The following is a 72,089-nucleotide window of genomic DNA, read 5'->3' as shown; positions in this document are numbered from 1 at the left end:
TACGTTTTGAGAAGATGTATGAAGCACCTAAGAAATGGCTAATGTGAACAAACTATACATATTATGTAAAAGAGTAGTATATGTGCTCTTGATTCTATATATTTTTTTATTATTTAATGTCACTTTGGAAACAAAAAAGGTAACTAAATAAGTAAGAAGATAATGTGAGCTGGATATTGAAGTAGATGCTGACACTGAACTTGGGCAAGGAGATGTTTCTGTAACACAAAAGAGACAAAAAGGTAACTCACCTGTCCAGGAGCTGTATGAAGGTACAGCGTGAACATAAGGAAGATCGGGGTGTGCTGCTATCGCTGAGTACCAGGCCAAGGAGTTGAGGACCTGTTATGATCAAAAACATTTGAAATCAAATTAAATGTACCAGTAGGCCTTTATACAACATATTTTGCCACCAGCCTGCCAGACTGAAGGAAAGGATGAAGACCACCAAGCAAAAGGATCCAGTAATTCATCTACTACTTCTACTACTAATGCGTGACATGTTCTTTTAAAACAAAAAGTAATTGTGCAGTATCTACGTATTCAACTATTAAGAAACCAATAAATAAAAGTGGAAAATGGAACTGGAACTGGAATACCTGAACCTGACGTCCAGGAGTACGGTCAAGACGTTTTCCAAGCATCAAAGCAACACTGTATAATAAGCTACTCTTAATATTTATATTTCAAAGTATTAAAATAGGAACTCAGACAACTTGACAACTTGTTTTGCTTAAGTTCAGTGTTGTGCCATTAGGGGGCGATGTTGAACAGTGACACCAAGTACAGGTCCTGGCCATATAATTAGAATATCATGAAAAAGTTGATTTATTTCCATAATTCCATCAATAATGTTGAACTTCCGTGGCTTGTAGATGCATTGCCCACATTTTAAACTATTCCAATCATTCATTTGTTTATTTTGTACATATTTTGGCCTTCCAGCCAATTGAGGAATTCACATTATTAGAATATTGTGATAAAATCAACATTTTCTTCAAAAAAAAAGAAAGAAAGAAATTCCGGTCACATCAAATCAGTTGAAATTTAGAACTTTCTACACAATGTATCAATGTTCAATACTTGGTTAATAATAATAATAATACATTTTATTTTTTTAGCGCCTTTCAAAATACCCAAGGACACTTTACAATCAAAACAAATACATAACAGTAGGGAAAGTAAAACAAAGCTTCAGTGAATTAACAATAGGAGAGTAATTAAAATGCAAAAATAAAATAGAAATAAAAGTACAATAAAGATAAATGTTTTCAAATAAGAAAAAGAAGTAGAATGCATTTGAAAATAAAATAAAATGAGGGGGAAAAAATAATAATATGTAAAATTAAAAATAAACTGATGATTGAAATAAAGTGGAAGTGCCTGTCAATGAAGTGGAAAAGCAGAAATGAAAAGGTGTGTCTTCAGCTTGGATTTAAAAGTAGATAGTGTAGAACACTACTAGTGGTTAGGACTGTCTTTGTCTTAATCACTGCCATGATGCATTTAACATTGAAGTCAATGGCAAAGGCATTGCATGGGAGTTATGGAAGCCCAGATATCCTTGATGCTTTGCGGTCAGCTGTTTCTGCTTGTTTGATCTGGTGACCCACACTTCACTCTTAAAAATACCCTGTAGATTTCCTTGCCACGTTTTGGTGCTAACTCAGCAGTTTAATTCTTACTCACCAAAAATAAAACCCCATTCATTTTCAATGGGGTTTCATTTCTGGTGAGTTAGAATTAAACTGGATTGTTGAAGAATTTTAGGTAGGAAAGTTAAACATTATTGATGGAATTATGGAAATAAATAAACTTTTTCATGATATTCTAATTATATGGTCAGGACCTGTAGGCTATATGCTGTAAATGTTTTTACTTGACTGTCAGGCGACCCGGGGGCGACCCGAATGACTTTGAACTTGAACTTGATCTTCATTCCGCAATTGTTTAAAATCCAGGTGGTGTAATAAACCCAGGAACATTATATATCATTGGAAAGCTTAGAATCTCAGGAACACACCTAGCACTACTATACATGGATATGAACATATTTCATGTGCATTATTATCAATTTATTACACAATGTCACCTTTCAAATTTGACCCCCCCAAGCACCCCCCGCCTGATGTCTCCCTACCTTCCTAGGATGAGTGGACATCCAAACATGAACATATCCTTATCATCATGGTCTCAAATTGTCTGTTACAATCCATGAAAGTGTATTCTTTTTTTTTACTCTACTTCAACCACAAGTTGTACAACTCCACTCAAACTAAACCACTTTATTGTGGAAAAAACGATCACGTTTTTTTTTTTCTCAAGAATTGTGCTGTTTTTGCCTACACTTCCATATATTTCATATGATAAATGGTATTCCACATGATCCCCAGACCCTGCTGATTACATAGGCACCACTGGAGTGGCTCTGTGACATTCCTACCCTGAAAGACAAGCCTTAGAAGAGAAGTAGGCAGGTCCTGTTTTACGCAGCTTTGTGTTGGCTCATTTGCTTTGAATGACTGCAGCTCCCTCAAAGCAAGAGCTAGAAACTCCATTCAAAGACTGTGAATGATAGTCTAGAGTCCACGTTTTCAAATGAGTCATATAGCTCTTCTGTGTTACACCCAGAGACAGAGGAATCTCAAATCTGCTCAAGAATGCCCCTTTCTTCCCATGTTTTTACTGTACATAGTGTACAGTACCGTACAGTACTGTACAGTAACATGTCTGTAATACTACCCAAAAGGCATATCCAACTAAGTCAGATGACTGTAGAACACCTCAAGGGGTAAGTTTTCATTTGAGACCATCATGAGGCTTCTAGCTCAAACTGTTCTTGAACAGTGAGACCTTATTTGTGGGGTGCATTGTGACTAATCAAAAGGTCTACAATAAAACATATGGTAAAACGCATGTGCATATCCACACATAATTGTCTTGTGAAAGGTCATATATAGATGTAAAAAGATCAACTTTGACAAACAGCTTCTGTAGACCTGTGAGTAAGTATCAAATTTGTTTCCAAGGCAAAATGTATCAGCTAAACTGTTGAAATGTAGTAATTTCCAAGAGTTTCTAAAACCGCCTGTCAGAAAAAAAGATGTTCAAACCCCTGTAAGTCCTTGGCAGTACATCACAACATCTTCCTGTCACTTCCTGTGGACTCTACAGAGTCTCTTCTTTCAAATGATACCAGCCACTTCATGATAGGTCAAAGTATGCAGGCACAGGAACCATTTAAGTAGACATTGTGCAAAACCTCAAAAACACTCAAAAATAGCCCCTAAGGTTAAGGGGTTTGGTTTACAGCAACGCTTGTGTACAGTCTGTTCAATAGACATTTACAGTATATCCCGAGATCTGTAGAGAATTAGTATGCGATAATTTACATTAGATTAGATTTACAAGAAGATTAATAAAGGAATGTAGCTATAAAGTTTATACAGGAAGTAGAAAACTAATAAAATAGGCTCTACTGGATGGTACTGAAAAATTACCCACCTACATCACACAAATACACTGGCGAGTAGTTGGCGGGGTGAAGACCATCTTCTTCTAAGCAAAAAAACGACATCTTAATTAAGCCATCAAAAATATTGAAACAGGCTACTGAAAAAAAAAAAATGATACCAATCCAGCCAAAAAGACAAACCTAAATTTGATATCGAACACCTCAAAATCCACTGCTCTGCCGAATTCAAGCCCAACTTGCATGATGCACAAACTCAGAGTGTCCAGCAAATTTGCTACTAGAGTTTGTATCATTTCTACAAGGGCCATTAAAAGCTATGTGAAAAAGTCTCACTGGCCAAGGTCTATATTTGGATTCATCCAAATAAGTACACAAGCTTGTTATGACCAGATCAGATGACAATAGTTTATTGGTTTTATTAGTGTAACTTATCATGCTCCAAAACAGATAAATTATCAGGCCAAGTAATATAAATAAAAGCACAACATGATCTTGCACAGCGCTCTGATTAGAAGATCAAGTAGGGCCTATGTAAAAATATGTGATGTAAAAAGATCAAATCAAATCTCATTTCTTCATTTCTCAATCCCTGTAGCCAGGATATAGTCTAGATTTATGTACATCTCTGGCCATCTCACATAGAGCCAATTTTATTTTTAAAACATAGACTGAAAGTTGATCTGCTTTTGCAAAGCCAAACTGAGAAGAGATAAATGTGCCCTCTCCTCTTCACACAAAAAAGGGCAAAGGGCAACAACAACAGATCTGGAGGGATGAGACGGTTTTGATTGGTGGTAATGAAGGTAAAAGTGGCCTCAGGTGTTATACATGGTCTGCTAAAGGTGGGTCTTGAGGTTGCATAACCTGAACCTGACCTGACCTGACCCCTGACCCCATACCACGCAGAGGGCGAATCTCAATGTCAAGGATGCTTCCCTTGGTAGTGCCACAGCCTTGAAGTAGCACACTCGTAAGACGAAGCTGGAAACCTCATAAGCATCTCAAACGATTATGAATGGAACATGCTTGGAATAGTGGAAATTAACGGGAAATCAGTTAAGCTTTGGCCACTTCACACTTTTCCAACTGATTTTAAACGGTAAACGCGATCGATTGTTGTAACTCTGTTGTGGTGTAAGTTGAAAAAGTACAACAGAACTACATCAATGTTCATATCTATTCATAACAGTACATATATTGCCCGTAGTCAAAAGTTCTGAAAAGCAACACAAACGTAATGAGCACAAACAATGATCAAGTTGTGTTGAGACATTTTAAGCAATTTATCTCGGAAACAACATGGACCCAACAATATTGTGGTACCAACGGTGTTTAAACATGATGGCTTTCCCATAACTGTAAGTAAAGAGCCTAGTGCGAGTGTGAAAATGTGAAAGATTCTTGGTATTTTGTCACGGCAAGGATGCAGCAAGTGCAGCCTTGGAAATGCTACGAATCGAGAGGGTGGCACTTCATCTGGTTAAATATTAGTTTCTCAATAATCTTACCTAATTTTTCCTTTCAGAGGAAATTGAATAGGTTGGGGGAACATGCAGAGATCATTTATAACAAAGTATGCTTAGGCAGAGCAAAGCAAGATAAGGATGGAGATAATGTCAAGTGTGCATCAAACACATGCCGTGGATCTACCACTTAAATGGAAGTTGCATAATTTTATTGTAAGAGTCATGGCATGAGATGTATGGCATTAATGTGCAAATGTATTCTGTGTTCCTGTGAATACCAGGGAAACCCGGTGTTGCTTGTGTTTATTATTGTGCTTTGATGATGTAGAACAAGAAGTGCAAACTTAATCCAAAACACAGCAAACTTGTGTATTTATTTTTGCTGTTCAACATTCTGGATTATGCTAAGGGTTATTCTCAAAACGTCATATTTCATTCAAGCTGATCATGATGCTTGAGTTTTCTTGAGTCTAACATGGCACCAAGTTTAGATCTTGTCACACAGCCACATACTTAGAAGACCATTACTGATGGTGCCAACATCAAAATTCAATAGCCTGTCCCTACAAGTCTTCAAGGTAACAGCTGATGAAACCCATACCCTCTAGAAAAGGTTGTATATTATCAAGTCAAGATGCATTTGCATCAGTGGAAATAAATAATAAAATTAATGAGGGCATGGTTCAAAAGATGATTCTACCCATCAGACCTCATCCCCCTCACATACAGCCATGTACTTTTTATCCTCCTGTATGATGCTTCTTGCTAATCTCTACTACACTCTACTATCAAACTCTTGTTAAATTCGGATAATCACACAAGAAGAGTTTTTTGTAACTATAGTGTAATGCTGGCATTAAAAATCAGCTTCACATGGAATATCAATGTCCAATGATATCAGTTCAAGAGATCAATCAGAATGAGAATTGGAAAAAGTACACATTTGTATCCTTTAAGTAGTCCAAGAGATTAGAAACAGGGTATTGTGTGGGCAAAAAGCTCAGTGAGCATCTCTAGCTGCATTTTGTCTTCGTGGCCACAAATGGAATGGCTAAGAGTCTCATCTGACACTTTAACAGTTCAGTAGGATTCTTTTTGCATGTGTCAGTACTCAGATGAAGAGCATTGACAAAAACAGATTGAATTTCATCAAGTCCTATGAATAAGGTCATAAACATTTTGGAGATTTGATCATTTAATTACCTTCCCTGTATTTGACACATATAGATTAATGGTCATAGCAGTTTTAAAATAGTTTTTACTATTTCAAACAACAGATTCGAAACTTTCCCATGGCATACAACAAATATGATTGAGCAGTTCGAAAAGTAAAGTGACACACTGCCCATCAGATACCTAAGTATGGACATTAAATAAATAAATGAAAGATAGATAAGGACAAAAAACACAATCTAAAATCAAAGAACATTTCTACTAAATATTAAAAATATATCTGCTGAAGCTGATTTGCCCCAAATACACTGGGGACAATGCCAACAAGTACATGCCCATATCAAGCAGCGATGATTTGCTGATTGGCCAAAAGGGTCTCTATAAAAACAGACGGCTAAGGGTCTCCCTAAGACCAACTGCTGCCTTCTACAGGTGAGTATTCTTTGGACAGCTGGAGTGGTAGCTGTAGGGAAAGCCAAAGCTCAAGTCATGAAAAACATCAGAATTAAAATATTGTTATTTTGTATATTTTACAGACACGCTAGACTTAACATCAGTTTCTGATTGGAGGTGAAAAGGTGAGTATCATAAAAAGAAACTAAAAAGACGGTTTAAGTTGTGTCCATGTAGCATAATTCATCAGATTCTGTTCATGTCCAATTTGCTAGTACTTCGACCTCTATCTCTATCAGCCATAACCCAAAGAAAAATACTCTCTGTTTCTTTCTCTCTCTGGAATACGTTAAAGTAACTACTTCCAAATAAACATTTACTTTGAAACTGTCAGTATATTGAGCATAATGATGAATACTAAGCAAGCAAAAAAAGCTTTTTAAGAAATTGTGATGAAGTGCTTGTGTACACAATCTGTAACATACACCAGAAACAGTGGTAACAAAACACCTTTTCCTAGATAACCAACCTGCCACCATGGGGGATGGAGATATGGAGTGCTTTGGCCCTGCGGCCATCTACCTCCGCAAGCCAGAGAAGGAGCGTCTTGAGGCCCAAACCAGACCCTTTGATGCCAAATCGGCTTTCTTTTGTGTTGACAAAGCGGAAGATTATGTGAAATGCACTCTGAAGAAAAGAGACGGGGGCAAAGCCACAGTGGACACTCTAGAGGGTGATAAGAGCAAAGTAAGTGAAATGTTTTTTTTTTCCAGTTATGAAAGAATAAGTACACGTCCGTTTCAGTGAGATGACGACAATAGTTAAATGACTGTATAATAAGTGGGCGAAGCATCCGTGATATCACCCATAGGCTTTTGCACAGCTGAAACGAGGATGGATTTGAAGCACACATTGTTGCTTTTTTAATGCATCTAGCATAATTTTCAATCCGCCTTCTTAATCAAAGTCGAAATGTGTCTGCAATGTCTGGAGGAACCGGCTGTTACCGTCAATCATGCCAGCCCTGCCAACCACGCTAGTTTGTAAAACGTACACATTGCTATGTGTACAATGGAAAGAGTTTAAAATACTAGTCACAATAATAGTAGACAATGTAATTGTCATGTGTATTACCACGATTGACAGACGAAAACTTATTTGGATCTTTGAACCAAGCAGTTAGTGTACTATATATTTGAAGTGTCAAAATTGTCTGGTTAAAATTGGAGTCAATGGGATTTTCAAACTTCTGGAGTCTGAAAGTCTGATTCCGTAGCCACGTAGCCTCAGCCATAAAGACAAAAAAAGCTGGCTTCATTACTGTGACCAAGGTTAGACAAACACCGGCCTTCTTTTTCCTGATTTGTTTTCCTACAATTCCATATTCTGCATAATTTTCACATGTTGCAGGAAGTTAGAAGCAAATTGTTTATCATATCTTACAGGAAGTCACGGTGAAGGAGGATGAAATCTTCCCCATGAATCCTCCAAAATATGACAAAATTGAGGACATGGCCATGATGACCCACCTCCACGAGCCTTCTGTGTTGTTCAACCTGAAAGAGCGTTATGCAGCATGGATGATCTACGTAAGATTTTTACCAAAAAAAAGAACTGACCTTGGTTTACTGAAAATATAAGTGCAATATTATCAAAGGATGTAATAAAAAAAAACTTTTTACTCTTCATCAGACCTACTCTGGGCTGTTCTGCGTCACAGTGAACCCCTACAAGTGGCTCCCAGTGTACGATCAAGTTGTTGTTGAAGGATACAGAGGCAAGAAGAGGATTGAGGCTCCACCCCATATCTTCTCCATCTCTGATAATGCCTATCAGTTCATGCTCCAAGGTCAGCGTATATGACCATTCACAATATTTCAACATTTTCCATTATCTGTATACTTGTATATCTCTTTCTACATTGCATGATCTGCAAAAAGGCTGATTTACTAATGTAATATCATTATTTTCCAGATCGTGAGAATCAGTCAGTCCTTATTACGTAAGTAAAATCATTATATTACAATGCTTTGTAAGACCATACAGTATGCTTTAGCAAACATGCTTGATAATGTTATTTCTTGCTTTTACCCCCAGTGGAGAATCCGGTGCAGGGAAGACTGTCAACACCAAGCGTGTCATCCAGTACTTTGCAACAATTGCAGTGGCTGGAGGAAAGAAAGAACAGCCAGCACAAGCTGGAAAAATCCAGGTATATAACAGTATTGATGCACATGTATATTGTGTGCGTGCACTGTATGAGTTCACATCATAGTGTAATAATTTTAAACCTTCACATCCATGAACGTCTTTCACTGCCCTCTAGGGGTCACTGGAGGACCAGATCATTGCAGCCAACCCTCTACTGGAGGCTTATGGTAATGCCAAGACTGTGAGGAATGACAACTCCTCCCGTTTTGTAAGTATTTGAACATGTTAGTGGATAAATAATTGCATTTCCTTCAACAATCTGGGTAACATATGTTTCTATCTCTTCAGGGTAAATTCATCAGAATTCATTTTGGCCAAACTGGCAAGCTGGCTTCTGCTGATATTGAGACTTGTAAGACTCTTGAATTTTAATTAAGTCTTGAACACAGATTCAATATTAATAAAAAAAGAGAAATAAACTACTAATAACACATGTAATAATTTCAAATTATACATAATAGATCTGCTGGAGAAGTCAAGAGTGACATTCCAGTTGTCTGCTGAGAGGAGCTACCATATCTTCTACCAACTCATGACTGGGCACAAGCCGGAGCTGATTGGTAATACATGATTCTTCTACCTCAAATGAAAAAATGCTTATACTAAAAGGAAAACACACTGACCCCATCTTATGCATTGTCTGTTTTTTTTCCAGAGGGCCTGCTTATCACCCAAAACCCCTATGATTTCCCTATGATCAGCCAAGGTGAAATCACTGTCAAGAGCATTGATGATATTGAGGAGTTCATTGCTACTGATGTAAGATGTTTAAGTTGGGGAAGCGTGAATATGAACACAAAAAAACAAAATTAAAGTAAAATTGTCCCAGTTTAAGAACAATTGAGCTTAACGGTATCGTCTGATTTGTGTTTGTGTGTTTTTTGTTGTTGTTGTCCTGTTTTGCAATTATGCAATTCCTATAATTCTATTTTTCTTTTAAAGCTGTTTCGTCTCATGCACACAGCGAGTAATCATTTCTGACTCAGTCCATATCAAAAACCTTTTCTCAACAGACGGCTATTGACATCCTGGGCTTCAATGCTGATGAGAAACTGGGCATCTACAAACTGACCGGAGCTGTAATGCATCATGGCAACATGAAGTTCAAGCAGAAGCAGAGAGAGGAGCAGGCTGAGCCTGATGGCACTGAGGGTAAGAATTGCATGATAGAGACAGAGTCCACAATAAAATCTAATTTAAATGTGTTAACAACACAAGACTAAACTCTGAATTCTTCTCAGAGGCCGACAAAATCGCTTACCTCATGGGCCTGAACTCTGCTGATATGCTGAAGTGTCTGTGCTACCCAAGAGTGAAGGTCGGAAATGAGTTTGTGACCAAAGGCCAAACTGTACCACAGGTTAGTATGTATTTAAAATATACTTGGAAAGATCATTAGGCCTCTTAGTGTGAGCTAATGTTTACCTTGGAGAAGTAGGCTATTATACACTACATGTGCTGTGAAATATACAGTAATGCTGAATTTATTTATTTTTAATTAATAGTCTCTCATTCGTTAGCACACTGAATGGTGATTATGACAATGTGTTACTGTATATCAGTCATTTTTGTTGACAAATATTTAATGGCCAATTGTTTTCATTAGGTGAACAATTCGGTTTCAGCTCTTTGTAAGTCAGTATACGAGAAGATGTTTTTGTGGATGGTCATCCGCATCAATGAGATGTTGGACACCAAACAGGCAAGACAGTTCTTCATTGGTGTGCTGGACATTGCAGGATTTGAGATCTTTGATGTGAGTACTCATCTACTCATCTTAGTTCCACAATGTATCTTAATTAGAGAGTTTAACTTCACTTTTATGCCATTGATGGAATGTGTCTTCAACAGTACAACAGCTTGGAACAGCTGTGTATCAACTTCACCAATGAGAAACTGCAACAGTTCTTCAATCACACCATGTTTGTACTTGAACAAGAGGAGTACAAGAAAGACGGTATTGTGTGGGAATTCATTGACTTTGGTATGGATCTGGCTGCCTGCATAGAGCTTATTGAAAAGGTAATATACATGACAAATACAAAAAACATTTTTTAACAAAAGCACATTAAAATGTACACAGCCAATGTACTGAAAGGTAACATGGCCTTCATTAACAGCCACTGGGCATCTTCTCCATTCTTGAAGAGGAGTGCATGTTCCCCAAGGCCTCAGACACTACCTTCAAGGGCAAGTTGTATGATCAGCATCTTGGCAAAACCAAGTGCTTTGAGAAACCCAAACCAGCAAAGGGTAAGGCAGAGGCCCACTTCTCCCTTGTGCACTATGCTGGCACTGTGGACTACAACATCACTGGTTGGTTGGACAAGAACAAGGATCCACTGAACGACTCTGTTGTGCAGCTGTACCAGAAGTCATCAGTGAAACTGCTGGCCTTGTTGTATGCAACCCACGGTGGTCCTGAAGGTATGAATGCTTATTTCCCTCAGTATTTTAACCCTACAGTCTAAGTAAAGAGTGAAGTTTTTCATTGTCTTGTCATATCAATGACACAGCTGATGCTGGTGGTAAGGGCGGTAAGGGCGGTGGCAAGAAGAAGAAGGGTGGCTCCTTCCAGACGGTGTCCGCTCTGTTCAGGGTAATTCATTCAATTGTTGTTTTTTCCGAATTCCCTGATTCATTATTTTGTGACATACGTATATGTATATGTAAACATGTAATTTTCATGTGCTCCTGCCCACAGGAGAACTTGGGCAAGCTGATGACCAATCTGAGGAGCACCCATCCTCACTTTGTGCGCTGCTTGATTCCTAATGAGTCTAAGACTCCTGGTGAGCTAATTGCTTAACATACTTTGGAGAACTTTTTTGGATGTGCTGTGAACTTTACTTGGATAGTGACTTCATGCAATATATATTTTTTTAAGGCTTGATGGAGAACTTTCTGGTGCTTCACCAACTGAGATGTAATGGTGTGCTGGAGGGTATCAGAATCTGCAGAAAGGGCTTCCCCAGCAGAATCATTTATGCTGACTTCAAGCAGAGGTTAACAGATTTTTTGTGCTATTTAACAATAAGGTCTAAACATCAAAATGTTTTGTTTTACAATGATGAAGGTGTAAAGGAGCCACAATTGACGTGTCTTTTTTCTATAATCACCTAATAATCAAATAGGTTCAAAGTGTGACTTCAGGAAGCAAGACTTAGGACATAATGATAGCAGTGTACACTTTTCACACTAACATCTGAAAACATTGCCTATTCACACCATTTCAGATACAAAGTGCTGAATGCCAGTGTTATCCCAGAAGGACAGTTCATTGACAACAAGAAGGCTTCAGAGAAGCTCTTGGGTTCCATTGATGTGGACCACACTCAATACATGTTTGGACACACCAAGGTAAATTACTGAAAACATCCTGTCCACAAGATATTACCTGTTGAGCTGTGAAAATGAAAAAAATGCTAAATGATACAAACTCTTGTAGGTATTCTTCAAAGCTGGGCTGCTGGGGACCCTTGAGGAGATGCGAGATGAGAAGTTGTCAATTCTGGTCACAATGACTCAAGCGCTCTGCCGTGCTTACCTGATGAGGAGGGAGTTTGTCAAGATGATGGAAAGGAGGTGATTTGGAGGGGAAGCTCAATTTTCCCCAAAATATATTCACATTGTTAATATTTCTGAGTCCACAAAGATTACTTCTCATTGAAAATGCATGATCCCACGCACAGGGAAGCTATCTACACCATCCAGTACAATATCCGCTCATTCATGAATGTGAAAAACTGGCCATGGATGGGAGTGTACTTCAAGATCAAGCCACTTCTGAAGAGTGCTGAGACTGAGAAGGAACTTGCAAGTATGAAGGAGAGTTTTGGCAAAATGAAGGCTGACCTGGAGGTTGCCCTCGCAAGGAAGAAGGACTTAGAGGAGAAGATGGTTTCACTGCTTCAGGAAAAGAATGATCTGCAATTACAAGTGGCATCTGTGAGTAATCTCTTCATAGTTTCCTGTATGTTAAGACATAAAATAAGCTGAAATGATACAGTATGATTCATTTTGACTGTAGTAATGTAGGCCTAGTAAAAACTTTTGATACTTCAGAAGGGCCCAGCACATCTACTCTTTCTTTGTTTTGGGAACAAGCAGCATACTTGAAAGACCACATACACGACGTCATGACAATAGTTGTCAGACTGACAGAAAACAAAATATCTTAGGTTGTGACAATAACAGACAACAAGCAAAGCATATTTTCATTATTTTGTGGTGCCAGAATAAAAACAAATGACAGCCAACGCAAATATCAGATACACATGTTTTGCGACTATTGCGTTATTTTCTTTTTCAGACACTTTTTTTTCAGTTTTTTTTTTTAGTTTGTATTTTTGCAAGTAATAAATATTTTCTCTTACTGGCAGCCAACTATGCACCTAAGCACACTGGCATATACTTTCATCCCTGACAGTAGTCCATATTAAGAAATGTAAAGTTCTATAACGTTTGAGAAACTAGCATGTGTGGTATACAGGGCATTGTGAAACGATTTCAGTGCTTATCGTTCTGGTGCTTTATATATGCTTTAAAATGCAAAAATCCATTTTGCATTGCTGTGTGAGCTTGCTCAATTTCTGACCTAGGCTATATCTTTAGTACTTTAGTAAAAAAAAGTCTTTCCCTCTATTGGTTATACGATTGGCACAGCTGTGAATCACACAAAAGAAAAGAATACCAGATGGTGGATCCTCAGTGTTCCGCACAGATTTTCTTCCATTTGATTACCCTGCACAACTAGCCCTAGCCCGGCTATTTAAAACAATTTAAAAAGCATCAATAACCAAGAAACCAATAAAGACATTCCACATAAGGTGTTAAAATATAAATAAAAAATCTGACAAACTTTCTTCTTTTACACCAGGAAACTGAGTGTCTCTCAGATGCTGAGGAGAGATGTGAGGGACTTATTAAGAGCAAAATCCAACTGGAAGCCAAACTCAAAGAGACAACCGAGAGGCTGGAGGATGAGGAGGAGATCAATGCTGAGCTCACTGCTAAAAAGAGGAAACTGGAGGATGAGTGCTCTGAGCTGAAGAAGGACATTGATGACCTAGAGCTTACCTTGGCCAAAGTGGAAAAGGAGAAGCATGCCACAGAAAACAAGGTCTTTGTTTAATACATTTGAATCACAATCGTACTGCAAGACGAGAAATTGTTAACTGAAACCATCTATAACATCACTTTGTTTTTTAGGTTAAAAACCTGACAGAGGAGATGGCTTCTCAGGATGAGAGTATTGCCAAGTTGACCAAGGAAAAGAAAGCCCTCCAAGAGGCACACCAGCAGACTCTGGATGATCTCCAAGCAGAGGAAGACAAATGCAACACTCTGACAAAGTCAAAGACCAAGCTTGAACAACAAGTGGATGATGTAAGTAACGTACATATAGAAATGTAAATTATGAACTGTTGACATTACAATGACAAAAATGAAGAAACAAGAACAAATAAGTAAAATCTCAATGAAAACAACAACAAAAAGTATGCACGTTAATATAGTGGTAGCTGTACAGTATAACCTTTGTTTTCCATATTCACTTTACAAAAGCTGGAGGGCTCATTGGAGCAAGAGAAGAAACTCCGCATGGACCTTGAAAGGGCCAAGAGGAAGCTTGAGGGTGACCTCAAACTTAGTCAAGAAGCCATCATGGATCTGGAGAATGACAAGCAACAGTCTGATGAGAAAATCAAAAAGTACGAAACAAAAATAATTCATCACATGTAATATGTGGTTGCTTGATTTCTATCTTTTGATATCTTTTGATAAAAATTCTTGATTTTATAGGAAAGACTTTGAGATAAGTCAGTATCTCAGCAAGATTGAAGATGAGCAATCACTTGGAGCTCAACTTCAAAAGAAGATTAAAGAACTTCAGGTGATTAATCATTAAAATACTTCTATGTTCTCTCTTTTGGATCAAAGAAGTTCAAAGTACTAACCTTTATAAAAAAAATATTTAGGCCCGCATTGAGGAACTAGAAGAGGAGATTGAAGCTGAGCGTGCTGCTCGAGCTAAAATTGAGAAGCAGAGAGCTGATCTCTCCAGGGAACTTGAGGAGATCAGTGAGAGGCTTGAGGAGGCTGGTGGGGCCACTGCTGCTCAAATTGAGATGAACAAGAAGCGAGAGGCTGAGTTCCAGAAGCTGCGTCGTGATCTTGAAGAGTCTACCCTTCAGCATGAAGCTACTGCCTCTGCTCTTCGCAAGAAGCAGGCTGACAGCGTGGCAGAACTGGGAGAGCAAATTGACAACCTTCAACGTGTGAAACAGAAGCTGGAGAAGGAGAAGAGTGAATACAAAATGGAGATAGATGACCTCTCCAGTAATATGGAGGCTGTGGCTAAAGCAAAGGTATTACCTTAAAAGAATGAAACATTTATTGATATGTCCAGTGGTTGAACATGATAACATGATTAACTTTGCATATTCAGGCAAATCTGGAAAAGATGTGTCGCACCCTTGAAGACCAAACGAGTGAGATTAAAGCAAAGGCAGATGAAAACCACCGTCAGCTTAATGATATGAGCGCACAGAGAGCAAGACTCACTACTGAAAATGGTAAGTGAAAAATATAAAGATAAAAGGATGATTTGATTTTAAAAATGTGAATTGAAAAGTATGACGGGAGGGAGAAAAAAAAACTGTTACAACTATGGGAGAAGGACTACAATATTCTCAAAACTTAGTGAAAAGGTGCTGCCCGCTCCAACTTTGTTAAAGCTTTTGTGCCTTTACAAAACACTTTGGATGAAACTAATATAATGCCATGTCCCAAAGGTGAGTTTTCCCGTCAGCTTGAGGAGAAGGAAGCTCTCGTCTCTCAGCTGACCAGAGGCAAACAAGCTTATGTCCAGCAGATTGAGGAGCTGAAGAGGGCGGTTGAGGAGGAAGTCAAGGTAAGATTGGCAATTTAACTTGAGCATTAGTTTAGGATTTTTTTAAATATCAGTATACCCAATGTGTTATACTTGTCATCATCCGTCTAATAAATATTTTTAATACCTGCCTAAAGGCCAAGAATGCCCTGGCTCATGCTGTCCAATCAGCACGTCATGACTGTGACCTGCTCAGGGAGCAGTTTGAGGAGGAGCAGGAGGCCAAGGCTGAGCTGCAGCGTGGAATGTCCAAGGCCAACAGTGAGGTGGCTCAGTGGAGGTCCAAATATGAGACTGATGCTATCCAACGCACTGAAGAGCTGGAGGAATCAAAGTTAGATATCATTTTAATTCAATTTCTGTAATACAAAATCTAATCAACACAGTCATTTGCAATCCATCAACTATGACTATGAGCATTAACACATTTTATGAAATGATCTTTCCTTTAGGAAAAAGCTTGCACAGCGTCTCCAGGATGCTGAGGAGTCCATTGAGGCCGTCAACTCCAAATGTGCATCCCTGGAGAAGACCAAACAGAGACTCCAGGGTGAAGTGGAGGATCTCATGATTGATGTGGAGAGAGCAAATGCATTGGCTGCAAACCTTGATAAGAAGCAAAGGAACTTTGACAAGGTATATGAAATGACGACATACGGCTTTGTTTAGCATTGAATTTGTGCCCAATATCATATAGTGTTTTCATTAATCTGCTTTTATTCTTTCGTATAAGGTCCTGGCAGATTGGAAGCAGAAGTTTGAAGAGGGCCAGGCTGAGCTGGAAGGTGCTCAAAAAGAAGCTCGTTCTCTCGGCACTGAGCTCTTCAAGATGAAGAACTCATATGAGGAGGCTCTGGATCAGCTGGAGACCCTGAAGAGGGAGAATAAGAACTTACAGCGTATGTCAATATATCTCCTCCACACCCTTGTATCAAATATTAATGAAGTATACTACAAACTGAATAGTAATTAAAATGGCATAATCTATGTGTAGGCCATTCAGAACTATTCCAATAAAACAATTGCTATCACTATTACTATTGACTTCTACAGAGGAAATTTCTGACCTCACCGAGCAACTTGGTGAAACTGGCAAGAGTATTCATGAGCTTGAAAAGGCTAAGAAGACAGTGGAGACTGAGAAATCAGAAGTCCAAACTGCACTAGAAGAGGCAGAGGTAGGATTAAGACAATAACCTTTTTGTAAATCATTCATGTACATCTTCTCTGGTGCTAACATAGTAACATTTATTACTTTAAATGTCTCTCGAATTAGGGTACACTTGAGCATGAAGAGTCCAAGATTCTCCGTGTTCAGCTGGAGCTTAACCAGGTGAAAGGTGAGGTTGACAGGAAGCTGGCAGAGAAGGATGAGGAGATGGAGCAGATCAAGAGGAACAGCCAGAGGGTGATTGATACCATGCAGAGCACTCTTGACTCTGAGGTCAGGAGCAGAAATGATGCCCTGAGAGTCAAGAAGAAGATGGAAGGAGACCTCAATGAGCTGGAAGTACAACTCAGCCATGCAAACCGCCAGGCAGCTGAATCAATGAAGCAGCTCAGGAATGTCCAAGGACAACTCAAGGTATAATCAAAGTCCAACATTTAATAAACCAGTTAAAGATTAAAAGATATTTTTTCTCATTTTCATGGTATTATACACAGGATGCCCAACTGCACCTTGATGATGCTGTAAGAGGACAAGATGACATGAAGGAGCAGGTTGCCATGGTGGAGCGCAGGAATGGCCTCATGGTAGCTGAGATTGAGGAGCTGAGAGCTGCTTTGGAACAGACAGAGAGAAGCCGTAAAGTGGCTGAGCAGGAACTGGTTGATGTCAGTGAGCGTGTTGGGTTGCTGCATTCACAGGTAAGTGAAGAAAACAAGCTGCTGTAGTGTATTAAATATTCAATCATTATTTCAATATTGAAAATGATTTGTTCGTTTTTCCTCATTTAGAATACTAGCCTCTTGAGCACCAAGAAGAAGCTGGAGGGTGACCTTGTCCAGGTTCAGGGTGAGGTTGATGACACTGTTCAAGAGGCCAGAAATGCAGAAGACAAGGCCAAGAAGGCCATCACTGATGTGAGTTGAACTGTTGAATACAGTACACAATGCTGTTGCAAAGGATAAAGCTTCCCTACACATCTTTGATAACAATTAAAACAAAAACAATACATTGTTTTATCTTTAGGCTGCTATGATGGCTGAGGAACTGAAGAAAGAACAGGACACCTGTGCACATCTGGAGAGGATGAAGAAGAACCTGGAGGTCACTGTGAAGGACCTGCAACACCGCCTGGATGAGGCTGAGAACCTGGCCATGAAGGGTGGAAAGAAACAACTCCAGAAACTGGAGTCCAGGGTATTTTGAAATATGTAGAAATGCTTTTTTGATCACAAAGAAAATTAAGGACAAAATGTTTGCAAGTTAAGTGTACTAAAGTATGTGTTTTTATGGCTGTAGGACACTCATTGCTATTGTTTTACTGTTCATTGGACTCAAGCAAATCATCTGTTGTCACAGGTGCGTGAGCTGGAAGGTGAGGTCGATGCAGAACAAAGACGTGGAGCTGATGCTGTGAAAGGTGTCCGCAAATATGAGAGGAGGGTCAAGGAGCTTACCTACCAGGTGAATGAGCCTAATTCATGTGGACCTACATGAATTAATGTAAGACATTATCAGCTAACTACAATCATTTTCATTAAAACTGTGCAGACTGAGGAGGACAAGAAGAATGTCACCAGACTGCAGGACTTGGTGGACAAACTTCAGATGAAAGTCAAGGCCTACAAGAGGCAGGCTGAGGAAGCTGTGAGTAAAGGCCTTAAATACTTAATACTTAATACTTACTCAAGTAAATCCTTAATCTGAAGTGAATCTTTTTAAACTTTAAATAATGTATATTTCACAGGAGGAGCAGGCCAACACTCACCTGTCCAGGTACAGGAAGGTGCAGCATGAGCTTGAGGAGGCTGCAGAGCGTGCTGACATCGCTGAGTCCCAGGTCAACAAGCTGAGGGCCAAGAGCCGTGATTCTGGCAAGGTACAGTAAGGACGGCTATGGAAAAGAAAACGGCACATCAATATTTTAAGAGGAAATACTGTACTGACAATATTATACAACCATCACATTAATAGATCAGAGTTAGTCACAATCACATATTGACTTTCTTCTGCTTTTTATGTGTTGCAGGCCAAAGAGGAGTAACCAGTAAGGAAAACCTAAATAAAGAAGGAATTCATATAATATGAAATCCTTAATAAAACTATTTAAGAATAACAGCTTTTGTTTCTCTTTTGTTGATTTCTTCCCGCAATATTGTATGCATGCACATCAATATCACTATTCTGCCGTATAAAGGCTAATCCCAGTAACTACATATTTGGTCGAAATTGAGTTCATACAGAAAATGGCCTAAATAGCACCTTATTTATTTTTTGACAAAGTTTTGTGGTCCAAATGTGCCCCGTTTTGAAGATATTAATATGTCAACTTCACAGTAATTACACAATTCGGACGAACGGACCAAGGGACGGACCAACGGACAGACAAAGACTCTTATAGAGATGTGTGGGACGCATCTAAAAATTTGCCGCATTGATTCTGGAACTTGCCGCATTGAATTGAATTGTCCATGCCCCACATTGCATTGCATTGCCGAATCGATTATTGTTGACACCACTAGTAGTTACTGCGGTCTACCTTTGTTCGCCTGACTCGCAACACAGTAGAAAACCAAGGCTAACCGCAGTAAGTGAAGTTACTGCGTTCTTTCTTCCAAACTACTAGCGCAGTAAATTTAGCCTACCTGCCCCTTTTAAGTCTGTTGCACCAGCAATCCACTGTAAATTATCTTGTCATAGTCATCTGCTGATTCACATCAAGATCAACTTCATGAACATATCTCAATGTTGCATTTTAGTGATGGGCAACCAATGTTCATTAGTTATAGTCCAATGCTAGCCTGATAAACCAGACTATTTTGCCGTCCAGCGGGTGGCGCTGGTTCACCAGGCTAGTCCAATGCCATATATGGCTATTCCATTTTAACAAGAAGAAATACCACTTCCTGTCTGCTCATGAGGGCACATACGGTTTGATACATTTAAGGCCTTACTATTCAGAACACAGTTTAAAACCATGATACCTTGTCATTAAGCACTCACTGAAATCTCAAAACTCCATTAAAACATCAGTCGTGTGTTAGATAGCGGTTCAAGCTACCAATTTGCAAAAACTGAATCGTTAAAAAAAATGATGGTGCAGCATAGACCTAAGTTAAATGGAGCAGGAGACTCAAGGATGTTCTAATCTAATTAACGTTATAATTAGAGCTGTAACCATATTGTATCGAATTCAGAAATCGTGATATATACGCAGCAGAGTCAGCTTTTGTTTCTTTTTTGTTGATTTTTTCCCGCAATATTGTGTGCATGCACATCAATATCACTATTCTGCCGTATAAAGGCTAATCCCAGTAACTACATATTTGGTCGAAATTGAGTTTATACAGAAAATGGCCTAAATAGCACCTTATTTATTTTGTGACAAAGTGTTGTGGTCCAAATGTGCCCCGCTTTAAATATATTAATATGTCAATTTCACAGTAATTACACAATTCGACCTAAAACCAAGGCTAACCGCAGTGACATTACTGCGGCTCGCCTTTGTTTGCCTGACTTGAACATTCTAAGAAAACCAAGGCTAAACGCAATACATGTAGTCACTAGTGGTGCGCATTGGCACTGTCCTCACGATTCGATTTGATTCGATTCAACTCTACAATGCATTGCAATGCATTACATTTCTACTGAAAGCAAAGCAAATGTTTCATCATGATGAGGCAATACATGTAGTCAGATACTGAGCAACATTTTATTGGCTGTTTTGTGTATCAGTCTTGCAAATTTCAATGCTTTGAAGTGCTTTTATTTAATTTAACATTCATTTGCTCCCCAAATATCCACAGAAGTGATTGAAACTTAAAGAAGCTCGACAGGCGGACAACAGATGCGTCCGTCTATGCTTGTGGTTCTCAACCTTTTTTGCCCAAATGCCCCCCAGGCCTTCTCATAACCTGTCAAGGTAATTTATCAGGAAGATTACCATGTTTAAGCCTGGATGTGAAAAAGTACCATGGGATTTCAAATAGATCAGGTAAATTCCAAATTTCCAGACATCATTAGTAGGCCTAGTCTAGGCCTATTAAAAACAAACTTTTTGTTGGACAGTATATGTTAATCTTACTAGCCAAACACACAGTTATTAATGGTTGAAAATGGCTATTAAGTTGGTATTTTCTACTAGCCAAACTGACATTTCACATAATATGAACCATAGGCCTCTCATGCCATTTCAGCATCACGTGCAGGAAAGAATCTAAACATCGAGAAATAATAAATAAATAAAACCGTTGGGGTGAATCGTGGTCTATATGTTTCAAAGCAGTGTCATCCAAAACGTGATAAAACAAGGGATCTTCAGGTAGCTGTAGGCGTAGCTCTACGGCATTGAAAATTCTGTCAGTCGTGCGCGCTGTCAAATGAAAGTCAATCAGAAGGGAGCGAAATGCGGGCGTGCGCGACATCGCCCTATATTTCGCAAGATCACCTAGTACCGGGGCTAGCTACGCCTCTCACCCGCCTTTCAGACCTCGCTAGCCTATCAGCCCCCGGCAGACAGACCCGGCAGACCAGGCCAGATAGCAAATGGCGAATGATCTCAATATCACAACATAGTGTCTACATGGCTTATATTAAATGCGATTGCGTGTTGGTCCTAGATAACATTTAAACCCCGTTATATCGTTACAGAAGCACAAGAGTTGTGTAATATAAGCTTGTGGCTGTCTGGTTAGGTTGTGGTAAAAGGCTAAGGAATGCTAACTGTAGGCTAACTTACCCGGCTAGCTAAAAACATCGAGTGATCAAATGACAATGTGGGGAAACCTATATATTTGTGTCAAATAAGTTTGTAGTGCATTTTTACACCAATCCATGATAGGCATGGTATTTATAAGCACATATGCTCTTTAAATGAAGCAACAACTTCGATGTTGGAAATCACAGAAATCGCTGCCATGTTTCTCTGAATGTTGGCAATGGCCAAAGCTAAACCAGAGTTATTGTTGCTAAGGGCTGAACTGACTGTGCCGCCCTTTGAACACAGAGGTGAATTACAATTCAGAAACGCATTACGGGGGGCGGACGGGCAGACGGATGGACGGACCAACGGACAGACAAAGCCTCTTATAGAGATGCGTGGGACGCATCTAAAAATTTGCTGCATTAATTCTGGAACTTGCCGCATTGAATTGAATTGTCCATGCCCCACATTGCATTGCATTGCCGAATCGATTATTGTTGACACCACTAGTAGTTACTAGCCTCGCGCGCAATCCTACGTACTTTCGCCAAGAGACTTGGCTCTACACTACGTCTGGTAACTGTCTTCTGTGGAGCGATGTTGACCGGTAGGATTTGCACAAGTGTTCTGACAAACGGTCCTACATTGCAATTTTATCCTACGGTAGGATGTTCTGTCAGACATGTCTGTCAAACGGTCCTACATCGCAATAGATAGACGTCAGACATGTTTGTTCAACAACTTATAAGTTAAATCCTGATTTTTCCGAAAATGTCCTTCCTGCTTCCTGCAATCGCGTCAGATCAAACAAAGTCCAGACCATAAATACAAAATGGAAATGGTAGTATTATGGTGTGGTCAGGACCAGGCTAAGTAGTTACTGCAGTCTGCCTTTGTTCGCCTGACTCGCAACACAGTAGGAAACCAAGGCTAACCGCAGTAAGTGAAGTTACTGCGTTCTTTCTTCCAAACTACTAGCGCAGTAAATTTAGCCTACCTGCCCCTTTTAAGTCTGTTGCACCATCAATCCACTGTAAATTATCTTGTCATAGTCATCTGCTGATTCACATCAAGATCACCCTCATGAACATATCTCAATGTTGCATTTTAGTGATGGGCAACTGGTGTTCATTAGTTATAGTCCAATGCCACATATGCCATTTTAACAAGAAGAAATTCCACTTCCTGTCTGCTCATGAGGGCACATACTGTTTGATACATTTAAGGCCTCACTGTTCAGAACACAGTTTAAAACCATGATACCTTGTCATTAAGGGACTGTATGTTATTTACCGGGGGGGAGGGCTGGTGCGCTGGAAGTCCGGTCAAAAAAAAAAAATCATGCCCCCCCCCTCCACCTCAATTTTTTTCCCTCCCCCTACAGGTACAAACATGTAATATGTAAAATTGGTAGATGAACAACCATCATGACAAAAGTCAGAGTAGCCTACATCAAGGGCGGTTGTCTGCACTATTATGTGCTATCGATATCAGTGGATACCTATGAGAAGCCGCTAGAATCTACCACTGCGGCTGCATGGGATGCCTTTTAACTCCACTGTCACCAAGACACATTGCAGGGACGCGGGGACTCATTTTGACCAGGGGGTGCTGTGGTCAGCGGAGGGTCTGGGAGTCCTCTCCCAAAAAAAAAAGTTTTTTTTAGATGCAATTTCCTGCATTCTAATCAATTTTAAGATGAAGAATGGCGAATCCCATCTGACTAACTTCTTCATGTTTTATGTAGCCTAACCAAGGATGACTAGATTTTACCTTTTTTTGTTTAACATTTCACTTCAAAATTATTAAGTTCTTCTTGTGGAAGGGAAACGCGCACCTAATGTGGAGGTGACGGCGTGTTCAAGAGCAAATCGCGCTGCCGTGACAGTTTCTCTCTTCTCCATGGGCAGTCTCTACAATGTGTGAAATTAGTAGAAATGCATGACTAGGCTATGCGATGCACTTGTGAGAGGTGACCGGGCTTTCAAACAATTTAGATTTTCTTGCAATTGCGACTGTGTATCAAGATGCATACGATCAGGACCCCTGCCTTGTCTCCCCGCCCGCGCACAAAAGCACGCACGCACACACAGACAGGCATAGATAGGCCTACTGCTTCCCGAATGTGATTACACTCTGACGGCCAAAGAGTTTGTGCTGTGATCGGCGAGAGAAGTAGCCTAGGTTAAGCGCCAAAGCAGGTGGTGCCATTGCTGGCTATTGATACAGGGAGAGTGTGAAAGCCTAGTTTGCATTTGGCGTTAGCCATTCAAGACGCACTAAAAGGTGCCGCTAAACGGTGGTCAAATCAGCAGCAAGAGGCAAAAGGAACAAATCGCCACCACTACAAAAGTCCAAAACATCTAACAATAGCACAGCCATTTCACACCGCGGTCAACTTTGGTAACAGTTATAGGCCTATGATAGACAAGCCACGCACACCATCGGCTGTGCTAAAGATTCACCCCATAGCCAACTCCGAGGCTAAGATAGACTTCACCAGCAATAGGCAAGACCTAGCCTACCAATGTGCTACTACGAATCCAATCTCCACCGCAAGAAACTCAAGTCACTTCTTACCTGACACGATGCACAATTTTGGTGACATTCCCTTCCTCCGTCGCACTTTAAATTACCGGCGTTTGTTTAGCCGGACGTTCGACATTCGCTTGATATTCGAAAAAAAATGTTTCCGTATTCGGTTTCACGCACGAATGCGACAAGACTGCTTGGTGTAGTCTCATCTACTTTTCACGCTGTATGGATATATCAATGCACAACTTCAAACCTTTCCCCGTTGACAAATTATGGCTCAAAATCGTTGTTGAGCGACTCGCCCGCTGCGCTTCCTCTATGCTCCATGTAAGGGACCGTCAACAAATACCACATCAATTGTTCGCGAATCACCCAAATCAACTAAAGCACAATTATCATATTACTTGGGTTTTAGTAAATGGCAAATAAACTGGCCTTGATACTACAGGTCAAATTTAGCTCATAGATCACATGACTGCGAAACAAGACACAATAATAAGCCTAAAAAATATCACACAAAATCAACCAAACCACCATTATCCAAATACTTGGTTGTAGTGGATGCCAAATAAATGGGCCTAGTTACTACAGGTCAAATTTAGCTCTCAGGTCACATGACTGTGAAAAAGGACATAATAATAATTAATATTGGAAAAAAAACCCACAAAAACTTTTCCCCCCATAAAATCAGCTTATTATTGTGTCCTTTGACCTGTAGTAGCTAGGCCCATTTATTTGGCATCTACTACACTCAATTATTTGGAAAATGTTGGTTTAGTTGATTTTTGTGATTATTTTTCCATAAAATCGGCTTATTATGGTGTCCTGTTTCACAGTCATGTGACTTATGAGCTAAATTTGACCTGTAGTAGCTAGGCCCATTTATTTGGCATCTACTACACTCAATTATTTGGAAAATGTTGGTTTAGTTGATTTTTTCCCCATAAAATCGGCTTATTATTGTGTCCTGTTTCACAGTCATGTGACTTATGAGCAAAATTTGACCTGTAGTAGCTGGGCCTATTTATTTGGCATCTACTACACTCAATCATTTGGTAAATGGTGGTTTTGTTGATTTTTTGTGATTATTTTTCCATAAAATATGCTTAATATTATGTCCTGTTTCACAGTCATGTGACCTATGCACTAAATTTGATGTGTAGTAGCTAGGCCTATTTATTTGGCATCTACTACACTCAATTATTTGGCAAATGGTGGTTTTATTGATTTTTTGTGATTATTTTTCCATAAAATATGCTTAATATTATGTCCTGTTTCACAGTCATGTGACCTATGCACTGAATTTGATGTGTAGTAGCTAGGCCTATTTATTTGACATCTACTACACTCAATTATTTGGTAAATGTTGGTTTAGTTGATTTTTTGTCATTATTTTTCCATAAAATATGCTTATTATTGTGTCCTGTTTCACAGTCATGTGACCTATGCACTACATTTGACCTGTAGTAGCTAGGCCTATTTATTTGGCATCTACTACACTCAATTATTTGGTAAATGGTGGTTTTGTTGATTTTTTGTGATTATTTTTCCATAAAATATGCTTATTAATATGTCCTGTTTCACAGTCATGTGACCTAGGCACTAAATTTGACCTGTAGTAGCTAGGCCTATTTATTTGGCATCTACTACACTCAATTATTTGGTAAATGGTGGTTTTGTTGATTTTTTGTGATTATTTTTCCATAAAATATGCTTATTATAATGTCCTGTTTCACAGTCATGTGACCTATGCACTAAATTTGATGTGTAGTAGCTAGGCCTATTTATTTGGCATCTACTACACTCAATTATTTGGTAAATGTTGGTTTAGTTGATTTTTTGTCATTATTTTTCCATAAAATATGCTTATTATTGTGTCCTGTTTCACAGTCATGTGACCTATGCACTAAATTTGATGTGTAGTAGCTAGGCCTATTTATTTGGCATCTACTACACTCAATTATTTGGTAAATGGTGGTTTTGTTGATTTTTTGTGATTATTTTTCCATAAAATATGCTTATTATTATGTCCTGTTTCACAGTCATGTGACCTATGCACTAAATTTGACATGTAGTAGCTAGGCCTATTTATTTGGCATCTACTACACTCAATTATTTAGTAAATGGTGGTTTTATTGATTTTTTGTGATTATTTTTCCATAAAATATGCTTAATATTATGTCCTGTTTCACAGTCATGTGACCTATGCACTGAATTTGATGTGTAGTAGCAAGGCCTATTTATTTGACATCTACTACACTCAATTTTTTGGAAAATGTTGGTTTAGTTGATTTTTTGTCATTATTTTTCCATAAAATATGCTTATTAATATGTCCTGTTTCACAGTCATGTGACCTAAGCACTAAATTTGACCTGTAGTAGCTAGGCCTATTTATTTGGCATCTACTACACTCAATTATTTGGTAAATGGTGTTTTTTTTTTAGTTTTTTTGTGATTATTATTCCATAAAATATGCTTATTAATATGTCCTGTTTCACAGTCATGTGACCTATGCACTAAATTTGATGTGTAGTAGCTAGGCCTATTTATTTGCCATCTACTACACTCAATTATTTGGCAAATGTTGGTTTACTTGATTTTTTGTCATTATTTTTCCATAAAATATGCTTATTATTGTGTCCTGTTTCACAGTCATGTGACCTATGCACTAAATTTGATGTGTAGTAGCTAGGCCTATTTATTTGGCATCTACTACACTCAATTATTTGGTAAATGGTGGTTTTGTTGATTTTTTGTGATTATTTTTCCATAAAATATGCTTATTATTATGTCCTGTTTCACAGTCATGTGACCTATGCACTAAATTTGATGTGTAGTAGCTAGGCCTATTTATTTGGCATCTACTACACTCAATTATTTAGTAAATGGTGGTTTTATTGATTTTTTGTGATTATTTTTCCATAAAATATGCTTAATATTATGTCCTGTTTCACAGTCATGTGACCTATGCACTGAATTTGATGTGTAGTAGCAAGGCCTATTTATTTGACATCTACTACACTCAATTTTTTGGAAAATGTTGGTTTAGTTGATTTTTTGTCATTATTTTTCCATAAAATATGCTTATTAATATGTCCTGTTTCACAGTCATGTGACCTAAGCACTAAATTTGACCTGAAGTAGCTAGGCCTATTTATTTGGCATCTACTACACTCAATTATTTGGTAAATGGTGGTTTTGTTGATTTTTTGTGATTATTTTTCCATAAAATGTGCTTAATATGATGTCCTGTTTCACAGTCATGTGACATATGCACTAAATTTGATGTGTAGTAGCTAGGCCTATTTATTTGGCATCTACTACACTCAATTATTTGGTAAATGGTGGTAAACATCAAATTTAGTGCATAGGTCACATGACTGTGAAACAGGACATACTAATAAGCATATTTTATGGAAAAATAATCACAAAAAATCATCAAAACCACCATTTACCAAATAATTGAGTGTAGTAGATGCCAAATAAATAGGCCTAGCTACTACACATCAAATTCGGTGCATAGGTCACATGACTGTGAAACAGGACATAATATTAAGCACATTTTATGGAAAAATAATCACAAAAAAACAACAAAACCACCATTTACCAAATAATTGAGTGTAGTAGATGCCAAATAAATAGGCCTAGCTACTACACATCAAATTCAGTGCATAGGTCACATGACTGTGAAACAGGACATATTAATAAGCATATTTTATGGAAAAATAATGACAAAAAATCAACAAAACCACCATTTACCAAATAATTGAGTGTAGTAGATGCCAAATAAATAAGCCTAGCTAGTACACATCAAATTTAGTGCATAGGTCACATGACTGTGAAACGGGACATAATAATAAGCATATTTTATGGAAAAATAATCTCAAAAAATCAACAAAACCACCATTTACCAAATAACTGAGTGTAGTAGATGCCAAATAAATAGGCCTAGCTACTACAGGTCCAATTTAGTGCCTAGGTCACATGACTGTGAAACAGGACATATTAATAAGCATATTTTATGGAAAAATAATGACAAAGAATCAACTAAACTAACATTTTCCAAAAAATTGAGTGTAGTAGATGTCAAATAAATAGGCCTAGCTACTACACATCAAATTTAGTGCATAGGTCACATGACTGTGAAACAGGACATAATATTAAGCATATTTTATGGAAAAATAATCACAAAAAATCAATAAAACCACCATTTACCAAATAATTGAGTGTAGTAGATGCCAAATAAATAGGCCTAGCTACTACACATCAAATTTAGTGCATAGGTCACATGACTGTGAAACAGGACATTATAATAAGCATATTTTATGGAAAAATAATCACAAAAAATCAACAAAACCACCATTTACCAAATAATTGAGTGTAGTAGATGCCAAATAAATAGGCCTAGCTACTACAGGTCCAATTTAGTGCCTAGGTCACATGACTGTGAAACAGGACATATTAATAAGCATATTTTATGGAAAAATAATGACAAAGAATCAACTAAACCAACATTTTCCAAAAAATTGAGTGTAGTAGATGCCAAATAAATAGGCCTAGCTACTACAGGTCAAATGTAGTGCATATGTCACATGACTGTGAAACAGGACACAATAATAAGCATATTTTATGGAAAAATAATGACAAAAAATCAATTAAACCAACATTTACCAAATAATTGAGTGTAGTAGATGTCAAATAAATAGGCCTAGCTACTATACATCAAATTCAGTGCATAGGTCACAGGACTGTGAAACAGGACATAATATTAAGCATATTTTATGGAAAAATAATCACAAAAAATCTATAAAACCACCATTTACCAAATAATTGAGTGTAGTAGATGCCAAATAAATAGGCCTAGCTACTACACATCAAATTTAGTGCATAGGTCACATGACTGTGAAACAGGACATAATATTAAGCATATTTTATGGAAAAATAATCACAAAAAATCAACAAAACCACCATTTACCAAATGATTGAGTGTAGTAGATGCCAAATAAATAGGCCCAGCTACTACAGGTCAAATTTTGCTCATAAGTCACATGACTGTGAAACAGGACACAATAATAAGCCGATTTTATGGGGAAAAAATCAACTAAACCAACATTTTCCAAATAATTGAGTGTAGTAGATGCCAAATAAATGGGCCTAGCTACTACAGGTCAAATTTAGCTCATAAGTCACATGACTGTGAAACAGGACACCATAATAAGCCGATTTTATGGAAAAATAATCACAAAAATCAACTAAACCAACATTTTCCAAATAATTGAGTGTAGTAGATGCCAAATAAATGGGCCTAGCTACTACAGGTCAAAGGACACAATAATAAGCTGATTTTATGGGGGGAAAAGTTTTTGTGGGTTTTTTATTATTTATTAGTATGTCCTTTTTCACAGTCATGTGACCTGAGAGCTAAATTTGACCTGTAGTAACTAGGCCCATTTATTTGGCATCCACTACAACCAAGTATTTGGATAATGGTGGTTTGGTTGATTTTGTGTGATATTTTTTAGGCTTATTATTGTGTCTTGTTTCGCAGTCATGTGATCTATGAGCTAAATTTGACCTGTAGTATCAAGGCCAGTTTATTTGCCATTTACTAAAACCCAAGTAATATGATAATTGTGCTTTAGTTGATTTGGGTGATTCGCGAACAATTGATGTGGTATTTGTTGACGGTCCCTTACATGGAGCATAGAGGAAGCGCAGCGGGCGAGTCGCTCAACAACGATTTTGAGCCATAATTTGTCAACGGGGAAAGGTTTGAAGTTGTGCATTGATATATCCATACAGCGTGAAAAGTAGATGAGACTACACCAAGCAGTCTTGTCGCATTCGTGCGTGAAACCGAATACGGAAACATTTTTTTCGAATATCAAGCGAATGTCGAACGTCCGGCTAAACAAACGCCGGTAAATTACCTAATTCCTTGCTTAGTTGGTCCGTTTTTGATCACAGTGATGACACTTCTCCTCACAACAAGTTAGCTCCTCCAATGGGTTTAAGACCGTGTATGTTGATGCATGCCCAAGCCAACATATCGCTGTTAATACCACTTTTATTACTACCTTGACACCACAAGCTGAACAAAACAAACGTCTCTCTCGGCGGTGCTATGCGACCATTGAATACAGATGTAAAGCACACGGCGGTGCCAATAAATAAAATCATGACTTACCAGAAGCTGTGACCACCAGTTGACTACAACACCTCTCCAAAATTCCTCTGGAAATGCCCATCCAATTCATTGTCAAAACTTCCCAAAGTGTTTAGCCCATAGGCCTATTACACCTCAGCTAGTTTGATATTTGCTCACGGGCATTTTCTATGATGCTCATGTTCCTTCGTAGCACTAGCAAGTGAAAGAGAGTCAGCGCTGATAGTTTTTTGACTACAGATACATGCTTCAGTGCTAAAGTAGGCCTATGCACCCGGGACCTTGCATAGCAAAGCGATGTGTTTCAGAGCATTTTTTATTATTATTTAAAAAAATAAATGAAAATAAAATAGAATAAATTCGTTTTTTTCCCCATGGCCCTCCCCCTAACTCCGATTTTTTTTGCCATGGCCCTCCCCTCCACCTCATTTTTTTCATCATGGCCCTCCCCCCCCTACGCGCCAGCCCTCCCCCCCCGGTAAATTACGAACAGTCCCTAAGCACTCACTGAAATCTCAAAACTCCATTAAACCATCTGTCGTGTGTTAAATAGCGGTTTAAGCTACCAATTTGCAAAAACGGAATAGTTTTAAAAAATGATGTTAATTGGAGCTAAATGTTAAATGGAGCAGGAGACTGAAGGGTGTTCTAGTCTAATTAACGTTATAATCAGAGCTGTAACCATATTGTATCGAATTGAGAAATCGTAATATATACGCAGCAGAGTCACAATACTGTTCAAAGTTCTTTTGCCCTTCAGACCAGAAAACAACCACATGATATGATGGAGCTTCCAAGCTTTTTTTTACATTATTAGTGCATCTTGTAACCTGTTCTAACCATAAACAATCATCAAAAATGCATTATAGAAATTGTGGGGTGTACTGAACTGCAGGTCAAAAATCGTGATACGAACTGAGTTGAGTGTATGGTCACAGCCCTACTGACAATGGCCTATATAATAATATCTCATCCACACCCTACAATTTTAATACAGTACTTATAATGAACAAGAATCACAGGGAAAGGAAGAACAGTGCATGGTGAAAGGAAAAGGGAGAGGATGAGGAGGGAGAGGAGGAAGGGGATAGGGTGAGGATGCCAGGTGATTAGGGTGAGGGTATTTGTTGAATTTATGGACTTGTTTAAGATTAAAGTTGACACCCAAATGGTTGTATGGAGGCCCGTCACTAGGTTTGAGAGACAGGGGGGGCTTAGCCCCAGAAGATTTTTTTCAGCTCACCTGCTAAGGTTTTGTCTATGAATTCATTATTTTAAGAGCAAAGAAATCCTGCATACTGTCCACTCCACCAACAAACTTTAATACATTGTTTCGGTCATCCGACCTTCTTCATGTTGTATTAAAGTTTGTTTGTGGAATGACAGTGTGCAGGATTTCTTTACACTTGAATGACAACCCCACTGGGATAATATCCTACGCACCTGCCCACCTACAGAGGTGTGCAAAAACCACAAACCAATAAAAATCAAATAAAAATGTTTAAGTAATTCAAAAATGTTATGTTCAGAACATAGCTAAATTGTAGATACTGCACTTCGCCTTTGGAATAGTGTTACATTACCTGTAAGAAGGTACAGCACTTAGAGGACTTTAGAAGACTCAGGAATGTATTGACTCTACTGATTGCCAGGTCAAGAAGCCAAGGACCTGTTAAAAGGAAAGAAACACCTGTCATTAAATCAGATGCACCGGTACAAAGTCCTGTATAACACTAATCACTGGATACCTTGAAATAAAAATCGCTAATTCAGTTTAAAATCATTCAAAGTATACACCTGTCCACGTCAAAACTATCTAAAATATACCCTGATGTTAATGATGTATGTGTGAAATGTGGAGGCACACCCTGCGACTTATCTCATATGTTTGTTCTATGCCCCAAACTTAATAATTTCTGGAACTGTATCTTCAATACCCTCTCAAAAATATTGGGAATCACACTTGATCCATGCCCTCTTGTGGCCGTTTTTGGTGTGACACCCCATCCGCACCTCCTCAGTGGCACCCATGCTGATGTTGTGGCCTTTGCCACTCTAATAGCCAGGCGTAAAATTCTGCTGGGTTGGAAATCACCGCAGTCCCCTTCTTTGTCAGCCTGGTTGAAGAATCTTGTGTACTACCTAAGCTTAGAGAAGATCAAATTTACACTTCGTGGGGACACAAGTAGATTCTTCAAACACTGGAGCCCTCTCATAGAGTACTTCAAAGATTTGCAAACACTCCCTTGAGCTTTACTTTCCCTTTCTTTTCCTCGGCAACCACCTTTCACCTTTTTTCTATTTTTCCCTGTTAATGTTTGTCTTCTTTATATATTTATTTATAGTTTTTTTTTTATTATTATTATCACTTTTTGTCTAAGTGTGTTTTTATCAGTTGACTTGTACTATTTGTTTGCCCATTATGTCACCTAGTGGTCTGGGACACTTAGGTGTGCCTGTGCCCAATGTACTACTGGGCGTGTGTGTGTATGTGTGTGTGTGTGTGTGTGTGTGTGTGTGTGTGTGTGTGTGTGTGTGTGTGTGTGTGTGTGTGTGTGTGTGTGTGTGTGTGTGTGTGTGTGTGTGTGTGTGTGTGTGTGTGCGCGCGCACGCATGGGGGGTGGGGGGGGTGCATTGTTCTGGGAGGGTTGGAAGGCAATCATATATTCTGTTGTTTACAAAAACTGTTGTTTACTGTTGTTTACTGTTTGCTTAACCCATTGACGCCGGTTGTTGCGTTATGCAACATTGGCCCTGACGCCGGTTGTTGCAAAACGCAACATTATTGATTTGTCAATATTTTCAAGACGCATGGGAGATACAATGCACAATGTCTTGTTACACAAGAGGTGGGTGTTCTCCATTTTTTAAAGATCATGTGGCAAAAAAAAGGTTGATTCGTCGACAAAAATGTCAAACAAAATCAACCATGCTCGCTTCTGCAGACGTGGGTTGTTTATTTCACACAGGTAAAAAAAGGCTGTGGTTCGCGAGACACGCTGTTACAGCGAACGTTCAGTTAAAAGGTAATGAAGAGATTTTAATCGAGGAAAGGAAATATGATTGAAGACCCTTTAGATAGAGATCAGCCAGAGATTTGCCGTGGCCGCATGAAGAGGTGGGCGAGTGGCTTCCAAATAAACAGTCAGCTAGGCCATATTTGACTTTGGGGACCGTGTTCTTTTCTTTGAAGGGCTCATTTATTTTTCCTCTATTCATTTGAGTTAGCAAGAAAAATTGAGGCCTTCAAAGAAAAGAACACGGTCCCTAAAGTCAAATATGGCAGAGTTTCCCTGATGTTTTGAGGTTGCTTTGCTGCCTCTGGCACTGGACTGCTTGACCATGTGCATGGAATTATGAAGTCTGAAGACTATCAACAAATTTTGCAGCATAAAGTAGGATATATATATTAATTGCACATTGCATCAGTAAAGTGAAGTGCGAAGGTTCTATTAGCAGGGTAAGAGCACAGTTTTGCTCAAAATTTTCCAATGCACACAACAAATGGGTGACGTATCAGAGCTAAAAAATGAGACATTCTTGGTGCGCGTGTAACTGTTGCATCTTTGCATACCACCATGAAGGATTAACCACATCCAACAGGATTAACTGTGGATGCAAGAGGAAGCTGTCTGAATACTCTGAAAGGGAGGTTTGGATGTTCGGAATGTATCCGGAAAAAAAAAAAAACATAAAACCACAGCTGTCCAAATAACGGTAGAAATAAATGTGCACCTCAACTCTCCCATTTCCACCAGAACAGTCCATCGAGAGCTCCACAGGGTCAATACAAACGGATGGTCACCCCAACATCCCTTTCAGACAGCCTCCCCTTGCATCCACAGTTAAACCTGTTGGATGTGGTTCACCCTGCTTGGTTGTATGCAGAGTGACATCACCTTGGATACCGTGGCTCTTGATACATCACAAAGACTTGCTGTCTCAGTCAAAGATGCAACAGTTGCACACGCACCAAGAATTTCTCATTTTTGAGCTCTGATACGTCACCCATAATGTTGTGTGCATAGCAGCATTTTGAGCAAAACTGTGATCTTACCCTGCTAATTGAACCTTCACACTTCACTTTACTGGTGCAATGTGCAATTCATGAAGATTGGTCAACAGGCTGGTCCACTTGAGCCATGAAACTTCCCACACTAAAATGACAGGTGTCTCAGATATGTAAGTAACAGAGGCTCAGTTAAACTTGGCCCTCAAACAGAAATGCTGACCTTTGTGATGTGGAGAAGCCTGGGCCGATCCCCCTGCCGAAGGGTGAGGAGTCTGGCTGCTTACTTGGCCCGCTGCCATTTTGCTGCAGAAAAGGCCATAAAAGCATTAATAGGCATGCCATCCGAGCCCCTTACATATCAGACTTTCCCCACACAGCACAGAGCACAGTACTCCCTCTAAAAATGTCACACCTGTTACCAGGACCCTACACTAACACTACACAATGACCACAGATAAGATGTGTGCCAGCAAACTGACCAATTTAAATGTACTGTAAATATTCTTTGTAGATACAGTGAATAGCAAAAACCATCAACTCAACATATGGTCAAAAAAATCATAAAACAAATAATCACAAATCAAATATTACTAGTGACCTTTGTAGATAATGCATCCTAAAAGTTGCATGCTGTATGATAATCCCAAGTTCTGCGGACAACAGTGAGTCAAACGCCACTACATATCTGGCTTGTTTTTGTTCAGTATTTTTTTGTATTAATTATTTGTGAAATTGCCGTCCATACTGTTTGCTTCTAGGCCACGTGATTACGCAAACCTTTGAATAACTTTTTTGGGGGAAAAGGGTTAGCTTCAAGCTTGCCTAATCATAAGGTTCAAACAAATAGCCCTGTGGCCTCAACAAGGGTAAGTGAATGAAAAAAGGAATCAATTCCCAACTGAGGAATGCAGCACACAGTTCACATTCAGCAACAGGAAAACAGAAAGTAAGTAGAAGTCATATATCACATGCTTACACTAAAATGACTGGAAATTATGCACCAACTAAATACCCTTTCACATATGCAGCACCTGCAAAAAGAGAAAAGAAAATATTTACATAATAAATAGCAATAATACTTACCTTTGGTATAACGTCCTTCAAAGTCGCCGCTTCAAATCTGATACATCTGTACGATGCATTTCCTAAAAGCAGCTTTGATTTGCTCAACCAGCTTCACACTGCTTCTCCAATAAGTTAATCATCATGAGCCTCCTCCAAAGCCATGAACATGGAGGATGAGGTCAGCTAAAAGCTAAGACGCTATTTTGGTCTGCATAAACACATACTTCTGTGGCTGGTAGCGATATTGGATTTCAGAATTTATTGTTTTTTATTAGCTCATTTTATCACATGCCCTTACTTGAGTTAGATTTCAGCAGCCTGCTTGCAAGGTCAAAACAGGCCTGACCTTTCATCTGAACTTAAAATAAGAGACAAGATGATAAATCTTGAAATGAATCCATGGAGCCAATGAAATGTGGCATTTCAGTGCTCCCCCCATGCTCCTCCATGACTGAGGTACCCGTTAGGGGCTGTTTGAGGGCCCTTTGGGTTCTTTACTGCTACAGTAAGCATGGGTAAAAGTTTGTACAATATGTTACATGTCATACCGCAGACAGGGAAGCATAGCTTTATAGTATCCTTCATTTTCATGATCATATTCATAGTGTAGCCTCATAATTCATATCGTTCTACCAGTGGAACGCTATTATAGTCAATGAGAAGACCACACCATACCATAGCACTACACTACTATACTACACTACTACACTACACTACTATGGCATTACACAGTCATTATGACTGGACCATTGCCATTCTGGCAACAGCAGATATATAAAAGCAAAGTGACTAGACATTCACAAATGGAATGTAGATGTGGAATATGAATGAACTTCTGGCCATATTGTGGACAGTAAGATAGTGGAAGTGAAGTTTGATAGTACTGAATATTTTAACAAGCTGGTTTTCACCAAATCCATACTTATCAACCAAGACCCCTCATCTCCTCTATTCTGAATACAGTACATGTTCCTGCCGTCTTAAAACTCTGATTGTTCTTCAAAACAAAAATATTCCCATCCCATTCTCTATCCAGGTACACACACACACAGCTAGATGGTTTAGATGGTTTAGGTTTAGACCAGATGTGATTTCAGGTCTAGAGCACGAAAGGCCTACCTGTTGTGCAAATGACTGACTAGCAATGGGATTCCAATATGAACCATTAATTTGCAATATTTCACTGGTCCGACCCACTTGAGATAAAATTGGCTGTGTGTGGCCCCTGGACCGAAATGAGTTTGGCACCACTGAGCTGGACAGTAAAGTGAAGTAGGTACTGAACATAGTCAAGGAGCTGATGGTCTAATAGGTGATGTCAGTACAAAAGGCAACTCACCTGTCCAGGTACAAGAAGGTGCAGCATGAACTTGGAGAGGCGTGTTCAAGGCAGTGACGTGATTTAAGCAGAGACGTTCTATTGGGACAAAGAAAATGTTTGGTTTAAACTTCAGCACAGCCTTTTCTTGCCTCAACCAGTAGCAAACCGAGGGAGGCAGGTTAACCAGGCCATTTGGGAAACGTTATTTGTTCTCTTCTTGGTCAGACCAAATCTAGGCCTCCAATTTTGATTGCCTCCTGTTTGCAGACGGTTTGATCAATCGTTCCAGAAATTTAGGGTAGATGCTACTCAGTCCTAAGACTGGCAATCAAACAGAAATTGTAGGGGATTTTCTATCATTTTTAGTTGGCCAGCTAATGTGGTGATGGGTTAGTTACCATATTATTTGAAATGCCTTAAAGTGTCTGCTGATGTTGCATAACCTTTGAGGTGATATTTGGACTGTGCTTATATTAATGCAATTTTAAACATCATGTTAATAAACGCGTACCTTTTTTTGCGTGCTTAATTTCATGTTATCATTTAAGTGGTGTGTAAATGTGATCCCCATAATCTGCTATACTAGTTCAGGATATGGAAAAGTTTTTGGAGTGGGCAGTGTTTGAGCTTTTTTTCACTTTGTTTTAATATGAGCAAATGATAATAATAATAATAATAATAAGAAGAAGAAGAAGAAGAAGAAGAAGAAGAAGAAGAAGAAGAAGAAGAAGAAGAAGAAGAAGAAGAAGAAGAAGAAGAAGAAGAAGAAGACGGGGGTGTAAGGAATTTTAGTTGTGAGACATAATCCTCCTACATTCTTTTACATTATGTTATTTAGGAAAAGGTCCACTAAAATCCTATAGCTTTGATCTAGATGCAAGCCCAGCATATTACACAGTCATGTGAGTCGAGTATAGATCCTCTCACAGCCACATACGTACTTACAAGGGCATTACTAATGGTGTCATAAAAGTCACAAGGCATCCTCCCAATCTTTAAGTTAACACCTGTCGAAACCCACACCCTCCAGATAGGCTGCTATATTACCAAGCCAAGATATATTTTCCTCAGTGGGAACACACATAGATTCATTAACAAGGAGTGCATACATCACACGATGCTTCAGGGTTCCTCCTGCAACACCCAGCCCTTTGTTTCTTGGCATGAAGATGTTTCTTGAACTCTACATTCTCAAACAAGAACAACTATAACTACATGTAGTAATATACTGCACACCTCAAAAAGCAACGTTGCCAGAGCAGTAATCACCAATCACTTGTGCACAGGCTATTTAACTCCTGTGTGCCCATCTCCAAAATCATCTGTAAATGTTCATAGCATCTACCTCTTGACTTTTCACGCACAGGCCATATTCACTTTCCCACTACTAATTTTATCCCTTAGTAGTTCCACTCATGATTTTCCCTATAGGCCTACTTGAAACATTAGTAACATTACTGAAGAGTATACAATAGCAATGTTGTATTTTATAATGACGAGACATCAATCAACATGAGAACAATCAGGATAAGCAAGAAAAAAGATATTTAAAAAATATGATAAGATAGGTGGAGGGCTATTTTTCCTTGCAGCAGACTGTTTTGAGTCTGATAAAGTAAAAAAAAACAACAACAAAAAACAAACAAAAAAAAACATTTTTTTGAAAAACGTTGAACTAGCCCTAAAAAGACAAAGTCCTAATTATAAAATCAAGACCACCTTCATGCTGTTGGTTTCTTTGCTGCGCACTAGGAGATTCTCATACCATACTTGGTAATGAGTGTATCCCAAAATATATTTGGCCATTAATTGACTTAATATTGAAATTACTGTAAAGATAAGAAATAAAGAAATTGGTATGGTTTCCCCACAGACATACAATAATTTTTAAAATTTAAATATATACATGAAAAATAGTTGTAATGAAAATAAACTGGTAAACTACTAAATTACTGACACACTGAAAATAAACTACACCCATGAAAATGTCAACAAGTACATGCCCATATCAAGCAGTGTAGATTTGCTGACAGGCCACAAGGGACCATATATATATACCAGACAGCTGAGGCTGTCCCTAAGCCCAACTGCTGCCTTCTACAGGTGAGTGACGATCTTTGGATAGTAGGGTTGTTAGTTACGGGAAAGAAAAGTATTTCAATTATGGGTGAAACGCTAAATACAATGTACAATACCTGATGCAGATGCTCTTTCTGCAAGTTAATGCAACATAATTCTTTTTTTTTTTTTAAATAGTAATAATAGTCTTGTTGAATACTTTTCAGACACGCTGATCTTAACACCAGTTTCTGTTGGGACTTGAAAAGGTATGTAGAATTGATTCCGGACAGTAACTTGCAATATAAGTAACAATATCAAGATATACAGCCCCTACCAAAGACAAAAAAAATTTAGCTTTCAAACTGTGGGCAGCACTTTAATACAAATGTCTGACATCATATAAAGCAGGGGTGTCAAACTCAACCGAACTCAACAATTATTTTTAAAAATGTACTAAAATTGTGAGTGCATGCACTTCATACTCATAGTTAAATTTCACATACACTCTTTCCCATCATATTTGTTAGTTCAAATGTGTCTGCACATCCTGTGATATAGCAAATTTCATGTTCAAGTCAATGTTATGCTATACATTGATGGTGTATATGGGCCAAATGTAATAGACATTTGAAATGATCTCGCGGGCCGAATGAAATGGCTTCGCGGGCCAAATTTGGCCCCCGGGCCTGAGTTTGACATCCCTGATATAAAGTGATTGACAGAGAGAAATTGAATTGTTGCCAATAAATAAAAGGAGCTAATAACTCGTATACAAGAAAGACAGTAGTAAAAAGAAACCTCAACATTCTTCCTAGATAACCAACCTGCCATCATGGGGGATGGAGATATGGAGTGCTTTGGCCCTGCGGCCATCTACCTCCGCAAGCCAGAGAAAGAGCGTATGGAGGCCCAAAGCACACCCTTTGATGCCAAAACAGCTTTCTTTGTGGTTGACAAAGCGGAAGATTATGTGAAAGGAGTTCTGCAGAAAAGAGATGGCGGCAAATGCGTAGTCATGACTCTGGAGGGTGATAAGAGTAAAGTAAGTGAAATGTTTTTTTTTTGTTCAATTATGGTGTTGTTGTTGTTGTTGTATTATAGCATTGCTGTTGTTGTTGGGGGTGGTGGTGGTGTTGTTGTTGTTATCAGAATATAACAATCATTCATTTGAATGAGCATTAAAATGTTAGAGGGTAAACTTTTTTTTTTTTAAAAGAAGAAAAAAGAACCAAGAAAAAAAATGCCATGTCTATTCTATTTACTTCAGTTTGCAGAGGAAGAGTGCTGAAGACTGAAAGCTTAGTGCAGAAAGATCAGCAAACCAAAAATAATATGGTGAAACCGTAAAGAAGCAGTATTGTGCTCTTCCTGCAAACTGAAGACTATGGCTGAAAAGCTGCACCTGCTGTGCTGACAAAAGAACTTTCAAGGTGTTTCAACTTTCCTTTGATTACATTTTGCACCATATTTTCATATATTACAGGAAGTCACGGTGAAGGAGGATGAAATCTTCCCCATGAATCCTCCAAAGTATGACAAAATTGAGGACATGGCCATGATGACCCACCTCCACGAGCCTTCTGTGTTGTACAACCTCAAAGAGCGTTTCGCAGCATGGATGATCTATGTAAGACTGACTTAAAGAGTAAATAAAATTGTAAACAATGTACAAAAGAAAGACAATTAAGAACTTCTTTTAATTCTCTCTCAGACATACTCTGGGCTGTTCTGTGTCACTGTGAACCCCTACAAGTGGCTCCCAGTGTACGATCAAGTTGTTGTTAATGGATACAGAGGCAAGAAGAGGATTGAGGCTCCACCCCACATCTTCTCCATCTCTGATAACGCCTATCAGTTCATGCTCCAAGGTAAAGAAATGTTTCACATCTTTTAATATTTTTATGATGCATGTATTGTTACATTGCATGTCCTGCAAATTGAATGCTGCAATAATATGTTAAATGATTCTCTTTAATATACTTCTCATATTATGTTTACAGATCGTGAGAACCAGTCTATCCTTATTACGTAAGTAACCAATACAACTGATGAAGTAGAATTGTAATCTTGCTTTAGCAAATGTACCTGAAAATATCTTTTTGCCCCTCAGTGGAGAATCCGGTGCAGGGAAAACTGTCAACACCAAGCGTGTCATCCAGTACTTTGCAACAATTGCAGTGTCTGGAGGAAAGAAAGACCAGCCAGCTGCTGCTGGAAAAATCCAGGTTCACATTTATATTTCTAAAACTGTGCATACAACTGGGTATGTGTGTACTGTGTGATCATATCAATGTCTTCTTATTAAATGGCTTTCACTGCCCTACAGGGGTCACTGGAGGATCAGATCATTGCAGCCAACCCTCTACTGGAGGCCTATGGTAATGCCAAGACTGTGAGGAATGACAACTCCTCCCGTTTTGTAAGTGTTCAAAAACATTTATAGCAAAACCAAAAATTGTTGTATGAAAATGTCAAACTTAAAATATATTTCCTGCAAATGGTGTGTGGATAAAACATACTCCTCCTCTTTCAGGGTAAATTCATCAGAATTCATTTTGGCTCAACTGGCAAACTGGCTTCTGCTGATATTGAGACTTGTAAGATTCTTGAATTCTTGAAATATACTCAATACTAATTCAATATAATATATTTTAGAATTTAGCGACAAAAAAACAAATCTAATGATTTTACAACTGTGTGTTACAGATCTGCTGGAGAAGTCAAGAGTGACATTCCAGCTGTCTGCTGAGAGGAGCTACCATATCTTCTACCAAATTCAGACTGGACACAAGCCTGAGCTGATTGGTAACGCATAATGCTACAACACACAACTAAAAAACATCCTAATATTACAAGGGAAGCACAATGTCAAAAACACCTCTCATACATCTCATCTGTTTTTTTCAGAGGGCCTGCTTATCACCCAAAACCCCTATGATTTCCCAATGATCAGCCAAGGTGAAATCACTGTCAAGAGCATCGATGATGTGGAGGAGTTTATTGCTACTGATGTAAGATGTTTAACTTGATGAAGTGAAAATATAGAAAGATGAATGATTAATATCAATGCATGGTTAATACATCCAAAGGGAAATAAATAGTATATTACTGTACTAAGACTAAGGTATTATTGTTTTAGTTGAAGCCAAAACATAGGTTACTGAATATAACTTTAACAATAAAGGATATATGTGGGTTTTATGTCCATGATTCTTGATTCCAAGTTTTTGGAATGTGTATGACATTGAAATTGTCGAAGTTTATGTGTTGAATTAATGTAATTATCTGATGTGCCAATATCCTATAAATTTGTAAACCTGTTGTAAGTTATTTTTACCCTTTGTTTATGTGGACAGCCATTGGTCTTTTTTTATCTTTTGCTACTGTAGACAGCCATTGATATCCTGGGCTTCAATGCAGAGGAGAAACTTGGCATCTACAAACTCACTGGTGCTGTGATGCACCATGGTAACATGAAGTTCAAGCAGAAGCAGAGGGAAGAGCAGGCTGAGCCTGATGGCAATGAGGGTAAGGACAGGATTTCAGCAAAAAACCTTTTGAATATGTTAAACCCTCCAATTGCTAAAATATATATATATATATTGTTTTATTTCTAATCAGAGGCTGATAAAATCGCCTACCTTATGGGCCTGAACTCTGCTGACATGCTGAAGGCTCTGTGCTATCCAAGAGTGAAGGTCGGAAATGAGTTTGTGACCAAAGGCCAAACTGTACCACAGGTTAGTATGTGGTTAATATGATGGTGTAATGATAGCTATTCTTTCACATATTACCTTCATGTAAAAAGAATATCATTGTGATAAAAAAACATTTTTTCTTAGGTGAACAACTCAGTTTCAGCTCTTTGTAAGTCAGTATACGAGAAGATGTTCTTGTGGATGGTCATCCGTATCAATGAGATGTTGGACACCAAACAAGCAAGACAGTTCTTCATTGGTGTGCTGGACATTGCAGGATTTGAGATCTTTGATGTGAGTGCATTTCTATTCATTGTGAAACTAAAATGTATTTCAATTTGTTAGCTGAGTAGTCTTATAGTTCTAATATGTTTCTACAATAGTTCAACAGCTTGGAACAGCTGTGTATCAACTTCACCAATGAGAAACTGCAACAGTTCTTCAACCACACCATGTTTGTGCTTGAGCAAGAGGAATACAAGAAAGACGGTATTGTGTGGGAATTCATTGACTTTGGTATGGACCTGGCTGCCTGCATTGAGCTTATTGAGAAGGTAAAATCGGTGACAAAAACAAATTATGCTCAACAACAACAAAAAATACTATGAAACATAACATTGATTTCTTTAACAGCCACTGGGCATCTTCTCCATCCTTGAAGAGGAGTGCATGTTCCCCAAGGCCTCAGACACTACCTTCAAGGGCAAATTGTATGATCAGCATCTTGGCAAAACCAAGTGCTTTGAGAAACCCAAACCAGCAAAGGGTAAGGCAGAGGCCCACTTCTCCCTTGTGCACTATGCCGGCACTGTGGACTACAACATCAGTGGCTGGTTGGACAAGAACAAGGACCCACTGAACGACTCTGTTGTGCAGCTGTACCAGAAGTCTGCAATGAAATTGCTGGCCTTCTTGTATGCAGCCCATGGTGGTGCTGAAGGTAAGAGGGCTTCCTTACCTGTATTTTAAATTATACTGTCAGAGAACTTAGTGAAGTTTTTCAATGCCTACTATATCATTGACACAGCTGATGGTGGTGGTGGTGGCAAGGGTGGCAAGAAGAAGAAGGGTGGCTCCTTCCAGACGGTGTCTGCTCTTTTCAGGGTAACAACTTGAGATATTTTTATGAATTCATTGATTCACTACTTTGTGTCAGCAATAGGGATGCAAGAAATTAATCGACTTTAATTGATTAATGTGTTAATCGATTAAAAAACATAAATTGTAATTAATCGCCAATTCGACTGACAAGAGACCCAGGTGAAATGGGCATGGGAAGAGTGTGTGTGAAGAGAAGTGTGAAAAGTGGGAATATTTAAAGGTGCACTGTGCAGGAAATGGTCAAAAAGGTACTGCAACTATGCTGCTCTGTGAAACTGGGCTGTTTATTGCCAAATTTGATCTTTACATGAAAGTTTACTGAGTAATAAACAAATATTTTCTAGTATGGTCCAAGTAGAGTCATTTTTGCAGCTAAAAATGGCTATTATTGGAAATTCAAAATGGCGGACCATGGAGAAGATCCCGCTTTTCATGTATGAAAGTGCAATTTTTCCAGTCATAATGAATACTTAGAATTTGATGCTGGTGGTAAGTATTCATGAAAAAGATAACATTGGTGAATGGGCAGCATGAATTCTGGAAATAAATAACTAAAAATCTCACACAGTGTCCCTTTAAATCATCTTTGGATTAAACAATTTAAATAGAATTAATTTAAAGTTAATATTTCATCTCAATTTTTAATTTCAATATTAAGAATGAATAGGTTTTCTTGGGAAACATTGAGATTTCGGTGGGAAACGCTGTCTGTCAATTAATTGCAAGTCGATCGATAAGGTCAATCAACAAACAATTAACGAATGAATCGGTCAATTGCATCCCTAGTCAGAAATGTGAGATATGGACAAGAAATGTATCTATTGTCTTGAAAACATAACTCTTAATATGGTCCTGACCACAGGAGAACTTGGGCAAGCTGATGACCAATCTGAGGAGCACCCATCCTCACTTTGTGCGCTGCTTGATTCCCAACGAGTCTAAGACTCCTGGTAAGATAATTGCTTAGTCACTTAGTAGAACTGCTTTTGGATGTGACATGAACTTTACTGGGTTAATTAATTTACATAACATTTCTGTTTCTTTCACAGGTTTGATGGAGAACTTCCTGGTGCTTCACCAACTGAGATGTAATGGTGTGCTGGAGGGTATCAGAATCTGCAGAAAGGGCTTCCCCAGCAGAATCATTTACGCTGACTTCAAGCAGAGGTTATTTCTTAACTGTTTAATTCCAATGTTTCTCTAGCTTCATCTTACAGCTTAATATTTAAACATTGTGTTGTGTTTTTTGAAAATCACAAAATGTTATTCATATCACGTAAGTCAGTTTTATATACACATATATTATAAGTGAATTATTTTTTATATAATCATCTTAGTATCTAGCCTAGTAAACCAGCGCCACCCTCTGGACGACAATTTTTTTTTGCCTGCGACTGGTCTGGCCTCGGGCGGTCGAACATTTTGAACACATTGCCCAGAATCTGGCAAACCAATCACAGCACAGAGATTTGTTTTGAATCAATGCGGGCGGGGTTTTGAGGGATTGACGACGAAGCTTGCAACGCTGGGAAAGCACATCAACGAGTAAGATCACGCTGATTGGTCAGAGCGTTGGCCTATAGGCACAGGCATGGTTTGAAAGACAACGGGTTGTTCTCATCAACAATCTTCGGATGTACTATTCATAGGGGCCAGACTAAATTACACATCCAATCTCACATTTCGGCTGGTTTATCAGGCTACTTAGCATCATATAAGTTCACAGCATGACATTAGGAAACAACGGTTAGGACACAATAGCAGCAATAACAATACACTTTTCAAAATAACATTTGAAAACATTACCTATTCACACCATTTCAGGTACAAAGTGCTGAATGCCAGTGTCATCCCTGAAGGACAATTCATTGACAACAAGAAGGCTTCTGAGAAGCTCCTGGGTTCCATTGATGTGGATCACACTCAGTATATGTTTGGCCACACCAAGGTTAATTATTAATCAATTTGTGAATGACCGGCGCATGTTTTGAGATTAAACGATTGAAATAACATACTCTACCTTCAAGAAGTACAAATTCAAAATCAATAATGGATGTTAAATGATACAAACTCTTGTAGGTATTCTTCAAAGCTGGTCTCCTGGGTGTCCTTGAAGAGATGCGAGATGAGAAGTTGGCAGTTCTGGTCACAATGACTCAGGCGCTCTGCCGTGCTTACCTGATGAGGAGGGAGTTTGTCAAGATGATGGAAAGGAGGTGATTTGGAGGGGATGCTACATTTTCACCAAAATATATTAACATTGTTAATATTTCTGAGGCCACAAAGAAAAAAGATTACTTCTCACTGAAAATGCATGTCCCCACAAACAGGGAAGCTATCTACACCATCCAGTACAATATCCGCTCATTCATGAATGTGAAAAACTGGCCATGGATGGGAGTGTACTTCAAGATCAAGCCACTTCTGAAGAGTGCTGAAACTGAGAAGGAGCTGGCTGAATTGAAGGAGCTCTATGGGAAAACGAAGACCGACCTAGACACCGCCCTTGCAAAGAAGAAGGAATTAGAGGAAAAGATGGTTTCCCTGCTCCAGGAAAAGAATGACCTGCAGTTAGCTGTAGCATCTGTGAGTTACCAGTTTTAAGTTGTGTTATCCTTTGAATTTCAGAAAACTGTGCTTTACAAAAACTAGATCAAGCAAACACTGAAAAATTGTTAATGGCACAACGTGTTAAAAATACATCCACAAGAAATGTCATATCATGTGTCAAAATTTGAGTGCAGGAATCAGTTTAATTTCCTGTAGCAGCTGTGAGTTATCTTAATCGTTCAGACGATTCAGACGAATCGTAATGTACTTATTGTGGAATTCATTTTGATTTCACAAAGTACAATTAAAAACTGCGAAATTACCTGAACAATGGACCAATAACTCAACTGAACATAAGGCCGAAAAAAATCAAAGAAATTCTAAAACTATTTTTTCTTTCACACCAGGAAACCGAGTGCCTCTCAGATGCCGAAGAGAGATGTGAAGGACTTATTAAGAGCAAAATTCAGCTAGAAGCCAAGCTCAAAGAGACAACCGAGAGGCTGGAGGATGAGGAGGAGATCAATGCTGAGCTCACTGCCAAGAAGAGGAAACTGGAGGATGAGTGCTCTGAGCTGAAGAAAGACATTGATGACTTGGAGCTTACCTTGGCCAAAGTGGAAAAAGAGAAGCATGCCACAGAAAACAAGGTAACATTTGTTAAAGTTGAATATCCATCTTAGGAGCTCTGAGGGAAATCATGCATTGAGGCCCACTATAATGTAAAACATGTTTTTAGGTTAAAAACCTGACTGAGGAGATGGCCTCTCAGGATGAGAGTATTGGCAAGTTGACCAAGGAAAAGAAAGCCCTCCAAGAGGCACACCAGCAGACTCTGGATGATCTCCAAGCAGAGGAAGACAAAGTCAACACACTTACGAAATCAAAGACCAAACTTGAACAACAAGTGGATGATGTAAGTACTCAACAAATGAAGAGTTTCGTTGCAAAACGGTGTCCACCATTTTTGATTTTTGCATTTTATTATTGGAAATGACTTTGCAAAGTCTTATCATCTGCAGTATGTGTGAATTCTTGCTATTCACATATTTTGAGGACATACTTTTAAACCTATATAAAATGCATTTTGCAATGCAATGCAATGGAATGCTCACAAATGACAAGAAATAAGACAATCAGCAATTTCAATGAGAATGATTCTCAAAAGCGATGGACTGTTTGGAAATAACAACTTCAAATGTAACTCAACATTACACTAGATATCAAATTTCTGCCATGTTTTTCATATTCACCTCCTAAAAGCTGGAGGGCTCATTGGAGCAAGAGAAGAAACTCCGAATGGACCTTGAAAGAGCCAAGAGGAAGCTTGAGGGTGACCTAAAACTTAGTCAAGAAGCCATAATGGATCTGGAGAATGACAAGCAGCAGTCTGAAGAGAAAATAAAAAAGTATGGCATATCAACCTAAACACTTTAAAATAGTTGGCACTAGTGCATGCCTAAAACACTAACTGTCTTCTACAGTATCATCAACAAAATATACCAAAAAGATTTATTAGCTTCATGATCTCCCTTAAATTATTTTTTTTCATATAGGAAGGACTTTGAGATAAGTCAGCATCTCAGCAAGATTGAAGATGAGCAATCACTTGGAGCTCAACTTCAAAAGAAGATTAAAGAACTTCAGGTGACTAATATTTTAAATTATGTTCCCAATTTTTGATAACACAAAGTCCAAAGTAGTAACCTTTATCAAAATATTCAGGCCCGCATTGAGGAACTGGAAGAGGAGATTGAAGCTGAGCGTGCTGCTCGTGCTAAAATTGAGAAGCAAAGAGCTGATCTCTCCAGGGAACTTGAGGAGATCAGTGAGAGGCTTGAGGAGGCTGGTGGGGCCACTGCTGCTCAGATTGAGATGAACAAGAAGCGTGAAGCTGAGTTCCAGAAGCTGCGTCGTGATCTTGAAGAGTCCACCCTGCAACATGAAGCTACTGCTTCTGCTCTTCGCAAGAAGCAGGCAGACAGCGTGGCTGAACTGGGAGAGCAGATTGACAACCTGCAGCGTGTCAAACAGAAGCTGGAGAAGGAGAAGAGTGAATATAAAATGGAGATAGATGACCTCTCAAGTAATATGGAAGCTGTGGCAAAAGCAAAGGTATTACATTAATGAATGAAACATTTATTGACACTTCTTTTAGATAAGCATGAAAACATGATTAAATTTGCACATTTTCAGGGAAATCTGGAAAAAATGTGTCGCACCCTTGAGGACCAAATGGGTGAGATTAAAGCAAAGGCTGATGAAAATGCACGTCAGCTTAATGATGCAAGCGCACAGAAAGCAAGGCTTTCCACTGAAAATGGTAAGTCGACTCTTATGATAATGCCATGAATCCAAATTCTAGCTTGATGTCAGAAAGTTAGTATTTTGTCATCATGATGTTGGTCAATATGAAATAATAACCATTATATCATTTTTTATTTTAATTATGGGAGTTGGGATATCATTTCTTACATATTCTGTAAAAGAGTGCAACTGCTGCTGCTCCAAGCTTTTTATGCCATTGCTAATTTGTATTCTTCTAAATATTATATCTTTATATTTTCTTTTGGAGGGCAGGGAATTTGAATAAGATTTGAAGTTGAGGTGAAAATGAATCAGTGAAACACTAAATAAAACACATGTAATGTGTGTCCCAAAGGTGAGTTTGCCCGTCAGCTTGAGGAGAAAGAAGCTCTGGTCTCTCAGCTGACCAGAGGCAAACAGGCCTATGTACAGCAAATTGAGGAGCTGAAGAGGGGGGTTGAGGAGGAAGTGAAGGTAGGTTTCGTAATCAAAGTTGAGCAAAAGCTTTGAAAAACTTGTGAAAGTTTTTTTGTTGTCAGAGTATTCAATATAATTTATACTTCTTTAAAGGCCAAGAATGCCCTGGCTCATGCTGTCCAATCAGCTCGTCATGACTGTGATCTGCTCAGAGAGCAGTTTGAGGAGGAGCAGGAGGCCAAGGCTGAGCTGCAGCGTGGAATGTCCAAGGCCAACGGTGAGGTCGCTCAGTGGAGGGCCAAATACGAGACTGATGCCATCCAACGCACTGAGGAGCTGGAGGAATCCAAGTTAGATATGGTTTTATTAAAAATATCAGTAACACTTTTCTGCTTACTGTATATATGTGTACGAGGCCTTGAATATTGCAACATTTTACAAAATGATCTGTCTTTCAGGAAAAAGCTTGCACAGCGACTACAGGAGGCTGAGGAATCAATTGAGGCTGTTAACTCCAAGTGTGCCTCTCTGGAGAAGACCAAGCAGAGACTCCAGGGTGAAGTAGAGGACCTCATGATTGATGTTGAGCGAGCAAATGCATTGGCTGCCAATCTTGATAAGAAGCAAAGGAACTTTGACAAGGTCTTTGGCATGACAAACGATTTATGGCTTTGGTTGGCATTGTATTTGTACCTAATACCACTTTTTCATGAATACACAATTTCATGAATATGTTTTCATTCTTTCGCATCAGGTCCTGGCAGAATGGAAGCAGAAGTTTGAGGAAGGCCAGGCTGAACTGGAAGGTGCCCAGAAAGAGGCTCGCTCTCTCAGCACTGAGCTCTTCAAGATGAAGAACTCATATGAAGAGGCACTGGATCAACTGGAGACCCTGAAGAGGGAGAATAAGAACCTACAGCGTATGTCAATATTTCTCCTCCAGATACTTGCGTCACATACCAACAAAGTATAGAGGATACAGTAATTAAAGGTGCACTGTGTAAGATGGGTGCCAGAGTAGGTATAGCAACTATGCTCCTCATTGAAACTGTGCTGCCTATTGCCAGATTTGATATTTTCATGAATATTTACTAAATAATGTATTAAATATGTACTAGTATGACCAAAGTAAAGTAAGATTTCCAGCAAAAAAATGTCTATTTCTGGAAATTCAAAATGGCGGACAATGGAGACGATTCCCCCTTTCATGTTTGAAAAGTGCTTTTTTTCCGGTCATAATGAATACTTAGAATTTCATGGTGGTGGTAAGTATTGATGAAAAAGGTTACATGTGCGAATGGGCAGCATTAAATCTGAAAATACACAACTAAAACTATTACACAGTGCACCTTTAAAACTGCATAATCTATGCATAGACCATTCAAAACTACTCCAATAAAACATTTTTTTAATCACTATTACTATTTATTTTTACAGAGGAAATTTCTGACCTTACCGAGCAACTTGGTGAAACTGGTAAAAGCATTCATGAGCTTGAGAAGGCTAAGAAGACAGTGGAGACTGAGAAATCAGAAATTCAAACTGCACTAGAAGAGGCAGAGGTAAGGTGTTCATGTTGAATTCAGACAATAACCGTTTTGTAAATCATGTGCATCTTCCTTGGTGAGAACATATCAAAATAGGTTATTCTAACTTTCTCTCGAATTAGGGTACACTTGAGCATGAGGAGTCCAAGATTCTTCGTGTTCAGCTGGAGCTTAACCAGGTCAAAGGTGAGGTTGACAGGAAGCTGGCAGAGAAGGATGAGGAGATGGAGCAGATCAAGAGGAACAGCCAGAGGGTGATTGATACCATGCAGAGCACTCTAGACTCTGAGGTCAGAAGCAGAAATGATGCCATGAGAGTCAAGAAGAAGATGGAGGGAGACCTCAATGAGCTGGAAGTTCAGCTCAGCCATGCCAACCGCCAGGCAGCTGAAGCCATGAAGCAGCTGAGGAATGTCCAAGGACAACTCAAGGTATATAAACTCAAGGCACAGTCTACCATGAAAGCAACCTGTTAAAGCAGTGGTTCTCAACCTTTTTAAACAAATGCCCCCTTGACCTCAGCATAAGCCTCTCAATGCCCCCTTGACCTAATCACAAACCTGCCAGTGTCCCCTTTAGTATTGAAAAACAAAATAGACTAATGCCCCCCAATGGGAACTGAGCACCGCTGCCACTCAGCTGTATCCTTCTCAGCGCCCCGCTAGGGCTTCTCAACGCCCCAAGGGGGACTGTAGTGCCCCCATTGAGAAAGACTATGTAGAACACTATGTAGATAAAAAACAACTATTTCTCTAACTATTGTATCATTATACACAGGATGCACAACTGCACCTTGATGAGGCTGTGAGAGGACAAGATGACATGAAGGAGCAGGTTGCCATGGTGGAGCGCAGGAATGGCCTGATGATAGCTGAGATTGAGGAGCTTAGAGCTGCTTTGGAGCAGACAGAGAGAGGCCGCAAAGTGGCCGAGCAGGAATTGGTGGATGCCAGTGAGCGTGTTGGACTGCTGCACTCACAGGTAAGTGAGAAAAATAAGCTATAGGTTGTTCTAGTATAATTGAATTCAATATAAAGTCTGTATTTGAATATAGACAATGAATTAGATGTTTTTCCTCATTTAGAATACTAGTCTGCTCAACACCAAGAAGAAGCTGGAGAGTGACCTTGTGCAGGTTCAGGGTGAGGTTGATGACACTGTTCAAGAGGCCAGAAATGCAGAAGACAAGGCCAAGAAAGCCATCACTGATGTGAGTTAAACATTTGATACACAGTGTAAAGTACAGCCCACAAAGTAATGGGATTTTTTTTGTACATCTTTGGTATCTACACAAATTACACGTCAAGAAATACACAACCAAGCAAGACATTATCTTCTAGGCTGCAATGATGGCTGAGGAACTGAAGAAAGAACAGGATACCTGTGCTCATCTGGAGAGGATGAAGAAGAACCTGGAGGTCACTGTGAAGGACCTGCAGCACCGCCTGGATGAGGCTGAGAACCTGGCCATGAAGGGTGGAAAGAAACAACTCCAGAAACTGGAGTCCAGGGTATTTTGAAACATGTAGAATAGAAATGCTTTATTGATCTCAAAGAAATTTAAGGATGAAATGTGTCGAAGTATTGTATACTATTGCATACTACTGTATACTATCATTACTATACTGTTTTTATGAATGTAGGGTACCTATTTTTATAACCATGCTATTGTTCACCAGAATTAAGCTAATCATCTATTGTCTCAGGTTCGGGAGCTGGAAGGTGAGGTCGATGCTGAACAAAGACGTGGAGCAGATGCTGTGAAAGGTGTCCGCAAATATGAGAGGAGAGTCAAGGAGCTCACATACCAGGTGAATAAGTCAACTTTGTGAATTACGAACTACATGAATTAATGCAAGACATAATCAGCCAACTACATTTATTGTTTTACTATATTTCTGCAGACTGAGGAGGACAAGAAGAATGTCACCAGACTGCAGGATCTGGTAGATAAACTTCAGATGAAAGTCAAGGCCTACAAGAGGCAGGCTGAGGAAGCTGTGAGTTGAGACTTTAGCTCAAGCTGAGGAAAATTCTACACATTTTAACTTGGCTGCTTCTAACTATGAAGACCATGTTCTGTTCACAGGAGGAGCAGGCCAACACTCACCTGTCCAAGTTCAGGAAGGTGCAGCATGAGCTTGAGGAGGCTCAGGAGCGTGCTGACATTGCTGAGTCCCAGGTCAACAAACTGAGGGCCAAGAGTCGAGATGCTGGCAAGGTAAGGACTGTGCAATATAAAACATCAATGATTTAAGAAATACAATGTATGTACTGTACTCACAATATTATACAACCATCTCCTTAAGAAATCAGAATTAGTCATAGTCACATATCATATCGCCAACTTCACATTTTCTGCTTTTGATGTGTTTCAGACCAAAGAAGAGTGACCAGTAACGAGAAAGTAAATTTAGGAAGGAATTCATACAATATGATATCCTTAATAAAGGCACTTGAAAATTACCACATCTTTTATGTCTTTAATTTATTTTTATGTACAGTATTATGTGCATATAAAATAATTATCACAGCTGTCCTCAACTCAGAGTCTCTCCTCACTGGTTCCCCAAGAATCTGTGTTGGGGCCCTTTCTGTTTGTCATGTACACCATATCACTGGGCCACGTTTTCCGTTCCCACTGTTTCATACCACTGCTATGCGGATGATACACAGTAATACAGATTAGTTGAGCCAGATGACTCCACTATCTGAAAACACATTTCCACTTGCTATTCATATTCCACAAACTATCCATATGGATGAAGGAACACCACCTTCAGCAGAATCTCCTGGTGATCCCAACCCAGGACTCAATCTGCCATGACATAATACTCAATATGGGCTCTGCCACTGTCACCACACATAAGGTTGCAAAAAACCTGGGTGTCATCATTGATGACCATCCAGCAATCGCCGACTACATTGCCTCATTTGCCTTGTCATGTCGCTTCTTACTGTTCAACATAAAAATCCGAGACCGTAAATGGCTCAATAGGCCACTCTGGTAGAGACGTTCTGGTATAGGCCATGGTCATCTCTCACCTTGACTACTACAACTCCCTTCTTACTGGCCTTCCAGCTTGTACAATAAAACCTTTGAAAATGCTTCAGAACATGGTGACAAACTGGGTATTTACCCAACCCTATAGTACGCATGTCACTCCTTTTTTATCAACCTGCATTAGAACATGTCTTCTCGAATTAAACACCAAGTCCTGACTATTATCTACAAAGGTACAGCAGGTTCTGGCTTGTCTGAAGGCTATACTAAAGCCCCCCAGGACATTATGGTCCTTCAATACCAACTGTTAATCATTTCCCTCTACTCACACAATGTGGTCCCAGTCCAATTGGTTTTCTGGCATTGTCCCTCAAGCTACAAGTTGCTACAAGACTATAGTTAGTGAAAGATATGAATATTTTTTTATTATTATTTTTACCATGTGTTCTTACAGGTGTCTGGACACACCTCACAATTTATCCACAGCCAAATGTCCAATGGGAATTTCCGTGACACCCCGTCAAAGTTGGGTGCACAGAAGGCCTATGTAAAAATTGGAACACGGCAGATTGGGGGGAAAGGAGGCATAATGGGTCATAACTTTTGAAGTAAACTACATACAGAGACAAATTAACACATTTTTACAGACATTACTGACCCAGTGAATTCATTTGAGGGGTATTGTTGGACATTTGACCACATTTGAACCCCGTATTAGGTCAAAAAAAACTGTGTAGAAATGCGTAGAAATGTGTAGTAATGTTCATTTTTTAAATCATATTTCCAAGTTGTGTCCGTTATCACCACTTGCTCTTCATTTCTCGTTTACAGTATGACATTATACTGTATATAGTAGTTTGATTATTCTATTGGTATTAAGCTGAAATAATAACCTAAAGTTGACCATTTTTAACCCTTTAATGCCCTAGACTGGAACCCAGAAAAAAGGTTGCAGAAGGGGCCATAACTTCTAAAGTAAATTACATACAGAGACAAATTAACGCATTTGTCCATACAACACTGACCCAGTGAATACAATTGAGTGGTTTTGGACATTTGACCACATTTAAACTGCACTTTTGGTCAAAAAACGGCAAATAAATGGCTTTAAAAGTGTAGAAATTCTGTCATGTTTTCACGTTTTTTTGCGCCCGTTTTCACCTCTAACTCTTTATTTCTCTTTTAAAGGATGACAATATATATAATAAGGTATGGATTTGATTATTTTAATGGTATTAAGCTGAAATTATACCCCAAAGTTTACATTTTAACCCTTTAATGCCCTAGACTGGAGCCCGGAAAATGATAAAAAAAAAAATTGTCAGAATGTGGGATAGGTTTGGAGGTAAACCACATATAAACACAAATGAGCATACTTTCCCATATAATTCTGCCCTACAAAGCAAAAAGGCAGTAACTGCACAGAGCTCCAAACTGAGTAAAATGACTTTAAAATGATACTGCAATCCAGTCTTAGTAGTTTTGGAGAGATTATTGACATGCAGCAGTTTTGTTACTTTATATTACCACCTTTTATGCAGATTAATAATTTTATTTAAATTAATATTTTGATATATATGTCATTGAAGTCATAGTAACTCATGTTTGACAACAGCGCAGTCACTGCCTTTTTGCTTTGTAGGGCAGAATACTGACCCAAGAAATGAAACGGAGTGTTTTCTTTTTTTACTCTTGATCAAATTTTAAATGATCAAACTGTCATAGACGTCAGTGTGGTGGAGGTGCAATGGGGTGGGCGGGTGCTGGTGACTGGTAGTAGTTGGGGTGGGGATGGGGGCTTGGTAAATTTCCTCTATGTTTTTTTTTCTGAGAGCTATGTATCTCTGAAGTATATATCTGTATATTGGTATGATAGCTAGTTGGATCACCCTCTTTGGTAAATATGCGATTTGAGTTGAAGTTTCGCTTAGACCACTTCTGGCTGTTATTCCAGCTTTCTACAGTGGTTTGAATATACTACATATTAATTAATTAATAGGGTCATCCCCTTCAACTTTCGACTTAGTCCAAGAAAGCTTCCCTACAACAAAACTAACACTACTCAAGATGGTCACAAACCATTCTCAAAAAACATGAAAACCATGAATAACCATGGTTAATTGTGGGTTTTGTGGTTACCCAAAAACATGATAACCATGAATAACTTCTTGTGGGAAGCGGTGATATAATGGTTAAGGAGTTCCTGGGCAGTCATGGGCAAGCGGTTAGGGTGTCAGACTTGTAGCCCAAAGGTTGCCGGTCTGGCTCCCAACCCGCCAGGTTGGTGGGGGGAGTAATCAACCAGTGCTCTCCCCCATCCTCTTCCATGACTTAGGTACCCTGAGCATGGTACCGTCCCGCCACAATGCTCCCTTGGCGCCATTGAATTCTGCCCCCTTGCACGGGTAAGGCATCAATGCATTTTCGTTGTGTGCAGTGTGCAGTGTTCACTTGTGTGCTGTGGAGTGCTGTGTCACAATGACAATGGGAGTTGGAGTTTCCAAAAGGGCTTACAGTTGGACTGAAGATCACAGAGTTGCAGGTTCCAATCCCACACTTACCTCTCCCAACACCTCCATCCATGGCTTAAGTACCCCTGAGCAAGGCACCTAACCCCACGTTGCTCCAAGGACTGTCACCAATACGTGCTTTAGATTTTTAAAAAAGCGTCAGCTAAGTGTAATGTAATGAATTATACACTACACCGTGGTAAAACCATGGTTTGTTATCAGAGTAAAACCACACTCAAACCATGATTGAACCATAGTCACGAACCATGCTCAAAACTTTCTGCACTATGTTTTGCCCTGCTTTACTTTTTTACTGGTGTCTACTGTGCTCCCCCCCATACTCTGCACTTGCTACGTATGTCCTCCTTGTAAGTGACTTTGGATTAAAAAAAGCATCTGAGTATAATGTAATGTAAAAGTAGCATTGCTAATTTCCTTCTCAACTTACTAGGTTCAAACTTCAAAATACAAAGGAACAATGTAACTGTTTCTTGGAACCATCGTTCGTCGTGCATACATTCCGATGTTTACAACTTTGCGTTTCTCTAAAATGAAGTTGTAGTGAACGTTCGAAAGTTGAATTGTAAATGCAAGGATTAGTTTGGATGGCAACATTTAAGATTCAACTCTTTACCGCCACTAACTACATAGACATCACCATTGGATCATACTTTAAACAGGTGAATTAATTTATTTCATCACAGAGGTTCCACTAGATAAAAAATAAAATAAAATGCAGTGGTATATAAACCAACATTTGATCATTGCTTTTCATGAGTGAGAGACATAATTGTGTTCAGTTGCACGGCTAATTGTTTGCAACAATTTTCTTTTTTTACATCTACTTTTACTTTTGACACCTCTGACGAGTACCAAAATGTGAGTGTTTGTATTTTTGCTCAGTGTATCATTAATACTGCTATTACTACTACTTCTATACTACTGCTCATCAATTTCAACCACTGAATCCGTCATTACATACTGCAATGCATCATGGAACACCAGCTGCACTTCTGACAACAGGAAGATCATTAAAACTGCATCATCGGTAACCAACTACCTACACTTGGGGAGATCCATCGAACACGCTGCACTAACAGAGAAATCAACGTGTGTGTGTGTGTGTGTGTGTGTGTGTGTGTGTGTGTGTGTGTGTGTGTGTGTGTGTGTGTGTGTGTGTGTGTGTGTGTGTGTGTGTGTGTGTGTGTGTGTGTGTGTGTGTGTGTGTGTGTGTGTGTGTGTGTTTCACCGTTGAAACTTGCCAGGTAAAAGATAACAAACTTTTACATGTTTGAAACAAAAGTAGTTGAAGATTTGATGTATCTAATGGTTCAAAACTTTAGGACAGATGGACCTGCAATGTCTCACAGAGATGTGCAGACGTGCTACAGGCTTTAACACCTCAGTAGGAGCATCTTTTGATGAGAAAGCTGTTATGCAAATTCACCGTAGTCATCTAAGGAAGTAGAAATTTCTCCAACAGCCAAGTCACCAAAAGGCCCACAAAGAGTTAATCAGGCCTAATTCTGACAAAAAATATTATTGTGTACTATTGTGTCTCTTCAGAGATAGTCACTGACATTAATTGAACAGCATGTATTCATACAGTAAATAATGAGTAATATTGTGGAAATTAGTAGACAAGTAGAAAAGAAAGAAGTTAAAATGCAGGTAATGTAACTGAAAGTGAAAAATTGAAAGCCCAACTGGGAAACTCCAACTCCCATTGTCATTGTGACACAGCACTCCACAACACACAAGTGTTCACTGCACACAACAAAATTGCATTTATGCTTCACCCGTGCAAGGGCGCAGCCCCCAATGGTGCCCCAAGGGAGCAGTGCGGCGGGACGGTACCATGCTCAGGGTACCTCTGTCATGGAGGAGGATGGGGAGAGCACTGGTTAATTACTCCCCCCACCAACCTGGCGGGTCGGGAGTGGAACCGGCAACCTTTGGGATACAAGTCTGACACCCTAACCCCTTACCTGCAACTGCTACCATGCTACCTGCTACCATCACTGAAAGGTAAATATTTACATTAGGAAGAGAAACAATATTAACCTTCTGTGCATCATATCTTTAAGACATTTAAAACTCATACATCTGTGCACTTTCCTTAAAGCAGCTATGCAACTTCAAACGTTTTCCAAGTTTTATCATTATGCTTCTCCACACTAGTAATAAGGTTCACATAAAACAGTGACGGGTCCCGACATTGGATTTCAGATTGTATTGCTTTTATTAGCTCATTTTATCACGTGTCAAACTTTCAGCAGCCTGCTTGGCGGGTCAAAAAGGGCCTGCCCTTTAATCTGAACTTAAAATAAGAGACAAGATGATAAATCTTGAAAATAAATCCATGTAGGCAAGCCTTTGGTGACCTTTGCCACATGACAGTAAGCATGCTTGAAAATCTGGAAACTATGAGAATGAGCACTGTCTGGTGGTCAGTGGTGGTACTGCCGCTAGTTGGCTATCGCAGGCAAGTGAAAGATGAATGGCTGTCAATGGAGTTTCCAGCATAATTTTTTTCTCATTGTATCATTTTTGCCCAGAAATATCAATATTCAGTTTGAAAATAGAACTAATAAGAACACATTTGAGTACTGTTTAGATTTTTTTGCGCCACTAGATCATTATGGATTATTATATACTGGGTCAGCAAGCTATATTATATCCATAAACATTGGCAGAATGCTAGCGAGTAAAGGTAGAAATCTTCTGCCCAGCTGGAAAGTCTAGACACCTGAAAAACATGACAATACAGCCTTTTAAATAGCAGCCATAGTTCTCACCAGGAATACTTTATTCATGAGATTTGTGACTGGAAATGGCGGTAGCAATTTTTTAAGCATTTATCTCTATGGAATCCATTCCTTTTCCACTCAGACGGCTCTGTTTCCACTTGCCTGCGTTCGCCAACTAGTGGCAGCTAGGTGGAACTGTGGCCACAATGGGCACTTATGAGAGATCACCTTCTCATAGCTTCCAGGTCCTCTGGTGTCACCAATATGTACGTTTCTTAAATTGAGGTAACAAGCTCACCAGGTTGCAGTAGCCAGCTACCTCGCAATGTAACAAGTTACAACACAAGTATGTCAAATTAGTGTATCATTTCGAAATTTTTTGAAAATGTGACATAATGTTGGCAGGTAGAATACCTCAAGCTGATTTGTTTGTGGTGATAAGCCTGCTTTTCTAGTTACTACTACTATTATTTTTATTACTTTTAGTGGTAGCAGTAGTTGTAGTAGTAGTATTTAAAGTCAAAAACAAATATGACATTCAAGCAAGTGTCATATAAACATCTGACTACAATAGGTTTCTCTACAATTCCCAAGGGTCAACTTTCTGTTCCGAAAACAGAGTACATGCACCTTAGCTCACCAAACAGTGGATGTAAGCTACAAAAAAACGAGACATGGAGCTGTTGCTGTGAACAATGTCGGCAAATAGTGCTTAAAAGTCAAAACATTCATGGCTAACGAGTAATTTGAACCATGTACACAGACCTGCTTATGTATCAGCCTGTTACGATTTCTTCAGAGATCATCTGAGACGATTGTCTGATTGTCTAACCCCTGAAACATAGGTTTTAAAAATAAATGGATTGATGTTAACTGCAGCGACGTTGTACAATTGAATTCTTTAAAATTATCTCCTCTGAAATCACACATGCAAACAAAATTATTTCACGGTGCTAATTACTCCGTTATCCTTGGGAAACACAAACAATAATGAAGATGTTTTATGTTGCTGCTGCAAGCTTACCTGCAATATCTATTTCTGAAAAATTATTAAAACATGCAGAACATAACAGATACAGAACAGGCCTGTTCACATACACAATATCTGCTAAAAGAGCATCACCCAAAGCTAAAATAGTTACTTACATTAGAAACAGAAAATATTAACCTTTGGTTCATCATGTCTCAAAGTTGTTTCAAACTTATTCATCTGTGCACTGCATTTCTTAAAAATGGCTTTGCTTTGCTTGCTCAGATCACACTGCTTCTCCAATATCTTCATCATCATGAGGCTTCTCCAAAACTATGAAAATGGAGGATGATGTCAGATGAGTACTATGATGCTAAATTGGTATACCCATAAAACACATACTACGGTGGCTGACCAGCATTGGATTTCATATTTTATTGTTTTTATTAGCTCATTTCATTACATGTGTCAACCCTGACCTGAGTTAGATTTCAGCTGCCTGCTTGGTGCGTCAAATCAGACCTGACCTTTAATCTGAATTTAAAAATAAGAGACAACGTTATAAATCTTGAAATGAATCCATGTAGCCAATGAAATGGCCTATGGTGGTCATGTTTTTGGACAGTAGGCAAACGGTAGGTACAAACAAAAAAGGCTAGTTTTACCACTCCAATTGCTAGGAATTAGGGTAACACTTTATTTTAGGGATACATCTATTAGCACTTATACATACAATGTTATCCAATGTTATGTGGGCTCCACCCACAGAGCCACGAGCGAATACCCCTGAGCTTAAAGAATCTCTGCCTGAGCATTGTAGGGGGACCATCTGTATGTGACATGTAGGAGTAAGCCCTACACTTAAGCCGAGGTAATCCTTAAATTACATTTTAACTTGGCTGCTTCAAACTAGGAAAATCATGTACTTTTAACAGGTGGAGCAGGCCAACACTCACCTGTCCAGGTTCAGGAAGGTGCAGCATGAGCTTGAGGAGGCTGCAGAGCGTGCTGACATTGCTGAGTCCCAGGTCAACAAGCTGAGGGCCAAGAGTCATGACGCTGGCAAGGTCAGCACTGTGGAATATAAAACGGCACATCAGTAATTTAAGAAATACACTGTATGTACTGTACTCACAATATTATACAATAATCATATTAATAAATCAAAGTTAGTCATAGTCACATATCATGTCACCAACTTGATGCTTTAGACAATACAATACAGCATGTATTTATATAGTGCAGTATCACAACTATGAGGTTGAATTCAAAGCGCTTTCACATACACACTTGCACATTCCCACATTCACACACCAGCTCTGGAGGCTGCTGTACGGCACCAGTTGTCCGTGGTTCACATGAGAAAGCGAACACACATGCAGGCACACACACACAAACAACGACAGTAGTAAAAGCCAGTAAAAAAACTACAGTAGGCTACTAAACAAAATCAATCAATATGAGAACCTGAGTCTACCATAAAGCTAAACCAAGTACTGTATGAGCCTATAGATATCTATATCTATTTAGATATCTATATCTGTTAAGTTCAACCCAGAGCATGAGGAAGCAGATATGTGTTAAATTTTACTAAGCCCCTGAAACAAAATAAAAAAAACCCCAACAAAATCAAAAACTTTCGAGGGGGTCAATTTGCTGGACATCAGGCAGAGTATTGTTCATTTTGAACAATATTTCAATAAACACTCTCACACGGTCTCGTCCATGAAAGCCCAAATGTATATATATATATACAGCAGTCTGCTTGGCGGGGCAAAATGGGCCTGACCTTTAATCTGAACTTAAAATAAGAGACAAGATGATAAGTCGTGAAATAAATCCATGAAGCCGAGCCTTTAGTGGCCTTTGCCATGACTTGTGACAGTAAACATGGTTGAAAACCACTAATTAAGGGAAGGGGGTGTCAAGTTCAGTGTTAGCATATAACTATGCAGCAATTATGATTAGCATTTGCATTCATTTGACAAAGAAATGAAAGTACTGTAAAATGGCAAAGAAAATCCAAATACTATGCGCTCTGTCAGACATGGTGCAGTACACCCTTCTGCCTCAAGAAGGTGCTCTATGGCCTGCACAACCATGGTGTGCGTTCCAATATGCGACCTTGTATCCTCCACTTGTGCTTGTGGCCTCGCACCAGGAAGTAATATGTTGTGAAGAAGTAGGGTGCATCCCAATATGTGACCTTGCCTCCTCCACTTGCGCTTGTCTCCTCGCCCCGCCTCCTGGCCCCTCCTCCGTGGAGAAAACGATAAAGTTTCCCAGCTGTCAGCCTAGCCACAACAACTTTTGAGGGACTGTTTTGCATTTGTAGAGAGTTACTTGTGCACAATCCCTGGTGCTGAACAAAAAGATTACGTATTTTTTGAAAAAAGGTTCGCACACTTCTTTGGATTTTTCTTCTTGAAGTTATTTTTTCATCTTTTTATTTATTCATCCATTGGCAATGACGTTTCGACCTCTCGGTCTTCCTCAGATTCACTAACAAACACAGGCTTGACACATTATCTACAACACCTGTCTGAAGGGGTGGAGTCGACTTTAACCCTTACAGGTCCAGGATGTAAACCTGTGGAGTGACTAGAGCCAAATGAATTACAAAATATCAGAAAACAAAACATAAAAACATAAACTGCTGGGTACAACTGAGGGCAGTACCCAAAGATCTATCAGCAATTGTCTCCACACCCTGTTTATTGTGTGACTTTGAGTTGGTTTTGTTTGTTCTGTTTTCTGTTAAGGGTTGTAGCACAGGTGGCAATGTGCATACCCTTCCCTTTATGTCTTCCACTTTTATTGTTTTCTTTTGAATGATTGATTGTTTGGGCTACTGGATAGCTGTAGTAACGGCCTAGCGTCAACTTGCCGTGTGTGAGTGTGTGTGTGCGTGAGTGAGTGAGAGTGCGCGTGTGAGCGTGTGCGAGTGAGCGTGTGCGGTCATTGCGGGCAATACACTTGTCAGTGTATTGCCCTCACCCCTGTAAGTAGGTTGGCTGTACTCCTAGGGAAGTCCAAGTGTGGTAGCGACAACTTTGCCCTAAGTTAAGTATACTCATGGTGTATTGAGTAAAGAGACATACATTGTGCCCATGCTACTACTTCTTGTGTCTTAGCCCTTCTCTCTCTTCTGTGTTCCTGGACAGGTGCACTTGGGCCTAGGCGAACGTCAGGCAGACCCCTGGGTGGTGGATCCCCTTCACTTTCCTTGCTGTGCCGCACGACGGGTGTTCCTATTTGATTTTGTGTTGTTTTTATTTGCTGTGTTTCCTTCAGGCGTGGTGTGTATTTCGGGCCCTCCTCCTCTCTCCCCCCTTCTTGCTGTGGTAAGCCTAGCCCTACCCACCTGGTTACCTCCACCTATAGCACAGGTCTCGTGACTGATTAAGGGCCAGATTATAACATTCTGGGAGTGCAGCCTCCCTCTCAGTACTGCCCGTGTTGTACAGTAGTGGGGTGGGGGATCTTTGTTGTATGTGAACGGATGATTTTAGCGCTCCATGTTTAAATGTGTATGTTGTCAGTATTGTGTGTAAATTAATAAATTGTATATATTTTGGTAACTCTCGTCTCTTGCCTCTAGTGTGCACAAACCAGTGGGGAACCTAGCTGAAGGGTGTATGAACAGGGCTGGCTCTCCCTTAAATTGAGACTGGCGTAGTCACTAGTTTACATTCTACCTGTTACAATTACCTCCTTGCCGGAGGTAAATATAACATTCAAGCAAGAGTATATAAACATCTGACTGCAATAAGTTTCTCTGGCATTCCAATGGGTCAACTTTCTGTGCATAAAACAAGAGTACAAACACTTGAGCACACCAAACAGTGAACGTAAGCTACAGTTTACAAAACAGAGAAGTGGAGCTGTTGCTGTGAACAATGTCTGCAAATAGCCCTCGAAACAAGTCCTACCACTCATAGCTTATGAGAATGATTTGAACCGTGTACACAGACCTGCTTATGTACAGTATCAGTATGTTACCATTTCTTCAGAGATCATCTGAGACGATTGTCTGATTTCCGAAACACAACAGTGTTCAAAATAAATGGATTGATGTTAACTGTAGCGGCATTGCGCAATTGAATTCTCTTAAACAATCTCTCCTGAAATAGCTGCAAGCCTTCAAACACATGCACACAAAATTGTTTCACAGTGCGCACTGCGCAGGAGTCCTTTATCCTTGGGAGACACTAACAATAATGAAAATGTTTTATGTCACTGCTACAAGCTAGCCTCATGCAATATTTATTTCTTAAAAAGTTATTAAAACACAAACCTTAAAGAAGCTTAAGAAAAAGGAAATAAATTAATTTGTAGCACACCATTCTTATACTCAAACTACTCATATAACAAGTGAGGAGAAAGGGTAAATTATAAAAATTCATATGACATAAATACTGGCTAATAATTAATTTAAATGAAGGTCAAGCAGAAGAAACGCATTCAAATACGCAATACCAGCTAAAAGAGCATCACTCAAAGCTAAAATATTTATTTACAATAGGAACAGAACATATTTACCGTTGGTACACCTTGTCTCAAAGTTCTGTCTAGCTCATTTATCTGTGGTCTGAATTGTCTTAAAATGGCTTTGCTTTGCTCGCTCAGATCACACTGCTTCTCCAATATCTTCATCATCATGAGGCTTCTCCAAAAATGTGAAAATGGAGGATGATGTCAGATAAGTACTATGATGCTATATTGGTATACACATAAAACTCATACTACAGCGCCTGGCCAGTATTGGATTTCAGATTTTATCATTTTTATTAGCTCATTTGATCACATGTGTCAACCCTGCCCTGAGTTATATTTCAACAGCCTGCTTGCAAAAAGGTCAAAACAGGCCTGACCTTTCATCTGAACTTAAAATATGAGACAAGATGATGAATCTTAAAATGAATCCATGTAGCTATTCTGTGACAGAAAACATGGATTAAAAACAAATAATTTAAGTTAGTTTTACCACTCCAACAATTGATAGGAAGTAGTTATTATCTGATGTTATTGTGTATGTGCTCTTGATTCTTCATGCAGCTTTTACATTGTTTACCGTTTTAAACTCATACAATTTTATTTTATCAAACCTCATATTCACCCTGATCAGCTGGTATGACAATGGCATCATTAGAGAGTAATACTCAAGATTACTTACACACACCAAACCCTGGCATCACATTACCCCTATCTTCTATCAATTACACTGGCTTCCTATCCATTCACGTATCCATTTAAAAATTCTCTGCCTTGTATACAATGCCAAGCACAACTTTGAACCCTCCTACATCACAAGTCTCCTCACCCCATACAATCCCACCCGCACACTACGCTCCACTGACTCACTCCTCCTTACAGTTCCCTCCACACACCTGCGCACCATGGGCAGCACAGCATTCAGTGTTGCTGGCCCCAAGCTTTGGAATTCTCTCTCACTGTCACTGTCACTTCATCAGTGTTCTACTTTCAAAACAAAGCTGAAGACACATAACACCTCTTCACTTCTGCTTTTCAATCTCACTAACAGGCACTTCCACTGTACTTTAATTATTAGTTTATCTTTTTTTTTTAAACTACATTTTACATTACACTTTTTCTTATTTTAAAACATTAATTTTTATTTCTATTTTATTTTGCATTTTGAATTATTGTCCTATTGTTAATTCATTGAAGCTTTGTAATACTTTTTCTATTGTTATCCATTTGTTTAGATTGTAAAGTGTCCTTGGGTATTTTGAAAGGCGCTCAAAATAAAATGCATTATTATTATGTCATGTAATAATGTAATGAGCTAGAGAGTGAAGCAAATGCAAGTAAAAAAGCAAAAAAAAAAGTAAATTATGCTCTCATAGGTGATGTGGGTACAAAAGGCAACTTACACGAAGGTGCAGCATAAATTTGGAGAGACTACAGTGTGCTGTTATCACTGAGTTCCAGATCAACAAGTTGAGGGCCTGACAGAACCAAAGACATTTCAAAATCAAATAGAATGTACAAGAACATACAATAACGCCACCAGACTGCCTGACTAAACAAAAAGATTCAGAATGAAAAGTATATTAAATGATATCTACCTGCAGGACATTTGAAGCTAAATCCCATTGCTGACTGTCATCCAGTTCAGCTGACAAGATTTTTTTTTTTCTACAAAGCAATGGGGTACCTAAGTCTCTGCCCCTTCCGGGCAGCTCATGGGGCTTAGAAAGTCAAAACATTTAACTGGGCTATAATGGACTGATCAAACCTATTTTCCGATCCACCTCGCATTCCCCACCACACATAATGCTCTACCTCAGAATGAATGATAACTAATGGTGTGATTGTCAATTTCACCTGTCAAGCGACTTGTGAGTTGTGTGCGTGAAAAATATATAATTATTTGGACTACACAACAGAAGTCACATGTCTGACGTGCAGCCACTGCAGCCGTGGTGCAGTGGTAGGGCTGGCTGTGCACCTTCAACCTCGGTTCACATCAAATACGTGAAGTGCACCTTATAGGCTCTTACCCAATTTCACACAAAACTAAAATAACCTTTCTTGCCAGCTGAAAAGGAGTGGTCTTACGACACAAATCCAAATCTTTAAAATTCACTGCTGTCATATGTGGCGCATATGTGATGCGCCTCATCTTCTTGACTGTCCTAGTATCACTATTTTTGGTGAGCAGTCGCACCAGGCAACAAGCGATCCTAAGTTCAAGGCGCAGACGCCAACTTTCTTTGTTTCCTGCTGTCATATGTGAAATCCAGAGCTCATGCCATACGGAATCAGGATTTAGCTTGACTCGCTCCATTCACTCAAATTTACTCCAGTCATTCAAAATTTTGTGAGTTAAAGCCCCATGGACCGGAAGTAGAAAGACTTAGGTGCCCCATAGAGCAGTCACCAGCAAAAGACAATCTGCCAAGCACAGCAAGCCAGTTTCAGATGGTAGCGGGAGCTAGTCTGCTTGTAGACTAGTATTCAAAAATGTGAAAATGTACATGAAGCCCCCTTTGATTTTCACTCAAAGATATTGATCCAAATACAAACCTGGATTTAATAACTAAAAATCCATATCGGCTGTTCTGAAGAATCAGAGCCCAACTTAAAAGATGCACAGACCCTGACTGTACAGCAAATACTGGTTTTAGAGTAAATTTCATTAGGGTCCTCAAGATCTACGAAAGGAAAACGGGCACATGAATTTACAAGGTTCTTTGCATAGAAACCTGACTCAAGACCTATATTTATATATAGGTTTATTAGTCCATTTATCATGTCCTGTTAAAATTCTGCCAACACAGATCAACTTTCAGAAAGCTATCAAAAATAAGTCATGTCAGCATACTGTAAATCATGTGGGTCTGCACTTAAAAAAAAGTTTCAAATGCATAAAATAGCTCGTAGGTCCAATTTATAGAATGTCCTGTTTAGCAAATTAGGGACTTTGCATTACATTCACTGCAAGGTTTCAGTATATTAAATGAACTGCCAAAATAATTTTCCATATTTTGCCAATCTAATTTCCTCATTCCTCATCCCCATTCATTCATTTCCTTCTGTAGCCCAGGTATTCCGTATATACACTGTGTTTGCAACTCCAAAGGACACTCAAAAAAGCATCAAGGCAAACTGGTCAACACTGGGGACCCAATCCTGACAAATATTCTATGATAGCCCAAAATACGGATCCACCACCCGGATCCAAAATATTTTGGAACTAGGGGAAGCAGAACTGAAAAAAGACTGAGAGGAGGCGGGTAAAACAGGTGCGCTTATGTCAGACAATGCTGGATGAAATGTACAATACTGCAATACTGTAGAAATGTGGTTGTTTTGTTAGAGTCCCTCAACCTTTTTGGTGGTTTTATGAACATTTAAACTCCTTTGACACAAGGACACTATGACACAAATCCTTTGACCCGAATATGTATCAAAAACACGCCAGGCTGAAACGGCGCATGTTTCACAAAAGCCTTGATATCTCAGTTTGATGTTGATTTTGGTGGATACCCACCATAGGTGTGCACATATAGGGATGACATTCTGTTAAAGCACCTGCCCCTTTGCACTTGCCCTATTTGAAAAGTCTTTTTTGGAAGTTTTCTGTCACAACTACAGTGGTTCATTTTGACATCTACAAATGCTTGACAACCAAAAGCATGTGATAATAATGTCCTGATATATAATATATAGTCTCCATAGAGTAGGAAGGCAGTCGGAAGTTCCACATGCCCTCCTCTAGAACCTGCCCCCCCCCCCAAAAAAAGGCTGTGCAGGCTAGCCGCCTTGGTTTAGCTTAGGCTAGGTCGGCAATGAATGCACCTAGCACAATGATACCCAATAACAAACAATACACAAACCTCAGAAAGGTTTACTAATTCAACAAAGTGTAGAACCAAATTGAAGTTTGAAAGAAAATGTATTTACTACCATTTCATATTGCCAATGACTCTTCCTGTGTTGTCAGATCTCAATATACAGTATAAAGTGGTAGTAGATCCCTTGCTTACTCTTGTGCTGTGGGAACACAATATAGCCTACACTATACTTGCACAAAGTACTTGATCCTGATTTTGTTGGTTTGGGGGCAAATACTTTCACACAGCACTGTATCTGAATACCATTCAAATGAGCCATAACATGTTTCAGTGGCCCTATCACGTATGCTGTGACCAAAAAAATGGTTTAGAACACTGGTATTCTATGCTACCATTCCATAAACACGGCTGGTATTCAATGTGTTAAATGTCAATGTTATTAAACATCAAAATTCACTGAATTATTCACTGACAACTGTGGTGCATTACATAGTGACTGGTATTAGGCACTTCTATTTTCAGTGGATTACAGTATGTTGGCTATTGCAAGTTGGTACGAACTTTAATACGAATAGATTCAAATGTTCAATAGTTCCTTGGTCAATTTAAGTTTTAGTATTTGGTGTGTGTGTGTGCGCGTGTATGTGTGTGTGTGATTCAAGGAGCGGTGAGGAGGATGATGTATTGGAGTGGATGTGAGAATGTCTATATTTATATTGAAGTCTATAATGTTAATACTACAGAAACTCTAGTAACTACACAATCTGACACTGGCAATTGTCCAAGACAAATTTCTCTATTAAAGAGACATTAAAGGCTTATCTTATCTCGACACATTACAGTATGGCCATTGTACAATCATGAACACCTTCTCTACCTAAGGTTCTCTACATTACGGTAGGTAGCTCTACCTAATACTAATTCCCTGGTAGCATCTTTGTGCAGATGGTCCAGTCACACTTTGCTGGAATGACTCAACAACATAACCACATTATTATGGCAATACTGAGAGCCTTGAGTAACAGATTAAGATAATAAGGGTATAGCATAGGCTCTGCACAAATGGGATGAACACAGAAGGGCCAGGGTGGGTGACACCATTGAAGAAATTCTATCCAATTTCAACATACTGTTGTATTCCTCACTCTACCCTTTGAGTTTCAGTACCAAAACACACATTTTTTCAAGCCCTTTCTGAGATCCTGGCCAGCTCATTTGGGCATGGATTTGTTTACATCTAATCAAATCATCCTCAATTATCATCCAAAAGTTAGTACTTTGTTGTTAGGTGCCTATTGATGTTGCATAACTTGGGAAATGAGTATATTCAGATGTTTCATCCACTTCAAAAAACCCTGCTTTTTCTTGTTTTTTTTTCTTGTTGTGATTAAAGGGGCTCCAGGTAGGATTAAAAGTTTAATTAATCATGGTCCCGAGTCAGTTGATGCTTATACGAGTCATTAGTAAGTGGGTGATGGCTCTCGCGACCACCTCCACGGTCCGCTGTCAGAAAACCCCACATGCAACTTTTGACAGCGCGGTCCGAACGAGTGCTGTGGGACACACTTTTCATTTGAAACATCGCTTTAGATACCGTATTCAGATTTGCATCAACTGTTTATTTTCATTACTGTGTAGATTTTGAGACAGGCATGCCACGGGCACTGCACAAATGGTGTCATCCTACATTGTGCCCAGGGTTGCCAGATGAGACTGATGATTTCCAGCCCAAAAAATTCTCAAAACCCGCCTGGAAGCACTAAATCCTGCCCAGTTCTATTGATTTCTATGGCCAAAAATTTGGCATTTTTTTTCTCTCCAAAAATCATTTTTTTTCCCGCACACGGCCATCCTAAGCAGCCTAAATGGGCGGGAAAATTGTGCCCCTTTAACTCATTGATGCCTGATGTTGTGTTGCGAAACATTGGCCCTGGCGCCTGGACCTGCGTTACCCAACATTCAGGCTCATGAGATTTGACACAAGTTTATTAAAATATGCTTCTATGGCACCCCTTGTCAGGTCTCCTCCTGCACACATACAGTCATGTGAGATCAATAAATCAATTTTCTCCACTTGTGCCACACTTAGAACGGACTGATTCTAACAAAAATAGTCACAACGATTTCTTATCCTCCCGAAAAAAAAACCGTGTTAAACTTTACACATTGAGTCCTTTAAAGAGCACCCATAAAATGTGTTACAGTATCAAATGTAACATTCCTTCATCATGTGTCACTATCCTAAGAACGAGTCTGTCAGAACACTTTTGTCAAACATACATTAGCGTTCATATTGAACATTCTCTTCAACTAATCATAAACGCCCAAAAATAGTTCAAGATAAAAGAAATGTTCATGTGTACTGTACTCTAAAAATTGCATCCACAATTGCTAAGATATTGACATTTGTCATGTCATGTCATATTCTCTCACTCTTCAATAGTTTTTGCATGACTACGTACCCTATGGTTGTAGACCTTCTCAATGACATATGACATTATGGTTATAGTTGTGAAGTGTGAACTCAGAAAAAGGCACAATTTATCGTTTTCCATTTAAAAGATGAACTCAATGAGGAGTGGTCCCTGAAAACATTATACCATATATATATACTATACTATATGTATATATGTGTGTGTGTGTGTGTGTGTGTGTGTGTGTGTGTGTGTGTGTGTGTGTGTGTGTGTGTGTGTGTGTGTGTGTGTGTGTGTGTGTGTGTGTGTGTGTGTGTGTGTGTGTGTGTGTGTGTGTGTGTGTGTGTGTACTGAAAATCAACTCGTATGGCACAGAAGATAATGTCAACCAGGACATGCCCATATCAGGCAGGGTTGGTCTGCTGACTGGCCACAAGTATCTCTATATAAGACAGATGGCTGGAGGTCTCCCCCACACCAACTGCTGCCTTCTGCAGGTGAGTGACATCCTTTGGATAGATGAAGTGACTAGTTGTAGGGAAAAGACAAGTATTTAAAAATGAAATGCTATATAAAGAAAATGGAATGCTATACAAAGCAAACCATTGCATATTAATATTACATAGCCATTTCTGCATGATAATGCTATATGATTATTAGCATCAGTATATGCAGACTGAGTGGTTGTATATTTTGCAGACACGCTGAACTTAACATCTCAGTTACTGTTGGGGCGTGAGACGGTAAGTCAACTTTTTATGAAAAAATAGTACACAGAAGATTATGTGTAACAACACTCATAGCTGTAGTTTAAGTCCCGGCTCTAATAAACGTACACTTATACTTAACACACACATTTGGAAAACACTTTGACACTGCTACAAGTATTTCACCAGGGTCATTTGTTTTCCAGTTGTATCTAATTTCCTAATAACTGCAGTGCACCATTCCCCAAACAATTTCAAACATATCCAAAAATAGACTATTAGAGAACAAAGAAAATGGTGCAAAAGAAGTTATTACCTCCGGCAAGGAGGTTATGTTTTCGGTCGCGTTGGTTTGTCTGTTTGTTTGTTTATCTGTCTGTATGTCAGCAGGATAACTCAAAAACTTATGAACGGATTTGGCTGAGACTTTGTGGAGTTGTTGGAAATGATCCAAGGAACAAATGATTAACTCTGAGTCTGGTGGTGATCCGGATCACGAACCAGAACCAGGATTTAAAAAAAAAAAGATTCTTCACCATTGCTAGCCTAGACGCCCCTAGTGACCGCTAATTGAATTGCAGATGGGGCGAACTTTGACATTCCAGTTTCCAACTTTAAAAGGAAGGCAGAAAGCCTTAGTCAAATGTTCTACCAAACAGCTTCCTTGGAGGAAGTCTCTAGTTAGGAAATGAGATACAAATGGAAAACAAATGATAGAGAGTAGAGTAGAGTAGAGTATCGTTTATTGATCCCTGGGGGAAATTAAGGTGTCAAGTAGCATACACACATACATAAATAAAGACATTGCTCACAAGACATTACACACATACTTAGACATAAAATAACCATATATAGCTCACTGTTACACACATACTTAGACATAAAATAACCATATATAGCTCACTGTTACATACATTTGCCCAGGCATATCTCTCACACTCTCTCACTCACACACACACACACAAACACACACACACACCTAAAATAATAATAATAGAATAATAGAATAAAGTGTCCACAGTGTCGCATGTGCCTTAGCTGAGTGGCACATAGAAGCCAGGACAAGTGGCCTGTAAAGTGTCAAGTAAAGTGTCCCTTAGTGTCCATAGTCTCTCTGCCTAGTACAGTGTCATTGTATTCCTTGGGGGC

General features: G+C 39.1%; 2 protein-coding genes and 1 long non-coding RNA gene across 3 annotated transcripts; 2 read left to right on the top strand and 1 right to left on the bottom strand.

Annotated features, from left to right (window-relative positions):
* Positions 1–293: 293 nt before the first annotated feature.
* LOC134462575 (uncharacterized) lies at positions 294–6,526 on the bottom strand. Its single transcript, XR_010037547.1, has 3 exons — positions 3,656–6,526; positions 3,505–3,558; positions 294–342 (listed from the first exon to the last, which is right to left on the bottom strand). It is a non-coding gene; the product is annotated as an uncharacterized LOC134462575 (long non-coding RNA).
* A 1-nt stretch (position 6,527) lies between these two features.
* LOC134462554 (myosin heavy chain, fast skeletal muscle-like) lies at positions 6,528–18,896 on the top strand. The gene is made up of 41 exons (XM_063215644.1): positions 6,528–6,546; positions 6,651–6,692; positions 7,028–7,254; positions 7,953–8,096; positions 8,200–8,356; positions 8,482–8,509; positions 8,605–8,719; positions 8,834–8,926; positions 9,007–9,070; positions 9,180–9,278; positions 9,374–9,477; positions 9,732–9,870; positions 9,960–10,078; positions 10,325–10,474; positions 10,570–10,740; positions 10,839–11,145; positions 11,235–11,317; positions 11,423–11,510; positions 11,606–11,723; positions 11,955–12,078; positions 12,167–12,303; positions 12,411–12,666; positions 13,598–13,840; positions 13,930–14,106; positions 14,284–14,429; positions 14,521–14,611; positions 14,697–15,086; positions 15,167–15,293; positions 15,513–15,631; positions 15,748–15,944; positions 16,063–16,246; positions 16,344–16,509; positions 16,664–16,788; positions 16,887–17,195; positions 17,276–17,479; positions 17,570–17,695; positions 17,805–17,975; positions 18,138–18,242; positions 18,330–18,425; positions 18,526–18,657; positions 18,808–18,896. The coding sequence occupies exons 3-41, from the start codon at positions 7,045–7,047 to the stop codon at positions 18,820–18,822; spliced, it is 5,829 nt and encodes a 1,942-aa protein (XP_063071714.1). The 5' UTR covers positions 6,528–6,546; positions 6,651–6,692; positions 7,028–7,044; the 3' UTR covers positions 18,823–18,896.
* Positions 18,897–37,324: 18,428 nt separating this feature from the next.
* Positions 37,325–55,180, top strand: LOC134462572 (myosin heavy chain, fast skeletal muscle-like). Its single transcript, XM_063215661.1, has 38 exons — positions 37,325–39,683; positions 40,125–40,268; positions 40,353–40,509; positions 40,642–40,669; positions 40,752–40,866; positions 40,968–41,060; positions 41,175–41,238; positions 41,348–41,446; positions 41,549–41,652; positions 42,031–42,169; positions 42,263–42,381; positions 42,484–42,633; positions 42,723–42,893; positions 42,973–43,279; positions 43,367–43,443; positions 44,303–44,390; positions 44,490–44,607; positions 45,265–45,388; positions 45,520–45,656; positions 45,771–46,026; positions 46,398–46,640; positions 46,730–46,906; positions 47,254–47,399; positions 47,547–47,637; positions 47,716–48,105; positions 48,187–48,313; positions 48,653–48,771; positions 48,868–49,064; positions 49,173–49,356; positions 49,469–49,634; positions 50,152–50,276; positions 50,384–50,692; positions 51,039–51,242; positions 51,346–51,471; positions 51,602–51,772; positions 51,968–52,072; positions 52,166–52,261; positions 52,351–55,180. The coding sequence occupies exons 1-38, from the start codon at positions 39,474–39,476 to the stop codon at positions 52,516–52,518; spliced, it is 5,844 nt and encodes a 1,947-aa protein (XP_063071731.1). The 5' UTR covers positions 37,325–39,473; the 3' UTR covers positions 52,519–55,180.
* The last annotated feature ends 16,909 nt before the right edge of the window (positions 55,181–72,089 follow it).

The sequence above is a fragment of the Engraulis encrasicolus genome, chromosome 14 (genome assembly GCF_034702125.1).
Source record: "Engraulis encrasicolus isolate BLACKSEA-1 chromosome 14, IST_EnEncr_1.0, whole genome shotgun sequence".
Lineage (NCBI taxonomy): Eukaryota > Metazoa > Chordata > Actinopteri > Clupeiformes > Engraulidae > Engraulis > Engraulis encrasicolus.
The sequence above is the reverse complement of the archived record's forward strand: the minus strand, read 5'-3'. Positions and strand labels throughout refer to the sequence as shown.

Excerpts from the sequence above, each read along its gene's own strand:
- LOC134462554 (XM_063215644.1), top strand. The coding sequence starts at position 7,045 with ATGGGGGATGGAGATATGGAGTGCTTTGGCCCTGCGGCCATCTACCTC. Across the intron at positions 8,510-8,604 it reads AATCAGTCAGTCCTTATTAC|TGGAGAATCCGGTGCAGGGA; the intron begins GTAAGTAAAATC and ends TTTTACCCCCAG. Across the intron at positions 12,667-13,597 it reads TGCAATTACAAGTGGCATCT|GAAACTGAGTGTCTCTCAGA; the intron begins GTGAGTAATCTC and ends CTTTTACACCAG.
- LOC134462572 (XM_063215661.1), top strand. The coding sequence starts at position 39,474 with ATGGGGGATGGAGATATGGAGTGCTTTGGCCCTGCGGCCATCTACCTC. Across the intron at positions 41,061-41,174 it reads ATGACAACTCCTCCCGTTTT|GGTAAATTCATCAGAATTCA; the intron begins GTAAGTGTTCAA and ends CTCCTCTTTCAG. Across the intron at positions 52,073-52,165 it reads TCAAGGAGCTCACATACCAG|ACTGAGGAGGACAAGAAGAA; the intron begins GTGAATAAGTCA and ends ATATTTCTGCAG.